The sequence below is a fragment of the Prionailurus bengalensis genome, chromosome D4 (assembly GCF_016509475.1).
Source record: "Prionailurus bengalensis isolate Pbe53 chromosome D4, Fcat_Pben_1.1_paternal_pri, whole genome shotgun sequence".
Taxonomy (NCBI): Eukaryota; Metazoa; Chordata; class Mammalia; order Carnivora; family Felidae; genus Prionailurus; species Prionailurus bengalensis.
Window position 1 is genome coordinate 47924392 of NC_057359.1, and position 72089 is coordinate 47996480.

Sequence of the window (72089 nt, forward strand, 5' to 3'; positions counted from 1 at the left end):
GGTGACAGATGTGCTTCCTTCTAAATCGAGTATCTAAAAACATTTTGAGCTTTTTTTTTTTCAATGGAAGACCATATGAAAGATGGTGGGGCCAGAGTTAATAAACGACATTCAGCATAAATGCTGCACCAAAGTTATTTCATGGCTTTGTGATATTCATGGGTTTTCAATGTCAGGTCACAAGGATTTGTTTCTTTAGGTAGAGGTTCCCAGAAGCCCTCAGGTTTTACTTCTAAGATATAGCTGTACTAGTGAACAGTTTGATTTGGAAGCAAAATTTCAGGCATAGAGGGAATGCCATTTCTATGAAAATTTAAAAATAACCTTATGCTTAGTTTAATTTTTTTTAATCCTTCAGTTACTATTAACAGGAATAGGGGAAGGTAGTCTGCAGAGGAACAAATTCTCAAGTTTAGGCAGATTCTTCCTTTAACACTTTTAGAAATATCCACCCTACTGTAGCACCTTAAACATAGTAGGTCATCAGTAAATATCTGTTTAATAAGTCAAAGAATTAAATAAAAGAACAAATAAAGATATATGGAGTGCTTTAGGCAAACTAACTGGTCTGGTCTTCAGTTGCCTCATGTATAAAATGGAGATAATAATAGTATTTACTATATAAGAATTGTTAATTTACATTATATAATGCAGGCAAAATACATTGTAACTTGCCAAGCACATAGTAAAGCTCAATAAATATTAACTTCCATGATGATGCTTTTCTTTATAGTGAGGGAGAGAGTTTCATAACTTTCATTAGTACTTTCATTTATAGTATAAAAGGGAAATAAAGTTTCACTGAATAAGTCAGGGCTGTGTAACAAAGATTTTCTTCAAAGAGGACCAGAAAATTTGCACTTGTTTAGCCAGATTCCTTCAGCATCTTAGCTATTATTGGTTGCCAAACTGACATCTTGAATATTAAATCATTTAGTCACTAGCTACCACTTTATCTAGACCCATATCATTAATGCCTAAATAAGCCGCATTATTGGGTGGATTTCACTCAAAACTGACTTGAAGCTTGTGTATATGTCACTCATGTCAGTGCATTCTTTTGTTTTTGAATTTTATTTATTTACTTATTTAAGAATTTACATCCGAGTTAGTTAGCATCTGGTGCAATAATGATTTCAGGAGTAGATTCCAGTGATTCATCCCCTATGTATAACACCCAGTGCTCATCCCAGCAAGTGTCTTCCTTAATGCCCCTTACCCATTTAACCCATCTCCCCACCCACAATCCCTCCAGCAACCCTCAGTTTGTTCTCTGTATTTAAGAGTCTTTTATGTTTTGTCTTCCTCCTTGTTTTTATATTATTTTTGCTTCCTTTCCCTTATGTTCATCTGTTTTGTATCTTAAATTCCACATATGAGTGAAGTCATATGATATTTGTCTTTCTCTGACTACTTTCGCTTAGCATAATAACCTCTAGTCCCATCCACGTAGTTGCAAATGGCAAGATTTCATTATTTTTGATGGCCCAGTAATACTCCATTGTGTATATATGTGTATACACATATACACCACATCTTTATCCATTCATCTGTCATTGGACATTTGGTCTCTTTCCATACTTTGGCTATTGTTGATAGTGTTGCTATAAACATTATGGTGCATGTGCCCCTTCAAAACAGCACACCTGTATCCCTGGGATAAATACCTAGTAGTGCAACTCCTGGGTCATAGGGTAGTTATATTTTGAATTTTTTTGAGGAACCTTCACACTGTTTTCCAAAGTGGCTGCACCGGTTTACATTCCCACCAGCAGTGCAAAAGAGATCCTCTTTCTCTGAATCCTTGCCAACATCTGTTGTTGCCTGAGTTACTAATTTTAGCCATTCTGACTGGTATTAGGTGGTATCTCAGTGTGGTTTTGATTTGTGTTTCCCTGATGATGAGTGATGTTGAGCATGTTTTCATGTGTCGGTTGGCTATATGGATGTCTTCTTTGGAGAAATGTCTTTTGCCCATGTCTTCACTGGGTTTTTTGTTTTTTGGGTGTTGAATTTGATAAATTCCTTATAGATTTTGGATACCAGCCCTTTATCTGATATGTCATTTGCAAATTTATTCTCCCATTCCATTGATTGCCTTTTAGTTTTGCTGATTGTTTCCTTCGCTGTGCAGAAGCTTTTTATCTTGATGAGTTCCCTCATGTCAGTGCATTCTTAAATTTCCAATATTTACTTTCATGGGCTTTGACTAGCTTTCATGACTTAAACCTAGCTCACTTCTCTAGAAAACTGGGAATATATAAAAATAAAATTTGAGCATACTAAGCCAGATAACTATGATTATATACTTATTAATAATTAAAAATGGTATATGGCAAATATAAAATAAATCTTTTCATAGAAAGTCCAAATTCTTTATGCTTCCAAAATTCCAATCTGTGGATGGTCTTTGACCCAACCACGTACTTGAAACGACAGGACTATTTCATAGGTCAGCTTGAATTTCAGCTGGCACAATTACCTATCTTTCAAGACCTTGTATCTCATATAGTCTATGATGGTGGTTCCAAAACCAAAATGATAGCCCAAAGATGAGAGTCTGACAGACTTTTCTGGTCGGTCAAGAAATTAGAAACAACAAAACAAAAAATAATATAGTATGTTCTCCATAAATTTAAAATTAGTCAAGTTTTATTTTTAAAAAATTTAAGTTTTTTATTTATTTTGGGGGGGGCATAAAGAGAGGGATATACAGAATCCTGGAAGCAAGATCCAGGCTCTGCACTGTTAGCACAGAGCCCAAAGTGGGGCTCCAATTCATGGAGTGCGAGATCATGACCTGAGCCAAAGTTGGGCACTCAACTGAATGAGCCACCCAGGAACCCCAAATTCTGTCAATTGTTAAAAATAATTTGAGGGGCACCTGGGTGGCGCAGTCGGTTAAGCGTCCGGCTTCAGCCAGGTCACGATCTTGCGGTCCGTGAGTTCGAGCCCCGCGTCGGGCTCTGGGCTGATGGCTCAGAGCCTGGAGCCTGTTTCTGATTCTGTGTCTCCCTCTCTCTCTGCCCCTCCCCCGTTCATGCTCTGTCTCTCTCTGTCCCAAAAATAAATAAACGTTGAAAAAAAATTAAAAAAAAATAATTTGAGATGTCATTGTATTTTTTAAAAAGTTTTTATTTATTTATTTTAAGAGAGAGAGAGAATGAGGAGAGGAGGGGCAGAGAAAGAGAGAGAATCCAAAGAAGGCTCCAGTCCAGAGCCCAGGGCAGGACTTGATCCCACTAACAGTGAGATCATGACCTTGAGCCGAAATCAAGAGTCAGATGCCTAACAGATTGAGCTACTCAGGTGCCCCAGTTATCTCATTTTTTATGTTTAAATACCATTATAAAAGGAAATAATGATCATAGTAGTTAATAATAATCATTGTATATCAGCCAAAACAAACAAAAAAGAAATAGTTGATTACTCCATGTGTGTCCTCCCTAACATATTTTTTTCTTAGCTGGTTAGAGAATAAATTCTAATCTTTCTTAGAGTTGTACTTCCCATTTAGCTTGCTAATGACCATCCCTCTCTATGATATAATATTCTATTAGAATCATGATACATTTATATTTATTACTTGAATCCCATTAAACCCATTCCTTCAGTGAATATATATTGAACTGTCTTTCTCTCTCTGTGTGTATATTTATATGTATGTATATGCATATTAATATATGTATAGAATATAAATATACATACATATATGCTCATATACTTATACACATGCATTAACACACTCTTTCTCTACAAATAGTGTATCACTACTGCCCAGCACTGCATTTAATTTGACACATTTTCTTAATTTGAACTCTTTCCACTGTCACCTTTTTAATTCTATTCTATTTCCTGCTATCTTAAAATAAAACTATTTTACAAATATATAGTTGAAGGGTACTTAGAAAGCTAAGAAGCAAAAATCACCATCAGAATCCCAACAGTATGTTTTGTATTCACTGAAAAATAAAACAAAAGCAAAGAATAAAAAGTACTACAATTAGAAGTATAACTTAACTGAACCTTGCAAAAGTACTATAGAGTTTGAGTTATTTTTCTTAAGAAGAATGAAGCCTACACATCATTGAGCTCCAGATTTGGGGGAGAAGTTCTAGCTCACTGCTTTTCGGCACTTGAATCGGCTTAAAGGGAATTGTCTGTCGTGCTTGATGGTTTGGCAGATTCTGGAAGCTGCTGGATGTTCTGGGCTCAATGGAGTAGAACACCACAGCCTAAAACTGATTCATGATCCACTTAGTGGAGAAGGAAGTTTTTGCCTGGGGGAGTTATCTTTTCCTTTAACATTGTGTCCTGGATTGTGGCTCAGAATAATTTCACAAAACATTCCAAAATGGAAACATTTTTTCCCATGCTTACAGTATAGGGGTTGATGCCTTTGGGTGAAAATCTAGTAACACAGATGAACTGTTGTTGTTGTTTCTTTTTGGATTATCTTCACAGCTTAATTTTGTTGTTGTTGTTGTTCAGCACTCTTATTTAAAATATTCTGGGGGCGCCTGGGTGGCTTAGTTGGTTGTGTCTGACTCTTGATTTTGACTCAGGTCATTATCCCAGGATCGTGGGATTGAACCCCTTCACACTGAGTGTACAGCTTGCTTAAGATTCTCTCTCTCTCCCTCTACTCCTTTTCCCTGCTTGCTCTCTCTCTCTCTCAAATTAAAAAAAATATAACAATAAAATAAAATATTCTGAAAAAAGATTGGTAAGTCTAGAAAAATCTGTCTCCTTTCCAAGTTATAAACTAGAAGTGAATTCCAGTAGTCTCCAAAAATGCCTTTGACTTCTGTAGAATAAACTTTATAAAATGCCTTTGGGTATGCAGTCTTATTTTATAGGCAGTGCTCCTATGAAAGAGACCCAAAAAGTGACTCTTCTACATCGGCTCAGCATTTAAGTGTTCTAGGATGTGCTATCTGACTCTAAGCTTTCTAAGGACTCACTGTTTCTGATATTCTGTATTATTTCTTTCATCTAAAATATTTTTCTGTCCCTGTGTATTTTACTTACCCATTTTGACTTGATGATCCAGTGGAAAAAATTATAAGGAAATCAAACCTCCTTAATTGTTTGCTAAGCAGGTTGAAACTTTCTCATATATTCATTTCCTTGGATATTCATTATCTTTCACCTTTTTAATTCCTTTTCTGTGTTTAGAGAAAAATAATGGTTTATGAAAGTCACTGAGAGATAATTATCTGCCTGTAATTGATAGCAACTACTTGGAATTTTCCAGAGAGTATGAGGGTTATGGCTGGTCATCACATTAGAATCTGTCTCATGGGTTTCCATCATGCTGTTTGGAAACAGTGTGAGAAATAGTAGGAAACTACTAAGAATTTCAAGCTAACATGACCCAAGTGGCTTACTCTGGATCTTGTCTGATATTTTTCATTTTTAATATGAATACTGGGATTTGTGATTTAAATTTTATTTGGCAAAAATCTTCCTGCTAAAAACTTGAGCTTTATTTTGTCTATTCTTTGCTTCTATGTTTTCTTCTTCTTCTTTTTTTTTTATTATTAGAGAATTAGAATAATTAGAACACAAAGGATCACCTCCTCCAGAAAGCCAACAATTCCCATTCTTTTGTCCTTGTTCACTAGCTTGCATGATCATATATTATCATTTATTTTCTAGTTAACGTATTTATACTTTGTGCATCTTTTCCCTCTTCCCCACCCCTAGTTCAGCTCTCCATCTGGGCTGTCTATGTGGCCTCTCCTTTGTTTCCCTAATAGTTATTGTGACAAAATTTTCTGAGTTCTTGGTCTGGTTAAGATTCGGAGCATATGAAATGGAGAAAGTAAAGTTAAAAAATGGATTAGAAGTGCCACAGTGCAGTGCCATATAAGAGGACACAATATCAGAGAGGTAAATGCAGTTCTTAATGCTCCTCAAATTTCTTTAGCATAAAGATGCCATTTCTGTCCAGGCAGAACTTTTAACATTCTCTTTTATTGTGAATATAGTGAGTGTATAGCAAAGTACATAAAATAAATAATATTATTGCAAAAAGCACAGCTGTGTCATGCCACCTTGGTTAAGAAAGAGAACATTGCCAGAATCCTAGAAAATCTCTGCATTACCCATTTCAATGCTGCTGATTTTTATGCTAACCATTTCCTAGCTTTCCTTAAAATTTTGCCTTGATTATGCAGTCTGTATAATCTTGATGCTGTTAGTCCTCTACCCTGCCTCTCACATTTCCTTGGGCAGTTGCTGCATGGCAAAAATTCACAGATGTCCACCTATTTGGAGAATTGCCATTGGCCAAATGGGAATCTCTGCATCCTCAGTACTGACTGGCCCTGTGGCACAAGAGGCCATCCCTGAACTCAGGGTGGATCTAACTGTTTGATGTTCCAGGGCTTCACCTTGCGATCAGACTAAAGCTAGTCTCTAGCTAAGATTTTATTCTTGCAGTAGTCTTTCCCCTGCCTGCTTTGTTTCCTGTCCTGACAGCATAGCTCCAATAAATGAATCTCTTGAACAAGAATCGCCATCTCAGGCTCTGATTTTAGGGAGTCAGAACTAAGACACTTTCTGTATTCGTTTTCTATTGTCATTTAACAAATTAGAACAGACTTTGTGACTTAAAACCACACTCACTTATGATATTACAGTTTCTGGGGGTCAAGAGAGTCCAGGTATGGCTTAGCAGCGTCTTCTGCAAGGTGGTAATCAAGGTGTTGGCTAGGTGGGGGAGTTCAACTAAAACTTGACTCTGGAAGGATCTGCTACCAAGCTAACTCAGATTGTGGGCAGAATTCATTTCCTTTTACTATGAATTGAGGTTTTATTTTCTTGCTAGCTGTCAGTCAGCTAGAAACCTTTGTAGGAACTCAACTGGAATTCCTTGCCAACATGGTCCCCTGGTTAATCAAAACCAGCAAGGAAAAGAGAGATTTCTAGCAGGACAGGTGCTACATCCTTATGCAACATGATCATGTATATCCCATCATTTTTTTTGTATCCTGTTGGTTAAACGACAATCACAAGGCAATTTAGACTAGTTTTGGCTGTTTTTGGATTTTATGTATTTGGGATCACACATTGCATGTTTGCTGTGTCTGTTTTATTTTTACCCTCCCATTTTTGTTTTCTATGCATTTCCAGTTTTCTCAAATCATTTATTATATTTTTAAGATCCATGTTTTGCTTTGCATGTGGTTGCATTCATTTGTATTTTTCTGTAATATTTTATTTAATGCAAACTAATGAGTTATTTTTTCATTCTACTCTTTAGTTGGAATATTGTTGGTTTTGACGGTGTCTACATTTTTTGCTGTTGCAAACTATGCAATTATGAGAATAGTTGTGTATATATCCTGATGCATTTAGTCTCCTTTTTTGTGTGGAATTGTGCTTCTGAAGCTTCAGCACACTTAGGAATCATTTGATGAACTTGTTAGAATGTCCCAAATTCTGGGACCCAACACTAGAGTTTGTTTCAGAAGGTCTTGATGGAAATTTGCATCTTAAGGTCTTAGGTGATGCTGGTGTCCACACTTGAGAAGCCACTGATGTAGAATGCATTCTTAGGTGTGCAATTGCTGGCTCAAGAGTATTGGTATTTATTAATACATATTTCTAGTGAATTTAACATTGTTACATCGTGTAGACCATTTCTCTAATAATTCTCATTGCCCTAAAATTTGCTTTGTTTGATATTGCCATAATTACATTAGCTTTTTGGGGGTGTTGGATTTATCTTTTAAAAAGAGTCTTTGGGCACCTGGGTGGCTTAGTTGGTTAAGTGTCCACCCATGGTTCGTGGGTTCAATCCCCATGTCAGGCTCTGTGCTGACAGCTCGGAACCTGAAGCCTGCTTCAGATTCTGTGTGTGTGTGTCTCTCTCTGCTCCTCCCCTGCTCACGCTCTGTCTCTCTCTCTCTCTCAAAAATAAACATTAAAAAAAGTAAAAAAAATAAAATAAAAATATTTTTACTTCAAAGCGTTTTATACACTCCAATTTCAAATTGTGTATGTAAAAGGGCTTATAGTTAATATTATTTTTAAAAATCAGTATAATGATTTTTTAACTTAAGCATGTATCTAATTTACATTCAATACAATTACTAAAATATTTGGCTTTCAGTTGATTATATTCTTATGTCATTAATAATTTTTTTCTTGGGGTGCGTGGGTGGCTCAGTGAGTTAAGCATCCAAATCTTGATGTCGGTTCAGGTCATGATTGTACCATTCGTGAGATTGAGCCCTGAGTCAGGCCCTGTGCTGACACCAGAGCCTGCTTGGGATTCTCTCTCTCCCTCTTGCTCTACCCCTCCCCCAGTCTCTCTCTCTCTCTCTCTCAAAATAAATAAGTATTTAAAAAAATTGTTTTCTTATTTTATATTCCTTTTTCACTTTTTTGCTATATATACACACATACACATAAATACATACATAGTCACAATATATAAATATACACACATATATTTAAGAGTTTGGAAGTTATAAATTTTTCCCTTCCAAATGTTTTAATACAGGTATTCATGGCCATACCCTGGAGATAATACTGTTCCTATGCTTTATCATAGATTAATAACTATCTTTACCTGAATTATCCTTTCAGAAAATGTAAGCATCTTAGAATACTTTTTACTCAATTACCTCATCTCAATTTATATACTCTTATGTGTTTTGATTCTCTTTCTATACATTAAACCCCATAAGACACTTTACATTTTATTTTCTATTATCAATGTTTATTTAAATTTGCCACATATGTACTGTTTTCTTTACTTATCATGTCTTCCTGAATTTCTGAGCTTAAAATCTGCATGAATGTAGTAAGACTGGTTGTTTTATTGTCTGCACCTAATAATTCCAATATCCAGATTCCCAATGGGTCTCTTTTTGTTTTCTGTTGTTCCTTCTGGTTTGGCTTATTTTGTCTTATGAGTCTGATTGTCTTTCTGTGTTGGACATTGTATTCAAAAATTGCTTTTAGAAATAATCTGAGGCTGACAATGGTGTTTGCTTGTTTATTTGTTTTTCCCGGAGAGGATAGCATAGTCAGGGCCAGGGCAGCAAAGAAATCCAGTTGAAAGGATTCAGAAACTATTTATAGAGTGTTCTGGGGCAGGAAACCAACAAGGGACACTGAGTCACTTGGTCTAGTTTAAAAGGACAAGGGGAGGTAGCAGTGGAGAATCACCTGTGAAGCTTTACTTGGAGATGAGTACAGCCACTGCATGAACTATAGCAGAAATGGAGGTGGGGGAGGCAATGCCCTGATTTCTCTATCCTCCCAGCCTCTGCTGTCCTGACCATGCTTCTCTTTGTCCAAAACCGATTAGAAGCCAGAGGACATGGGAGCCTGAATGAGTCAATTAGGTGTTAGTGATAGTGAAACAAAGAGCAGGGAAGAGAAGGGTAGAAAGTAAATCTGGAGAGCCAATGTGGAATAACAGATACAGTGGGTGTATTTTTGCTTCTCCTGCTCTTTGCTGGGGCCATGACTTGAGTTTTTCTGGGACATGTAAGTAACTTATCGGAATAAAGTCCAATCTTTCACTGTCAGGGTGAGAGAGCCTCTAGGCCTAAACTCAGAAGGATGGTGACTCAACTGGAGTCTCCTATCTTGATGGGCTCTCTATGCCATCCTCTGCTTACTGAGTCCCTAAAAGTAAAGCTCCACCTTTCAGCTGTCTTCAGTCAATCTGTAAAGCCTCCAGGGCATAAGCACGACTTAGCTATAATGTTCTTTGATCTCTACCTGATTACCCACTTTCTGTAATATTTTTACAAGAAATTTTGAAGGAAGATGGGGAGGATCTAACTATTTTCTTTGTCTTCAGTAGAAAGGTTGAGCACGGGTTGGCAGACCATGACCCATGGGACAAATCCAGCCCAATACTTGTTTTTGTAAATTAAGTTCTGTTTGGAAAAAAAAAAACCCATACCTATTAATTAATATATTGTTAATAGCTGTATTCATGATGCAATGGCAGAGTTGGATAGTTTAGCTAGAGACAGTAGGATGCCACAAAGCCTTAATACTTACAATCTAGCCCTTTATGGAAAAAGTTTACCAGATTCTGCTAAACATGCCCATCATTTTCAGAAACCAATCATCCTTCCCACAAGAAAATTTAAACATATATAATTCACAGTGTGAAGCATCTTCATATATACCATCTAATTAAATTTTAGTGGCAAACTTGATCGAGTTGAGTTTCTTTATTATTATAGATCTATCTAACGATGGTGATATTAATGAAATGTTCAGTGCTCAAACCGAAGTTAATTGGTAGGAAAATAAGAAAGAAGTGGTGTAGATTACTGGAAAAGGCCAATAAAACTGCCATTGATGGAGATAAATGGAAAACTTCAAAGTGATTAAAAATATGATTAAGAGATTTAATTAATGTACACACAAACAAATATTAGGCTTATAATCATTTAAATCATATTTTGATACTTTCTAGCACCTACTGTGTGGCTGATAATATGCTACAATTTTTATATGCACTCTCCCAATCAAGTTCCAATCTCTGTTGAGTTAATTACAATTCTTCTCATTTAACAGATGGGTAGACTGAGTTCCAGAAAGTTTAACCAATTTATTTGTGATCTCAAGATTGCAGGCAACAGTTTTGGGATTTGGATCCCCTTTAGAGTGAAAGCAGCAGAAGGACCAGCTGGGGCCACTTCATGTACTTCTTTAGACAACAGGGTTGTGCTGCCCCAACAGGTTTTGTTCATGTTGTAAATACGGTAACAATACCATCTCTGACTTTTTGTTTCAGTTGTATCCTAGAAAAAAAAACATCAAATGGCAGAGGCAGAAATGTTTACTTCTAAGAAACAGTAGGACAGATCTGATTGATTTGGACTGAGGCATACTGACAATTCAACAGTAGCTGGCTGAAATTGCCTTTTCCAACTGAAATAAGCAAGCCTCGTCGAGAGCACTGTAGTCAGCCCGCACCTGCTGCAGGAATCCTTTGCAGTACTTCCGAGGCAACGCGCATCTTGGAGGTATCTTAAGACTCTGTTATGTATTTATTATGTTCATGGATGTCAAAGAGGTGGAGGACAAGTTTGGAAGCTTCAGATAAACTTCAGATAGGCTCTGGGAACTTCTAATTGCATTTTTTTAAGTTGTGTTTTATGTATACTCTTTATAAAAGATTTCTTCCCCATAAATTCCTAAGAGACTGTTCCTTAGCCTGCACTCAACACCTGGAAAGTTTTTTGTCTCTTAAAATCCAATTGATGTTTAGGTGTCTGTGCCTTTGTAATGTCCTCGGTTGCTTTCCCAGCAAGATGTTTGCACTTAGGACTTCGTTTTGCTTTAACTTTGGCAAAGATTTGCCCTGAGTCTGAGGCCAGGAAGGAAGTCATTTAGGCCCCAGAAAGACAAATTCATCTTGACTGGTAAGTAACAGAAAATGGGTTTGTTGTTACAGAAAACTTACAGGCTTAACTTGAGCAGCTGTGAATGCTGCAATCGATTTGAAATGGTTGTTTTAAAAATAATTAACTACAAAAACAAATGCATAATTAAATTCTAAATATTGTTATACTGGTAGGCATGTTTATATATTGTAATTAGTCTGAGGTGAGAAAAAGAGCCCAAGGAGGTTCCTGAACCATTAGAATACTTCCAGTGTCAGAATGCTTCATCCTTCCCTTCCCTATTTTTTTGCTCCACCCTCCTAATTTTGTTACTTCTTAGTCTTGAAGAGAGAGAAATATAGGGGAAGAAACGATAGAAAAAGGCAGAAAGATTGGTACTTTCTAACACTGGAAACACAAATCATATGACATCAGTGGAGAATCAGTTCGCTTGGAAATTCAAATATGTGACCTCCCCATAATGTAACATGAACGATTACTGAGAGTTGATCTCTATGTTTTTTAGAATGTGTCCTTTAACAAACGCACAGTAGATGTGCTGTCTCTGGAAGCATTGACCAGTGTGTAAAGTCTTGTTTCACGCCAACTTGAAACCATTGAAAAATATTTTTGTGAGTTACCTTTACATGTCCTCTGTAGGACAAAGATAAAATAAGAGAAGAATAATTTTTATATGACAATGAAATGGACTCTTAAGGGTGGAGGAAAGGATTGGAACAAAAAAAAATGTCAGTACATTTAAATTAAATTTGCTTGCAATGATTGGTTCAGTTTCAAAACCTCTTCTGGTTAATAACCATTTTGCCACACACCTTAGCCAAAGGTCACTACTATCCTGATGGTTCCACCATTATAGATTAGTTTTGTCTACTTTGGAAAATTATACACATGGAATCATACAGTATGTTCTCTTTTATGTCTTTCTTCTTTCATTAATGAGATTCACCCATGTCATTGCATTTGGTTTTAGTATGTTTGTTCTCATTGTGTGACCGTACTACACATTATTTATTAATTTGAGTGTTGAAAGATATTTGGTTTGTAGGACTGCAAACCAGGTAAGTGGAATCCTGGAAAACCTTTTTTACCCCAAGGTCTCTGCCTATATAAGTGATTTGAGTAAAAATGAATTACAAAATTTATGGGCCTATGTGATACTGATTTATGACTGTTGAAAGATATTTGCTTTGTAGGACTGCAAACCAGGTATGTGGAATCCTGGAAAACCTTTTTTCCCCCAAGGTCTCTGCCTACATAAATGATTTGAGTAAAAATGAATTACAAAATTTATGGGCCTATGTGATACTGATTTATCAATAAACATTTAGAATAATAGGTAGAGAAGAGGTACTTACAAATTTGTTTATTGTCCAATTGGTAGTCATAAAGATTCTTCATAATATCCAAATATCTTCTAAATAAGACCCAGGAATTATGTCTTAATGTTCTTAATTGTCACATGTCTTATTCCTGGCTAATGTTTTTCTTACTATAAGGAAAAGTGAGCAAGACTTTACTATCTGCAATGCCATGGCTCTTCAGCACCTGTTGGTATTGAAACACCATTGATTTTCTTGCCTTTGCATATCCCTAATACCTTTTTGTTAAATGCTGGTTACCCATGATGTTGCATCACCCATGTGACATCTGTGAATATTGGCTTCCAATGCCTCTCCCAAAGACTGTTACTTTACTTCATTGATTGTGACCACACATGCAAGTCTTATCCATAGTGTGCAGTATCAACAAGAATTCATTTCTAGCCATGATAAATTTAACATTCAGAATTTTATAGGATAAACATAGAACAACACATCTTGTTAGCTATGTCTTCTCTTGAAGTCTTTTGACTAGAATCAGTATAATCCTAGAATGTGATATCTTTTGGTGTTGGTTATAACCCCTGCCTTGTATTTCTTCCCACCATTGGGAATGATCAGCTAGGAGTCGATCAGTTTGTACAAGCAGGGTGGTTCCCGTCCATACAAGGTATATCCCTGCCATGTTCGGTATGGCTTAAGAACAATCAAGGGAAGCATCAAGAGGACCCACTAGCATTACAGAGCATCAGTCTGGTTAGCCCATGGAGGAGATAGCTATGAGCAGCCCTGGAGGACTGGCGGATATGAGATACACATTCTATGGAGAAGGTGGGGATTGTACTGGCTGTTCATATGGGATGAGTGCTGCCACCCTCACCACTGCCAGGTGCAATAGACTAGATGTGACACTGAAGTAAGAGCTGATACATGGATGTACATAGGTGGTGAAGTTGTCAGTGGACTGTTAGTAGCCCAGAGCCTGTGTCTATCTTGTGTCACCCCAAATTACTGTATTAGCATCATTCTGGTGACTCAATCCCATGTGATTTTATAGAAAAAAAATGCCAAACAAGGAGTCCTGGACCTCCTTGGGACATCCAGTCAACCCCATGAGTGGGGTAGAGTGTTGGAAAGCACCTAGGAGAGGGGAAACAGGGAGCAGTACCCATATGAGTCCTGGTCTGGGCTCAGACACCCTACATGGATGGCAATACCAGCTCCAGCTGATACTACCCACTTGAAAGAGAGATAATTGCAAGGAAATCACTCAAAGCATGGGGTTCCTTGAGGCATTGGTAGGTAGAATGCTGCATGTTTAAGGACGATACTATTGGGTTGTTTCTAGTTTTAACCATTACAAGAAAGCTATTGTGAATATTTTTGGTGCACATATGAACTGATTTCTGTTGGCCCTATACTCAGAGTGGAATTGACTATAACTAATTATATATAACTGAACATAGCATGCATGTTCACTTTAGCAGGTGCTGACAAGTTTCCAGAGGATTTCTATCAAGTCACACTCTCAGAAACCTGACAATATCAGATCTCCGCACCCTTGTCAGCATTTGGTGAGGTCATTATTGTTATTTAAAACAAAAAAAAATAAGCTCTTCTGGTGGATTCAGTGGGACTTCATAATGGTTTTAATCAGATTTTTCTGATGAATAATGATATAGATACCTTTTCATATGTTTATTGGATATGTTGGTATCCTTGATGATTTTCAATTTTTCTATTGACTCTATTTGATAGAAAAACATCTTTTTTTTCTTATTGCTTGGTAGAAATCTTTTTCTTATTGAATGTAGGAGTTCTTGATATATACCTTTAATACTAGTCTTTTATTGGTATTTGTATTACACATATCTTTATCCTATGTAACATTTAGGTTTTTATTCTCTTAATGGTGCCTTTGAGTGACAGAACATTTTAATTTTAATATAATCCAACTTATCAACATTTTCCTTTATTGTTAGTACATTTTTGTCCTTGAGAAAGGCTTGGTTTCAGCCTTTCATAGGGCAGTTTTCCCTATTTTTTATGGACCACACTCTTTAGGGTTTCATCTGAAATTCTGGGTTCTTTACCAGAAGGAACCTCACCTTGGCAGACCCTGAGCTCTAACCCTGTCTTTCAGTACCAAAAAACTTTGGATATTTTTGCTCATTGTTTTAACCTCTCAGACTTACTTTCCACTTGTATTCTTGGTGACTTGCATATATAGCTTTGGTGTCAGCTAACATCTCGTGGGGAGATTGCATATAGAATTTTCTAACTCACTTTTGTGCCATTCCTTCCTCTGTGATCTTGGCCCTGCAAATCTGGGCATCTCCAAATTCTAATTTCTGTCTCCCCAGCCTGATGGAACTGCCTCCAGCTCCAGATTGCTTTCTGCTTCTCTTTCCTGGGCTGCAAATTGGTAAATTCCTCAGGAAAAAAAAAAAACCCACAGAGGCAAATTTGAGTCTCACCTCAGTTAGCTTATTTTCTGTGATGTTGATCTTTCAAGTCCTGTCCTCTTTGGATCATTTATTATGCTTTCAAATATTCATTCATTCATTCATTCATTCATTTTTGTATGTATTCAAAATAATCTGCTTTTATTGTTGATCTGAGAGAGAGAGAATTACTCTGATGCATGACATATGCTATCATGCCAGAGGTGGAATGAAGTCATAGTTCTTAAAATAATCCTTTAAGCATGCTACACCTGGGGAGTTTCATTGGTCCTAGTTGGTATCTAGTTCCAGCTTTTCTCCATCTTTATGGCCCCTCCTATCCCTTATCTTTCTTTTCTGTAATTTTATTTCTGTTCCTCTTCGGCAATAAAAAATTCCTCTGTTTACCTTATGCAGAGTACTGCTGTTCTCTCTCTCTCTCTCTCTCTCTGTCTCTTTCTCTCTTTTAATCCTTGAACTCTGTAGTCACCTTAACTGGCAGGACCCATTGTCCATTCCAAGCTTTTAACTCTCATGTGAGGATAGTTCCCACTTTAAGAGGAACTCTAATGCAGTTGTTAGAAAATTGTCCCCCTACACATTTCCACAAAGGTATGTATCAGTTTTTATATAAATGATACCTAATTCCAAAGAGAAATTGAAGTGGCTTGACAGAAGGAAGTCAAAGTCCTTATGTCTGAAGTATATTTTTTTGTTTTTATCTTGCTCTTATTTTTTTGAGTAATATTTCCTATATATATATTCTACTATGTTCTAAAATCTTAGAAAATATTTAAAACTTCAAACCTGACTTGAAACTTCTTGAAATTAAAGGAGACTTACTTATTTACTTATTTCTTTAATGTTTACTTATTTTTGAGAGATAAAGTGTGAGTAGGAGAGGTGCGGAGAGAGGCGGGGGGACAGAAGATCTGAAGTGGGCTCTGTGCTGACAGCAGAGAGCCTGATGCTAGGCGTGAACTCACCAACCTTGAGATCATGACCTGAGCCAAAGTCAGATGCTCAACAAACTGAGCCACCCAGGTGTCCCTTCCTTACCTAATTTTTAAAAAATTGACTTCTAAATGAAGCACTGATGCTAGGAATATTGCTCTGTTAAGCCTAAGTTTCCTTTAGGCTCATCCTCTGGATTCACTTAGATAAATTATCATTTGCGCAGACTCTCAATGTATATATGCTGTTCACTCATTCAACACATATTTATTGAGTGCTAACTCAGTGCCATGTTCTGTGCTACGTGCTAGGCATACAATGGTGAGCAAAACACACATGATCTCTGTCCCCATGGAGCCTACTGTTCTGTGGGGAGGAGCAGATATTAATAAAATGACATAAAATGCTACCTCAATCTACAAATGGAAAATTGTTGACAAGAAAATGTGCGGCCTCTGTGATAGCACAGAAAGATCACATATTGGCTGGGAGTTGCTAAACAAAGCCTCGTTATGTGGATATTTCACCTAAGGTTACATGCAATTTCTATCATTACTCTGAATAATCAGCAAGGTGAATGATTTTGTTACAACTGTGTGCTACAACTATGTAGCATAACATTTCTAATCATCATGAGATCATCACACTAATAAAATTCCAGTATATAAGACGTATCCCACAAGCCTACATATTGTATGGCTAGGATGTCCTTTATTTTAAACATTGCTCTATTTAATGGCATAGGTGGATGGCACAGGGATAGAGAAAAAGATGGTTCTTTGTTGTATAGTACTAAGTAAATTTAGATATTCAGTGTATTGTTTTAAATTTTTATTTATGCTTCCAGTTGGCGTTGCTAGGTGGAAAGAAGGATGTGCTGATATTTTTCAGGGCAGATCATATTTACTTCTGGTCTTTGAGCATAAACTTCAACGTATATACAAAAATGATGAAAATTGAATATCTTGGAAGAGAATACCTGCCAAACACTATTGTCACTTGAAATGCTACTAATTCTGTTCTTGCAGCTTTGCCGAAGGAACGCTATGAACAAAGCATGCAGGGATGAATGTGTGTCATATTCTCAGGGAAGGGCGAGCATAACAGTAAGTACAAAGAGAGGTAGAATGGAGTGGAAAAAATAGAGTGGACCCAGATTACAGGTTGAGGGGTGTCCTGCTAAGAATTTGTAGGTAATAGGGGAGCCACTGAAATGGGTATGTTGTGGCAGGGAGGATATCTATTATTTGGTAAGATTGCTTTGAGAAACCTGAGAAAATGGATTGAAACGAGGAGAGTTATGGACTGAGCCACAGTGAACAGATAATATCTGGGAAGGGATGGTATTCGAGAGTCTCAGATATGTCACCTATGATTAAAGATAATCTCTGTTGTTGTTGTTGTTTCTTTCTTTTTCTTTTTTACTTTTAGGAAAAGCTTAACAACTGGAGAATTTTAATGAATCTGATAGGATTGCGAGATTACTAATTAACAACAATCGATCTTCATTTCATAATTTGGGGTCCCTTATCTGATTTTCCTATTACCTTAAGCATTCTATGTTCTGACTTTTTGCTTTTGATTCCCTCAAACTATGCTGCTCACAAATGAAGAATACATTAATGTAAATATGTAAGGAAGTTCTCATCTTTATCATTTGCTCCTGAGCCTTGGACAGTTCTGATGTAAATCATTTTAGAAGCCTCCCTAATTAAAATGGAAACCCATTGTGTCAGTTTGTCTGAAGGAACTAGAGTAATGTATATTTGAATGTTTGTTTGAATATAGCTTTTAGGCTATTGACAGAAATTTGAGAAGGAGGCCAAGTTTAGCACCATGGGCCCAGAGAAAGACCAAAGCTAGGCATGAATATTTACTGACAGGCGGTTAAGCAAAACAGCCACTCTGCTGTTTGTATTTTCACTGTCCTGGATATTTGCTTCTTATTAATCTTTTAGGATGTATTCTTCCTTTGCTGAATCCATTATTAAACAGAGAACAGACATTGTGTTAGTAGCATTGTTTGTTCTTGCTCAGGTTGATGGAGAAAAAAATATGTTGGAGGTAGTTAAAAGAAGTTGTATTACTTTTCTAATTATGTGCATTTACAAACAGAACAAGATTTCTAAAAAGACATCCTGTATTTTTAGTTGTTTTTAGGTGAGAAAAGTGTATATCTTAACACTAGATTGTAGAGAATGATCTCACAAATTCTCTAAAATCTGCCTCTTGCTCCCTGGGAGTTTTAATAGAAGTATAAAAACTATTATGCTGATGAGTTTTTATGATAAAAAAAGAATACACTGGATTTTGTGTTTCATGGGCCAGCTATGGATTGCTTCTCTAGGATGATTTTGCCATTTTTATCTGCAGTATTTTTTTGGCAGTATTATTGTCTTATAACAATTAAAATAATATTGTTCTATTAAAATTAAATATGTAGCTACAGTCTTCATTCTTTTAACAACCTTGTAGTTTAGAGATAAGGTTGCTGAGGCCCAGAGAGTTTGAGTAACTTGCCAAATATCACGTAATGGTAAATAAAGACACTGATATTCAAATTTAAGTCTGCCTCCAAAGATCCTATTTTTTTCTGATATACCCTGCTGTTTTTTCACAGAGATAAATGTCACACCAAATTATTTTTCTTCTTCTACTCAGAGGAGGAGGATGAGGCATGGAGGAGTTGTGTCTTGACGATATGAAGCAATGAGACCTTGTTGTAATAAAAAATGGCAGCCAGTCTTTCAGTGGCTTGCTCATTAGTGTCTCAAAATAAAGAATTCAGTTCTGATGATGGCAAATTCTTGGCAACTAACAAAAGGAAGCAAAATACAAACATTTTGAAGTAGGCTTCTACTGATACTTCTGTCTGAGAGATTTATACTTTTGTCTCTTTGTTTTCCCAAAGTGTCCGTTTCAGGAAAACCAAATCTCCATTTCAGTTTGACCTGAACGGGTTGTGTGAAGCCTTGTCACTTACTGCTTGATGGATGATGTCATGATGAGTGGCATGTACAAGGATGGAGTCAGTGATCTCAAACTTTCCAAAGCTTGATTTGTATTTTAAGAACGTATATGTCTGGCCAAAAGGAAAGATACATTCAGTGGCAAAGAAGCACATTTTGGCATTTTAAAAGCCCATATTGTTAAATTGTGCAATTGAGACTGTATCAGGGATTAATAAACTACAGCCACTCGGACCAATCTCCATCATCTGAACTTGTTTTTGCATGGCTTCCTAAGTTAAGATGGTTTTTTACATTTTTAGAGGGTTGTAAACCAAAAACCAAACAAACAAATTCAAAAATGCGAAGAATATGAAAGAGACCTTATGTGCTCCACAAAGTCCAAAATATTTACTATCTGCCCATTTGGAGGAAGAGTTTGTCTATGCCTGACCTATACAATGATGGTTAAGATATCTAAACATATACCAATTCTATTCCATGCAGCTTGCCTTAGAGAAACAATAAATTTGTGCTTGAATCCTATTTACTGCTTGTGTGAACTTGGGTAGAATACACAATGTTCTTGAGGCATGCTTACCCATTCTTGAAATAGGTATAATGTTATCTGTGTCATAGTGTAGTCAGAAAGATTCTGTATGTGAAGAAAGTTTTAAGTGTCAAAGCAGATTGCAAAGTAGAATGTAGAGCATAATCTCATCTTTGTAAAAACATGTTTATTTTTACGATTTTATTCACATGAAAAATGCCTGGGAACATAGCCACTGAGTTGTGTTAACAGTGGCAAATGCCGGAGAGTGAGAATAAAAAAAAAGTTTACTCTATTTTATATGGTTCTGTATTAAATTTTTAAAGGGTACTTCTTTGTTAATTACAGAATAAAAATAATTTAAAAACTTTTGGCTTATCATAGGGATAGGGTGAGTGTTGATCCTTCCTTTTTCCTTAAAGAAGAATAAAAGATTCTCCTGATGGCAGATTCTAATTTGTGGATTTGAACAGCGTTTTGGAAAAGGCTTAAGTCTTAGCCTAGGATAGCAAAGCTCAGATTATTTAGGAGAACAAACATGTAAGTGTCTTTTAAAATGTACTTTATTGTTTAACAATTTGTAATGTCCTGACTTCTGAAAGGAAAATTAGATTCAATATTTCATTTCAAGTTTTAGCCTTTATATGGTTGGATGGGGCATCCTCAAATAGGATGCCATCCTCCCTGCATCTCACTTGGGGGAAAATTCCACCACTTATGTGTCCGTCTGGACTTTCTTTTATCCCTGAAGTCAAATTCATGGAAAGCTCAGCCTAACCTCAGTGGACCCAACACTTCTGTTATTATAGACTGTTACTATGACTGAAAGTATTTCTGTAATTAATGAGAAATAAAAGACATAATTAGCGACATTCTCCTTCCATTATAGCCCAACTGGGGCTCCATCAGGTCTATAAAGATTTCAGATTCTCTTAGACTGTTAGGCAATGCTGTTTGCCATGGTCTGGCTTCGTCCAGATATATAATGTAAATTGAAAGAGCATTATATTTATATAATGTAAATTGAAATGTAAATTTCATCTGAAGTTGAGGAAACATGCCCATTAGTTTCATTCCTAAGTGCTATGACTTCTAACTAATGATGCTTTGGTGAAATTCCAACACTTTCAGTATACCCAAACATCCTCAAGACCCCACAAAACTGTAAGATCCCAGGTAAGGTCACTTGAGCAGCTTCTCACCAAGACTGATGGTTACTCTCGTCCTCTGGAGCTGCCATGCTCTTTTGTTCTTTGCACAGTGCACAGGCCCTGCGTATCATTCCCTGTAACTCCCACTCTTCCAGGACCAGTTTGCCTGCCTCGGATTTCTCTCACACCTATAATTCTTTTTTTTTTTAATTAAAAAATATTAATGTTTATTTTTGAGAGAGAAAGAGAGAGAGAGAGAGAGAGAGCATGAGCAGGGGAGAGGGCAGTGCGGGGAGATAATAGATAGATAGATAGATAGAGAGATAGATAGAGAGATAGAGAGATAGGGATACTCTTAAGCAGGCTCCACCCTCAGCCTGGAGCCCAGTGTGGGGCTGGATCCCATAACCCCAGGATTACCACTTGAGCTGAAATCAAGAGTTGGACGCTAAACAAATTGAGCCATCCAGGCGTCCCTCTCACATCTGTAATTTTGATTCACCCTCACACTCTATCTTTCTGAGGTGTGGGTCATCCATTTTCACCATTGCTCTCCACTGTCCCTAGGATTACCATTATTCATCTTTTAACCTGTTTAAAAAAGCTTTTCTTCTTGGAGATGTTTCTTTTACAGGATACAATGCAGTTGATTTAATTTTATTACTCAGCTCTCTTGAATAGGATTGTCTCTGTGTTATGTCTCTGTCCTGTTAAAGGGATAAACAGTCTGCAGAGAGGAAAGGAAGATGGGTTGGTTTAAGTTCAAGTACAATTTTACGTGGCTTCCACTCAAGATCCTACAAGGCCTGATGAATCTCATTCCTCATGTCTCAGTGTCTGTCCCTTAGAATGCTGTGTTGTCTTCCTGAATCTGTCCACCACCATGGCTATCCTTTCTCAGCCAAGCCTTCAGTTATAGCTTTGGTCGAAAACTGTGAACAGGGCTTGGACCTTTCCCATAGGAACTTTGTTTCTTAGGAAAACTTTGGGAGGGATCTAGTTGTCTGATAAAGTTCCTCTCTGTATTCTATGACTTAGTTAAAAAAAATGTTTACAGGTTTTTTTTTTAATACTTTGATTTCCTAAAAACTGCAAAAGACAGTATAGACTTCTCATACTCTTTGCCCAGTTTTCCCTGTTGTTAACATCTTACAATAGTACATCTGTCACAACTGAGGAACCACCATTGGTATATTCCTATTAACTAAACTCAGTCTTTATTTGGATTTCACTAGTTCCGTGATTCTTAAGGAGGTATTTTTTTGCCAAAAGCACAGGGGTTATATAGGAGAGTGTTGCCTGTTATATTTTGGATTAAGCTCTGATCCTTTCTAGGTAATTTGGGGTGGTGAGTTGCTTGGTTGACAATTAATTACATTATTTTCTAGGTGTGTCCTGATTAAGTGACTTGAAAGGGGTGCCATTAGGGACAAACGTTTTTTCACACAGCAGTTCTTTGCGTTTTTAGAACTCCAAAGTAAGAGGACAGATTAGGGTAACCTGAGTCTTCTTTTAGTGAAACCTTTTGCTGAGAAAGAACAGGCAAAGGCCTCTGCTCCAATTTTAGTATATGTGCTGCTGGAGGGAGCACCAAAGGCCTCTGCTCATGTGGCTCCCCCTGCCCTGGGGCTTCATGGGAATAATGCTGACTTCAGGCAAAACTACAGTGCCTGGGAGAGCAGTAGGGGCTAAGGAAGGTTTACAAATAGGATAAAAAAAAAATCATTTGGATTTTTGGAGAAAGCAGAATGAAGTGAAACCAGGATGAACTTAAAAACATAGAAAACTATTAAAGTGCCCAAGGGGATTTGGGTTAGTGGTCATAGAAAATCTTGTATGATTACTGTACCTTCTTTAAATGTAAAATCTATCTCGTAAATGTTCTGAAGATACTGTATGTGTGTGTGTGTGTGTGTGTGTGTGTGTGTGTGTATTTGAGCTGGCAGGATGACATTTATTAGGCAAATAAATATTGAACATCTAGCTAGCTGTGGACTAGACACTGTAGTAATTACTGAGGATACTGAATAAAGAAGACTGTTCTTGCCCTCAAGAAGCTTATGACCTGGCTGATGGTGACCTTACATATGTATAACCTAGCAGTTTTTCTTTTCAACTATTTCTCTTCCTCCAATTTATACTGCATTTTATCTGGCATGGCAGGAGATGTCTAGGTATGGCAATATGACCATTGTTGTAAGTTTGTCCTTATGACAAATATAAACACAAATTATCACCTTCATTAACAAATGTTGATTAAGTTTTTGCTCTCTGTAGCACTTTTACCAGCCATTAGGCAAATAAAACCAATGTAAGACATACTCTATCCCTTTTTTACCCAGTGTATTATCCTAAAAAGAAAAACAATGGTACAAGTTAGCCCCAGTTCGTTCTGAAGAATGTTACAGATTTAAATTCTCAGGGAGATTAGGAAAGGATGCAATCGCTTCCAACTGGAACCGGAGGTGAAACCTCATGGAAGAAAGCCTCAGATTATGCACCCGAAGTAAAACCTTATATATTCACAGGGTTCTCGAGGGTTGAACTAGACCAGCCCAATTTATTAAACACCCTCCTGTTTTCTTTGGTATTGCTAATTTTCTCGCCTTTTTGTGCCACGATGACCAATTATGGTGAACATCATTCATTTCTCATTAGCTGAGTTAGAAGAAATGGTTAATATAGATTAAGATTGGCAGCAACAAGCCATGCCACCCTGGGAGTTAACACAGCAAGTGTGGAAATTATCCTGGTCTCTTCACTTCTCTGGGTTCCAATGCAGACCTTGAAATACCCTATACCAGTGATTAACTAACTGGTTATCTGTATATTGTGCCACAGTATAGACTTTTGGCCCAGAGTCCTAGTTCATGGTAGAAGTAAATACTTATTCTATGCTTTTTCTTGATGTCTCCAATTGCTGTTTTACCCATAGGATATAGTTGGAGACTGTCATAATTCTGCCATAATATTCCAAATTTAGTTTTCAAACAGTCTTTGTCACATGCATTGTTATTTTTAAGATACAAGTGGCACAAGATTTATTATGCTATAGTCATATATATATGTATATGTGTGTGTGTATATAATTTCCTACCCCCTAAGAGGTGAATTCTGTAGAGGAAATGAAAATAAAAATTTCATAGGGTGTAGGGCAGAGCAAATGCTCATCACAGACTTATCTGACAAGTCTCTTTCAAGAGCCTGTCCACAGATTGAAGATTCACTCTTTGCTCAATTTGCATCCTTGGCCCAATAAATGTTTTATGACCTCCCTCTATGAGCACTCACAGCCAGAAGGAGGTAATGCAAAATTGATCTGTATATTAAAACTGCTGAGCCAAGCGGGCTTGCTCCTGGAATTACACTGATTATGTGTATATGTGATTCAACAGGCCCTATTGAGACACCATAGTATTTGAAAAGACACCCATCAGCTGCATTTTTTATATACACAGTTTCTTCTTTTCCTCCTCCTCTTAACCCTCTGGACCAACTCCTATATTCACATTTTTAACTCCCTTTGGGCTCATGAATAGCAATAAGTGTTTTCAGAAAAGAAAATGCTTCACCATTATGCTCAGCAGTCTATTATTTCTAGAATACAAGGAAGGACATAGACCTTCAAATCAAACACACAGAGGTCGGAATCCCAGCTTTACCATTTAATTGCTATGTGGATTTGGGCAAATTATTATATCTCTCTGGGCCTCATATTGCTATTTTAAAGTAGAGATAATAACATCTACCTGCCTGAATTGTTGCAAATATAACTGGCATAGCCAGGCTTTCGCTGTCTGTGAATATAAAATGAGGTCCATTTCCTTTCATATCCATGTTATGATGGTGGAGTTAACGCTGACATGATAGATCCCCTTAAAGCATGCTCTAATTATTTCTGGAAATGACACCAGGTTCTCTTTTACATGGGCTAAGAACAGATTTATTCACGTTTTTCATTCTGTCCTTTTTTGACAAGCTCCCAAGATATTCATTTATATAACAACTATTTTTATTGATACCTATTTTGTGCTAGGAGCTTTTCTAGCACATGGGTTATTGCTGAATAGGACAGACAAGGTCCTTGTGTTCGTGAAACTTATAGATTATGTGGAGCATCTGGGTGGCTCAGTTGGTTAAGTGTCTGACTCTTGATTTTGGCTTAGGTCATGATTTCCCCAGGTTTGGGAGTTTGAGACCTGCTTTGGACTCGGCTGTCAGCACAGAGCCAAAGCTGTCTCTTGGGATTCTCTCTCCTCTGTTCCTTCCCCATGCACACATGCTCTCTCTCTTTCTCTCTGTCTCTCTGTCTCTCTCTCTCAAAGTAAATAAACTTAAAAAAAAAAAGAAACTTACAGTTGTCGCAGGTGAGGGGTGAGGGAGTCAGACCAAATAGATAAATAATTATAGATAAGGATACTCTGAAAGAAATAAAGCAGAGAAATCCTGTAGAAATTGACTAGCAAGCTGTTATAAAGGAACAACATTAGAGATGATAGGTAGTTGACATTTGAGCTAAAACCTAGATGGTGAGATGGAGCCTACTAAGTGAAGATCAGAAGTAGAGGAAGGACATTCCAGATTGAAGGAGCTACAAAGACAGTTTTGAGAAAGAGCCACGGAGTTAGAGCAACTGAGGGAAGAGGAGTATGTTTCTGGTCATCAATTCTGACATGTGGGTTTCACCCACCAAGCGCTTCATCAACACCAGGTGGGTGTCTTGCAATTCAACTCAATTCTGACACTATCTACCCAGGAGAGAGCATCAGATTCCACAGGGTAAGGGTTTAGTCCCATAACACTCATACTATCCCACCCTGAACTTGCACTTCAGATGCCAGGTTGCTACCTGTGCTTCTGACTGACTGGCTATAAATCAGAGCTTCCCATGACCCCCTCCTTTGGTTTCATTAATTGCTAGAACAGATTATAGAACTCAGGAAACCAGTTTACTCACTAGATTACTAGTTTATAATGAAGGATATCAAAGGACATGAGTCAACCTACATGTGAAGAGATATATAGGGCAAGGTATAGGGAAAGGGCACGGAGCTTCCACGCCCTGTTCTTGCACACAACTCTTCCCGGATCTCCATGTGTTCACCAGTGAGGAAATTCTCTGAACTCTGTCCTTTTGTTTTTTTTTTTTTTTTTTTATGGAGACTTCGTTATATAGGCAGTGTTGATTAAATCATTGGTCGTTGGTGATTTATTCAGTCTCCAGCCCCTTCCCCCTTTCCAGGGAAGTCAGGTGGGTGGGACTAAAGGGTCCAACCCTCTAATCATGTGGTTGGTTCCTCTAGGGCCAGCCCCAATCCTTAGATGACCTAGGGGCTTTCCAAAGGACACCTCATTAACATAACAAAAGACACTGTTTGTCATTCTCATTGTTTATAAGGGTTCTAGGAGCTTTGTGCCAGAAATGAGGGATGAAGACTAAATATATGTTTCTTATTATAAATCACAGGGAGTATAACTGAAACAGTGAGAAAGGGTAAGGTAGTACAAGGTGAGTCTGATAATTGCGCAGGGGCCTGATTATGTATGTCCCTGCAGGACATCAAAGGGCAATTAGAATGACTGGAAGATACTGATTGATATGTTTTAAGCAGATAAACCACATGATCTAATTTACTTAAAAAAAATTACGTTAAAAAAAAAACCAAAAAACTTCTGGCTGCTGGATGTGTAAGAATATGAGTACAAGTGTGGAAATAGGGAAAATATTTTGGCTATGATTGTAGTTCAGATAGGAGGGGTCGCCTGGGTGGCTCAGTGGGTTAAGCGTCTGACTTTGGCTCAGATGATGATCTCATAGTTTGTGGGCCTGAGCCCCACGTTGGGCTCTGTGCTGACAGTCTGGAGCCTGCTTCAGATTTTCTCTCTCTCTCTCAAAAATAAACATTAAAAATTTTTTTTCTGGCAGTGGCTTGTGGGTATGATACAGAGCATGAGTTCTGTTTTTCATAAGCTGGTACTAGTCTTACTATTGAAGATGTCAAGTAGTTAGATATACAGCCTGAAATCTAGGGTTTAGAGAGGATGGGAGATTTAAATTTGAGAGGTATGAAAATATATATAGTATTTAAAGCAATGGATGTGGATGAATTATTGGGGAATATGAATGGGAGATAAAAGAAGAGGTTATAGGATCAATCCCTAGAGTACGCTAACATTTAGAAGTCAGCTAAAGAAGAGAAGAAAGTAAAGAATATTGAGAAAGAGAATTAATGAAGCTGGGGGAAAATGGAATAATGTATGATGTTCTGGACTCAAGACAAAAAAAGACTTTTAAAAAGGTAAGAGTGTTTGAATGTACGGCTAAGAAGTGCAGCGAGAGGAGACAGAGAAGGGATTACAAAATTTGGCAGCATGGAGATCACTGACAAGATCCTGAGGAGCTAGTTCATTGAGTCATTGATGTAAAGAGTGAAAACCCAGTTGAAGTGAGGTGAAGATAAGATAGGACCTGAAAAAATGGATATAGATATGTATTTCCAGACATTTGGCTATTGAATAAAGTAAAGAAAGGAGACACTCTTTGGCAGAACATGAAAGGTCCAGAAAAAAACTTTTTTGTTTGTTTGTTTATTTTTTCCAAATGGCAGATCCAGAACCTGTATACTTTTCAATATTAATGATCCTTGGAGAAGAATAATTGATGGTCTTGGAGAGAGGGGGAATCTTTGCCACAGTGAAATCTTTGAGAAGCCAAGAGAGGATGTCTATAGAACACAGGTGCTCTGCTGGCATTTGATAGATAAGGATTGGTCTTTCATGGTAGGGGAAGAGAAAGCAGTGACTGCACGTTCATTTTGGGGGAAACTGAAGACAATTCCATCTGATTATTCTATTATCTCAGTGGAGTACAAGGGAAGGTTATTATTTAAGAGTGAGCAGGGAGGAAGAGGGGTTTTGGAGGGTTTGCGGAGAGAAAAGATGTGAAATAGTCTCCGAGGGGAGAGGCAGTGCCAGTCTTTAAGGAAATGTTCTGGTCTTGCTGGGCAGGCTTGAGTACCCTCAGAGAAGGAAACAAATTTGAAGTAAGACCTATTAGCATGGTGGAGTGCCTCTGCTCCTGCACATGCTCTCGAAAGTGCTATTCAACACACAAAACACTGCTGGCGGCTGCTCTGAGAGGTGCTCTGTGAGGGACTAGTCCCTTTGGGACCATGTTCCAAGCATAAAATCAACATCCACAGAGCAAGGTCATGCTACAATTTTTAACAAAGTTTTGGATCTGGTGGAAGGAAGCCATGATAGTATGAATTTAAAAGTATTCTTGAACATAGCTACTCTTGCAGTTCACAGGAGAATTTTCAAGGAAGGTCTGATGAGCATTTTGATGCTTATAAGTTGACTGGCTCCCAGGTAGGTAGTAAGGGTCAGTTTACCCTCTCCAAAGAGAATGTCCTTGAGAGTGGCTGTTCTGTGTCCAAGAACCAGGTACGCCAAGGCCCAGAGAGATGAAAATACTTCATTCTCATCCCAGCCTGAGGTGTTTCCCAATCCAATCTCCATTTTTTGTCCCTAGAATTTTCCTCTTCCCAGGTTGACTGACAATAGTAATATAAAATCACATTTTTAAAGCTTATTTATTTATTTTGAGAAGGAGAGAGAGAGAGAGAGAGAGAGCGCACATGAGCAGGGTAGGGGCAGAGAGAGAGAGAGAGAATGAGAGAGAATTCCAAGGAGGCTCTGCACTGTGCAGAGCATGACATGGGGCTTGATCCCCATGAACCGTGAGATCATGACCTGAGCTGAAATCAAGAGTCAGTTGCTTAACCGACTGAACCACCCAGCCACCCCAATATCCAATCACATTGAAGAAAGTCTGTCTTAACCAAAATGGATGTAGTCTTACTTAATGGCCTGAATAAAATAACAATATTAGTGCATTTGGATTATTCCCTCTAAATGACATCATGTATAGAACATCAGTTCTATCAACATCATCATCATCAACATCAGGTTGACTCTGATCAAATACTTTTTTTAAGTCAATGAATAGTAGCTTGAGGGCAAAGCCATATCTGTATGCTTTTTCCATAGTTCTCTCTATTTCAGCTTCATACTTCCTATTTGAGCTACTTAAGAACATATACAATTCCAATGAGCAATAGTATTTTTTTAATCTACACACCATCCAGGAATACAGCTTGCAGAAACACAGTTTATGCAGGGCAATTTACATTGCCAAATAGAATTCATGGCAGTGCATATTTTATATTTTTCCCTAAAGAAAATATGTGTGTGATGGTTTTACATTTGCAGAATTATGGCTCATTCAAGAGGTTCTCCCCCATGCCATAACTACAACAAAGGGTTTCTGTTTCCTTCCACAAAGAAGAGTTGAGGTCTCTTCTATGTTGATGTATAGATAACCCCAGTGACTTTGTTTGTTTGTTTGTTTGTTTATTTATTGAGAGAGAGAGAGAGAGAGAGAGGGAGAGGGAGAGAGAGAGAATGAATCCCAAGTATGCTCTGAGCTTTCAGTGCAGAGCTCAATGTGGGCTCAAACTCATGAGCCCATGAGATCATGACCTGGGTCAAAATCAAGAGTCAGATGCTTAACTGACTGAGCCACCCACGTGCCCTCCCCTCCACCACAACTAACTTTTAAATAGTAATTTTCTGAGGTTTACAAAACATTTAGCGTTGAGTTGTGGTCTAAGGACCTTGCTAAATGAATTTTAAAGATAACATGTTTAATGTGGCTTGAACATACCTACAAAATAATAGGGGCCCTATCTTATAGATTTTAAGTTCTATATAAGTTAATGCTATAGTATTATGGTACCTACATCATAGGTAGATACCTAGAAAATGTAGATTCTTTTACCTATAATAATCATTGTTTCTTTCAAAATACAAAATTAAATTATTATAATGTACATTACTATTTGTACAAGTGCCTAAATTTGCATTATATACTGAATTTCTGCTACTTGATTGGTTCTTCTTCACGGGCTTATTACTCCAGTTTATTAAAAATTGGCATTTGCTATAAGATGGATTTGTCTTGAAACTTTCCCATGGATCTATTTATCAAAATGGCTTAATTTAACTTCTAGGATAAATTAAAAATAATAAATTATAATAGTAAAATTTTATTATACCACTTTATTAAAAAATAGATTGTTTGCCATACTGGGAATCCATTTTACTTAAGTGTTTACACTGGTGGGGTGATTACAGTAGGGTCAGAGAAAAAATGAGAGGAAAAGAGAGAGAAAGAGATTTACAATAGATTACAGCAAGAAAATAAAACCTTAGAGTATGACCATGTAGGTTAGCAACTATAATCATAGAAAAAGGAAAAAAAAAGGACGATGTCTCAATGACTGGAAACGAGATAATTGCAAATAATGCACCAAACTCCAGGCTACTGCATGAAGAGCTATGAAACAGAAAATCTTGGCCTATTGTGAAAAAATTAATATTTCTGATATTCCTTCATTCACTCACTTAATCATTTATACATCAATCCTTGCATCATGTTTAGATGAGAACAGTGAAGAAAAAAATTGATGTCTAAATTCTGAAAAAAGGTAATGAAATAAACTCCTATTTGGTTATATGTCTTTCTTTGTAGAGACATGTGCATACTTGATTGGTAATCATAATTAATTCTACCACTTTATAAAGGATTAAACCTGCAAAACTATAAAACTCCTAGTAGATAACATAGAAGAAAATCTAGGTAATGTGGGTATGGTGATGCCTTTTTAGATGTAACACTGAAGATGTGATCCATGAAAGAAACAGTTAACAAGCTGGGCTTTACTAACATCACAAACTTCTGCTCTGCAAAAGACAATATTAAGAGACACAGAAGACAAATTATTTGCAAAATAGTTTTTGGGAAAAATATTTGCAAAAGACACATCTGATAAAAGACTGTTACCCAAAATATACAAAGAGCTTTTAAAACTCAGTGGTAAGAAAATAAACAACCTGATTTAAAAATTGGCCCAAGACACCTTAACAGACACCTCATCAAGAAAGAGACACAGATGACAAATAAGTACATGAAAAGGTGCTCAACGTCATATACTTAAGAGAAATGGAAATTAAGACAACAATGAGATACCACTAGATACCTATTAAGATGGCCAAAATTAAGAACACTGACACGAAATGCTGATGAGGATGTACAGCAACAGGAACTCTCATTTATTGCTGGTAGAAATACAAAAGGGAACAGCCTCTTGGGAAGACAGTTGGACCGTTTCTTAGAAAAAGAAGACATATTCTTACTATATGATCCAGCAATTGTTTTTCTTGGTGTTTGCCCAAAGGAGTTGAAAACTTGCGTCTACACAAAAATCTGCGTGCAAGCGTTTATGGCAGCTTTATTCATAATTGACAAATCTTAGAAGCAGCCAAGATGTCCTCCAGTAATTGAATGCGGAAATAAACTGATATATCCAGACAACGGGATAGTATTCAGTGCTGAAAAGAAATGAGTTAGTAAGCCATGAAAAGACGTGGAGGAAACTTAAATACAAATTATTAAGTGAAAGAAGTCAACCTGAAGAGACTACACACAATAATTCCAACTAGGACATTTTAGGAAAGGCAAAGCTATGAAGACAGTAAAAACATTAGTGTTGGCAGGAGTTTGGGGGTGGAGGGAGATGAATTTGCAGAGCACAGAGGATTTTTAGGGTAGTGAAAATACTCTGTATGATATTATAATGGTGGATATGTGTCATTATACTTTTGTTTATACTTGTGGAATGTACAATGCCAAGAATGAACCCTAAGGTTAGCCATGGACTTTGAGTGACTATGATGTATCGATATAGGGCTATCTTTGGTGAAAAATTATACTATTTTGTTGAGTAATGTTGATAATGAGGAGGCTATGCATGTGTGGGGGCAGAGTTAATGAGAAATCGCTGTACCTTCCTCTCAGTTTTGTTGTAAACCTAAAACTGCTTGAAAAAATAGTCTTTAAAAAAAGCAGGCCCTTGACATCAAAAATCCATATGATCTTTTTTGGCCAATAGGACTACTGTGAAATTGAGATGTGCTGACTCTAAGTTTATAACACATACTGGATTTTGAAGTGATAGTAATAATGATAAAAAAAATATAAGATATCTCAATTTTATGTTATATGCTGAAATGGTATTATTTTGGATATATTGGGTTAAATAAAATACATTATTAAAATTGATGTCACTAGTTTCTTTTGCTTTCTTTCAAATGTATCTAATAGATATTTAAAATTATACATGCAGGGGCACCTGGGTAGCTCAGTCAGTGGAGCAACCAACTTTTAGCTCGGGACATGGTCTTGCGGTTCATGGGTTTGAGTCCCTCATTGGGCTCACTGCTGTTGGCACAGAGCACGCTTTGGATCCTGAGTCCCCCTCTCTCAGCCCCTCCCCTATTTGTGCTTTCTCTCCCGAAATAAACATTTAAAAAAAACTTTAAAAAATTATAAATGCAGCTTAAATTATATTTAAGGACAATACTGTTCTAGACCAGTCTGCCCCCAAATAATGAAAATTGTTGGAAATAATGGAGGAATTAAAACACACATACATAAATAGGTATTTAAGAGAGGTTTGCGACTTTTAAGGTGCAATCCACACTTCTTAGATCAGAGGAATTTATATAGGTTTCTTCTGATTTTGACTTAGAATTTATTTCTGAAGATTTGTTTTACGGATTGTGCTGACTTTTTTGTTCATCTCTCCTAGTAAATTAATTGTGCTTGCAGGATTTTTCTTTGTTTTCCGGTACATTTCTCCTTCCTTTCATGTTTGTCATCTATTCTCCGACCTGTTCCAAGGTTTGAAATTGACTCCATATATGACTTTCCACATGGCGTATTTTGAGGATCCTCTGAGAAACGATCTAGGGTGGGATCTATGTTTCTCACTGTAAAGTTGTTTATGGCTTTCCATTCTCAGCCACCCTTTGGGCATCACAATTCTGACTTTCTCACTCCCACCTCCTCTCCCTCCTTCCCTTCACTCTGTGTGGTATGTGCATGTGTACTTTGGGTTTTGTGGGAATTCAGAATGTGTGATGTCTAAGAATGGAAACTAAGGTAGGTTTTTTTTTTTTTTTAAGCTGTGTTAAGAAACAAGTAATCAGACAAATGCTGTAGAGGATTTTGTTGAATATCGGTCAGGAACCCCGTTCTGTTTGAAATGAGGTAGCATCCAGCATATTGACATGAATGAAGCTGACACTTGGATGCAGAAAATTCACTGAATATAAATTTAAATATTAAAGAATAATGAGGTTATAAGTGCCTGAAAAATTGCTTTTGCTCATGCCCAGTAGGAATTTTCATGAGCATGGAATTATGTAACTGTTTCTGCCTCTCTGAAATATTACCAAAGTTTAATTGGCAGTTGTACAATTGGGTGGAAATTTTTTAATGGTTTACTGTTTTCTATAGATTGAAGTCTTCACTTATTATTACAAAACATCTTCATACATTTGACAATAAAACCCAGACAGACAAAATGAAAATGTTGGTACCTTAAGAAATGTAAGATGTTGGTCAATTTATAAATGTGGATAGATCTGTTAAATGTCCAGGAATGTTAAGGTATTTTACCCTCTATTTATTTTAGACAAAAATATAGTCACAATTTATAATTGCTTGTATTTAGATGATATTATATGTGTATCTATATGTGTATAATAGTCCATAAGATAAATGGCAGTATCTTTCATTATTGTCATATCTTTACTTCTGCATCTTTATATTTGTGAAATTAGACATTAATTTGGAGGTTTAATGAATGAAATATTTATATGCAGGAGTTCCTGGGTGGCTCAGTCAGTTAAGTGTAGGATTCTTGATTTCAGCTCAGGTCATGATCTCACAGTCATGAGATCAAGCCCCAAGTCGAGCTCTGTGCTGCACATGGAACCTGCTTGGGATTCTCTCTCTCCCTCTTTCACTGTCTCTCCTCTGCTTGTGTGTGTGCCTGTGCTGTCTCAACATAAAAAAAAGAAAAAGAAAAAAAGAAATATCTATATGCAGATTTACTGCATATGTTTCCTATTTATATATATTCCCATAAATGAGTGAACAAGTCTTTACAAGATGTTTTGTAAAAATCATTGTTCTTAAGATATTCACTCATTATACCTAAGCTTGGGAATGGATATTTTTACATTTTACATATCTTTTGTTCAGGTGAAATTTGTAAATATTAACTGAATGTCTATTATGCGCAGGTGCTTCTTTCTACTTGCCTAATGGGGCCACTGATACTGATGGTTGTATTGTGGTTTTGTGTGAAAATGTCCCTGTTTTAAAGCATTTGACTGTGATGGGACATAGGTCAACAGTTCTCAATAGTTCAGGAAGAAAAGAGTATTTTGTACTTATAATTATGCACCATACTTACAATTTTCCTGTAAGTTTGAAATGTTTCTAAAAAACAGAAGGAAAAAAAAAAGACTATCACTTGGCAACTGTTTGAGCTTGGAAAAATAACTTCAATGTTCTGAGCTCAGTTACCACACATACTAATATCTTTTTTAAAAAGTTTTTATTTACTTATTTTGAGAGTTAGAGAGCACACATGGGCAAGTGGGGTAGGGGCAGACAGAGAGGGCAAGAGAGAGAATCCAAGCGGGCTCCACACTTTAGTGAGGATCCCGATGTGGGGCTAGATCTCATGAACCACAAGATCATAACCTGAGCCAAAGTTGGAACATTAACCAACTGAGCCACCCAGGTGCCCCTGGGAATACTAATATCTTAAAAAGTTGTTTTAAGGATTAGGATTGTAAGTTAATTATAGATTTATGATTTCCTATTTTATTCAGCGGTTTATAATTTGTTAGAGTCATTATTTACTTTGATGTTCAAATTATTCCATATTTGCTAGTGGGAGCCCCTTCTAATTTGAAAGCCTGTTTTAACATCCTTGCAACAATCCTATTTTATGATTAAAAAAAAATCTTTAAATTGCATCAGTATAGCACATCAAAGTACACATGACATAAGGGCATTTGCAGGCATCTCAGAATAGAGATCCGGACAGTGGTTTACAACAACACAAAACAAATACAAAGTCCCTGAAGAACCACTGTGTTACAGAGAAAGCAGCACCTGTAGGAGGTGTCTGTGATGGCAAGCACTGGGACAATAACCTGAAGTGTTGTTTGCTCTATTCATGGTGGTAGGCAGGGTAACCCTCTGATTAAAAAAAAAAAAGACATTTCCTGACTTATTTCAAAAAATATTAATCCCACAGAGAAAGAAAATCATGGCTGGGAAAATGGAATTCTAATATTTTTGCTTATAATCTCTGAAAACTGAAGAGATGAAATTAACAGAGGGAAACATGGGGGGGAGGTTGTAATTTCCCTCTTTTTCTTACCTTTAGGAAAAACCAGACCCAAGCTATTCCAGACACATGATGTGATTTCTTCAAGACCTCCAAAAACAGGAGACTCCACCACCTTCTCAGTCCGTTTCAACATCTACTGATACTTACAGCCTGGAATTCTATGTCTCTAAACCAAGTATCATGTGCTGCTTTAAGATGAAACCTGCTATTCTTGTTCCATAGTCAAAAAAATAAAAAATCTGGTTATCATTCTCTTCAAGATGTCTGTAAGGGAGTAGTTTTCAAATTTGTTGTTGCCGTGTTCATTCTCTACTTCCAAGGAGTAAGGATGGAATATTTTCTGGATTTTTACTCTCTGCCAGAGAGGCATTTTACTAACATTTACTGAGTACTTACTATATGCCAAGGGTGGACCTTACTAATTTGTTGAAAGCCTGAATAGAAAGTTGAGTAAGAAAGAATTCTTTCTCTGCCTGTCTTCAAGCTGTGACGATAGTCTTCTGCTTTCAGACTCAGAATCAGATCAGAGCTTATACTATTGTGTATAAGACCAGTCCAGACCAGACCTTCTCAGCCTCCATAGTTGTGTGAGCCAACTGCTCATAATTATCTATCTATCTATCTATCTATCATCTATCTATCCATCAACTATCTGGCTAGCTCCTGTGGGTTTGGTTTCTCTGGAGAACCTTGACTAATACAATAAGCAAGAAACAGAGCTTGGAGCCCAGGCAGTCTTACTTCAGCATCCTTGCTCTTAACTAACACACTGACTTGTCTCTGATTCAATAAACATTGTGTAATCTTCACAACTCAGCACAATTGGTGGGATTTTTTTCCCCTCTCTTTTACAGATGAGGAACACAAGACTTAGAGAGGTTAAGCAATGTACCTGTGATCAAATAGCTAAGCTAGTAAGTGGCAGAAATAAATTAAAAATTCAGATAAACACGGCTCCAAAGCCAGTGGTATTTATCTTCTAAATTTATCTTCTAAATTTATATATATATATTTTATATATTTATAAATATATATATTGTGTATATATATAATATATATATTTTATATATATTTATAAATATATATATTGTGTATATATATATAATATATATATATTATATATATATATATTTTGTAGGCAGGAGAGGGAAGGAGAATATTATCTACAACAGGGGGCCTGCTCAGAAAGGAACAGAAACCATTACTTTGCCTGGACAAGAACTGTATTTATCAGGTGTATTTCATCAGGTGGGCTCCAAATTAGATCTATAAAAGGCTGCAAAGGTAAAAAGACTTTCAGCTCCCTTCTTAAAGAACAGATAGTAGTTGCCATTTATCAAAGGCCTGTTATGTGGTCAGTACCATTCCTGGGTATAATAATCTTTCACTTAGTTCCCAACAGAAACCATTGAAGTAGTTTATTTTCATAGGCTGGGTTTCCCAGGAGCAGACTCTAATATAAAGATTCAAATGCAAATGATATATTATGGAGAAACCAATAAGGGATTGAGGAAAGCAGGCAGAGCAGGGAAGAAGGAAAGCAAGGATACAAATTAAGGCAAGAATTGACTCACAGAAAGTGACTTCAGCCTGATCCCATAAGGGCCACTGGAAAGGAAGGCATGCCTCAGGGTTTATCCCAGCCTGAGGCATGGAACAGTGCTTTCCTCAGCCGCTCATTTTCTACCCTTGGTGAGTGTTGTTCTGGTATTTGGGAAAGGGGGGCATATAAACTCCCAGGCATTTATGAAGCTCCAGTAGCCTGAGGGCGGCCCAGGGAAGAAAAGTCACATGTGTGGTCAAGTTGGAGATAAAACCACCATCAAATTTGGGGAGAGTGCACAGAAACAGTAAAGGGATCTGAGGGAATACCCCGTTTTGCCTCTTCTTGATTCCCCTACCCGAGCCTGTCTTTCCTTATTCCTGGCTCAATTAACATCTACAGACCCAAGGACTGAATTACCCTGTATCTTGGAAACCAATCACACTGAAGGCAGTTGAGAGAATCAACAAACTCAATTCCATTTCCTAAAGGGTTTAGTAGCCTTCTAGGCTTAGAACTCCAGAACTAGTGGTTTAGGAAATTGATTTCCCATGTTACAATTTATGAAATTTTAAAACATTTTTGTAACTTTATTTAAAAAGCATTTAAAACTTATAAAAATAAAATGAAGCCTCCTGTAAGCTAGCCAGACCTCTGTCCTTCAGGGCAGCAATGTCCTGTCTGTGTACTTTGGGGGACCTCCTTTTCCTGGACCTCACAAGACAGCAGCTCCTACCTGGGTTGTTTGTGTTCCTGGTGGGAGCAGGTCCTGGACAAAAATAAGTCACCTGCTGCCGTAGGGACCAGATACCTTGTGGATTTCTGATGTATGAATGCACAGGACACAACAGATGGGATCTTTGAATTTTGCTTTTCTGAAAGTCTCCTTTCTTTTTCTCTGACAAATCTTATTTATACTTCTCTAAACTTGAATTATTAAGGCTTTGTGGTCTTGTGTATGCTGCAACTTGACGAACAGAGACAATAGCACTAAGTAAAAGTGTGAAGAACAACTTTACATTTTTATGGCGTTTTTCACAACCATTGTATCCCGAGGCACTTCACAGGAAGTAGCAACACCGACTTTTCCTATAGGTCTTATTGGGGTGTGAATTCTGAAACCCAGTTCTGGCCTTCTAAAGCTCATTTGATGGAGTGGGAGACTAAAAAAGGCACTCTTTAGCTTTTTTCTTTCTTTCTTCTCTTTTTAAATTTAACTTTCCTTTGAATTGTTTCCTTTGATGTTTTTATACACCTCTCCTTTAAACAAATATTTATTTAACATTCAGCAATGTACTAAGCAATAGGGCATAACATGGCAAACAAGAGATAATTTTGAATTTCATTTAAAAAATTTTGAAGTTTATTTATTTATTTTGAGAGAGAGGAGAGAGAGAGAGAGAGAGAGAGAGAGTGCAAGTGGGGGAGGGGCAGAGAGAGAAGGAGAGGGAGAATCCCAAGCAGACTCTGCACCACCAGTGCAGAGCCCGACGTGGGGCTCACACTCACAAACTGCAAGATCATGATCTGAGCCGAAGTTGGATGCTTAACTGACAGAGCCACCTAGGTGGCCCGTGAATTTCATTTTTGCCACTTTGAGCCTGGGTTTTGTTACCTATAAAATGAGAGTTATATGTTTCCTATGGGGAATGAAATGAAGTGCTGCATATTAAGGTCTTAGAACAATATCTGGGAGTCAGCTAATAATTAAGTATTGAGAACTGATTGTGTGTGTGTCAGGCACTGTTCTAGGGAGTATGAAAATGACATAATGCTGCTGTCCTCAAAGAACTTGCTTCAGGTAGAAGGAGACAGACACAGCGCAGAAATTATAAAAATTTAATTACCAATAAGTACAATGAACCAAATAAAATGATAATCCATTGGAGATAGGAAAATTTTCACTGGGGTCATCAAGGAAGGCATCTCTGATGAGGTGACCTTTTGAGTTGGGACCTGAATGATGAGGAGGCTGCCAGGTGAAGACCTGGGATTAAGTCATTCCAAGCTTAAAGTGCAAATGCCCTGAGATGAGAATGAGTTTACATATTTAAGATCCAGAAAGAAGGCATGTGGTTGGAGCACAGTAACCATGAGCAAATGGCGGAAGAGGAACTTGGAGAAGTAAGCAGGGGCCAGATCATCTAGGACCCTCCACTCTGTGGGAAGGATTTAGAATTTTATTGTGTTTGCTGTGGGGAGCCACAGGATGCTTTTAAGGAAACTAAGCAGTAGTGATTGGAGTAATATTGAATTGGGTTGACTTAATTTAACTTCAGAGTGGAAAAAAAACCATAATAGGGTCAAGAATGTGGTAAGAGGGAGCCTTTGTGATGGTGGTCCAGGTGAGAGAAGAAGTTGCTAACTGGATTGGAGTTAGGGAGTGATGATCAGATGTGGGATACCTTTTTGAGGGTATTAAAACTGGACTTATGGGGTTGGATGTGGGAAGGGGTGGTGGGTTTTGACTAGCACAAATGGATGAGTGGTGGTGTCATTTTCTCTGAGCAGGAAGACTTGGATTGAGTTGATAGTTATGCTTGGTTCATGCTAAGTTAAAGTGAAGTTAAAATTCCTCTTGCACATGTAAAAAATGAAACAGCCAAATAAGCAGTTGGCTATGTAAGTCTTGAGTTTAGGGAGATTCCAGGGCTAAATGAAATTATCAGCAATTAGGTAACTTTTAAAATCATAGGATCAACTGAAATCCTGTAGAAAATAATAGCTACTATTTATTCAGCACCTACTAAATACCAGATACTGTTGTATGTGATGTATGCATTAACATCTTTATTTAATACTCACAACAATTGGACAAGGTAAGAGATGTTCTTATATCAATTTTACTGATGGGGAACAGAGACAAAGAGAAGTTAAATATTTGCTCAGTTATATACATAGTCAGATGAAAAAGTCAGAATTTGATTGTAAGTAATCTGGCCTCAGTTTCCAGGCACCAGAGTATAGAGAGAAAAGAGGGAATAGGATTCAATTCTAAAGCAATTTAACATTAAAAAAAATTTTGAATGCTAATTTATTTTTTAGAGAGACAGAGACAGAGCACAAGGGGAGGGACAGAAAGAGAGAGGGAGACAGAATCTGAATCTGAAGCAGGCTCCAGCTCTGAGCTGTCAGCACAGAGCCTGACATGGGATTTGAACTTGTGAACTGCGACATCATGACCTGAGCAGAAATCAGATGCTTAACCAGCTGAGCTACCCAGAAACACCCTAAAGCAATTTAACCTTTTGAGATCAACTTAGAGGAGCTGTGGTCTGTGAGACAACTGAGGAGAGGTGGTCAATGAAGAGGGAGGAAGTCTAATTGCTGGTGAGTTGTGGATGCCCAGATAAGTAAGTTAATGAGTAGGTAAGAGGCTGATGCACCAAATGTTACAAGATCACCACTAGATGTGTTAAAATTGGAACAAAGCAAAGAAAATGAGCTCTTATCCTTGAGCAAAGGTGTTATGCAAATCTGTGAAGTGGTTCATGTATTTTTGTGGGCCCACATCTCATGCTCTACAAAAAATATAAAATTTATGTGGGTTAAAGATTTAATTCTGAAATTTAAACTTTAAATCTTTTAGAAGAAAATATAAGAGAATATATTATGAGCTGGGAGTAAGAAAGAATTTCTTTTATGAAAATAGCCAATGCTTATTAAGTACTTAAAATGTTAAATGCAGTTACAATAAGTTAAAGATATTAATACATTGAATCCTCACAACAATCCTGTAAGATTATCCCTACTTTACAGATGGAGCCACTGAAGCATATAAGGCTAAGTACCCAGGGTTGTACAGCTGATGAGACGTGGAGCCAGGACCCGGGCCAGCACGACAACTCTGAAAACCATACACTTTAAACACCATTCCTTATTAAGTCTAAGATAGGATACAAGTACACATTCCATAAAGCAAAATATTAATGGACTTCAGTAAGTTTCATTAAACATTTTTCATCAAAAGTTATCATAGAGAAAAGAAAGAGACAGACAACAGACTGGGAGTGTACATCTGTAACACATGTAACCAACAGATGATGAGTCTCGTGAATATTTAGAGAGCTCTTAAGATGATCAATAAGAAAAAGACAAAGAATTTCACAGGAAAAAAGGGCCAAGGACTTGAACAGGTGTATTTCACAGAGAGAAAATGTAAACCATCTATCACCTAGAAGTTACTCAATCTCCTTGATAATTATGGAAATACCGATTACAATCGTTTGGTTACTTAGGTAACCATTTGATACCCAGAAGATGGGCAAACATAAAAACATCTGGCAATAACAAGGTTTGGTTGGGACATGGAACAATTTATGCTGTTCATGGAATGCAAACTGGTGCAATTTCATAGGAAGACAATTTGGTGTTATCTAGTAGAACTGAAGATGTGTACCATGTACGTCCCAGTTTATATCACTAGTAAATATGTGATCTAGAGAAACTTTTATGCCTGTGTATCAGAAGACATGGCTAAAACTTCTACAGTGGATTTAAAAATAAAAAAAATATTCAAACGAAGAAATAAAATCTGGAAATAGCTAAAATATTCATTGATACGGGATAATGAAATGAATTGCGATATATTTATACAATAGAAGGTTTCTCATTGTCACTGTTGTGGCTATTGTTGCATTGTTATTGTTTTGTTTTGCTTTGTTGTTTAAGATGAGAAGGGTAAGAAAAGACTAGCATGGTGATGCAGATAATTGAAAAGAAAGTGCTGAACTGGTGATATAGAGAGGGAAAATAAGACTAGAAATAAAGCCCATAAGAAGGCAAGAGGAAATGAGATTAAAAGCTCACATGTGCCAGTTGGACTCAGGAACAGACAGATGGGAGGCAGGTAGGTGGATACCTCTGCAAGTTGTGAATGAGGTGGCAAGAGGGTGAGATGGTTCCTCTGCATCTATGCTTTCTATGATGTTTGAAGTCAAGTCATTGTATGGGGACACTTCATGGAGACAGATGGTTGGAGAATTGAGGAAGAAGAGGAGGTGTAAAAAAATTCCCAAAGAATTGGAAAATGGGTAAAACAATTGTCAAGATACTAACACTCTCCTGTAGAAGAGAAACAATACTCAGAAAGATGAAATAAATTCGATGAAGCCCCATAGCTAGGTAGTAAGAAGTCTCGACTTCTTACACAGGTCTTCTGTCTCAGGTCTGGTATGTTTTCTCCCATGCTTCGACTTCCGAGAGGTGAAAATTTGCTTCTTTTTATGGATCTTAATGATCCCTGGAATTTCTGGATGAGTTGGAATTGTTTCAAAGGTCTACCTGCTCCAGGAGTGCCTGGGTGGCTCAGTTAGTTAAGTGTCTGTCTCTTGGTTCCGGCTCAGATCATGGTCTCACGGTTTGTGGGTTTGAGCCCCATGTTGGACTCCACACTGACAGTGTGGGGCCTGCTTGGAATTTTCTCTCTCTCTCCCTCTCTCTCTGACCTTTCCCTGCTCACATTATCTCTCTCAAAATAAATAAACTTAAAACAAAAATGTCTGTCTGCCCCAGGCACTATTAAGGAGATCAGATACCTGTCGTTTTTGAACTTATATAGCATCATTATATTCTTATTTGGCTTATTTTAAGAGTAAAACTACAGGTAATGAGTGCTTGTTTGAGGATTGTAATTTTCATTCATTTATTCATTTGAAGCATTGAGCACCTACCATGTGCTTTAAAATAACGGTGTGTTGTAATATATTTATGAGCACCTCTATAACTTGGGGGGGGGCAGAAAACCCCAGGTAATTATGTCAGATGGTGATAATTTCTACGGAGATAAATTAAGCAGAATAAGGGGGTTGATGGAGAGATTATGATCTTATATTGGACTGCTGAATGAACAAGCTTCAGAGGACAATGGGAGGAGAAAGATTAGACACGGTGGGTATCTGCAAATCTTTAAAGAAATTTTGCTATAAATGAGAGTGAAAGGGATTTGTAGTCAGAAAGAATGTAGAAGTCAAGGGAGAGCTTGTGTTATTTTTTTTCAGGTGGGAGATTGTGATGGTTAATTCATCTATCAACTTGATTGGGCCATGGGGTGCCCAGATATTTGATTAAACATTATTTTGGGTATGTCTGTGAAGATGTTTCTGAGAGGAGATTAACATTTGAATCTGCAGACTGAGTAAAGCAGATTCTTCTCCCCAATGTGGGAGGGCCTCATTCAATCCACTGAAGACCTGACTAGAAAAAGAAAAGGCTGTGTGAGGGAGAATTCATTCTCTTTCCTACCTTGGTATGTTTAAGCCTGGACATCATTCTTCCTCTGCGTTTGAACCCAAAATTAGATGGGAACTTCTATCATTGGCTCTCAAGTACAGGTCTTGGGACTTCCCACTCTCCATAATCATGTGAGCCGATCCCTTACAATAAATCTCTTTATAAAAACAAATTGGAATTTTCCAGTAAAGAGGGGAAAGTGATGATTCTGGAAAGGGACAATTGCTGGTATAATATTCTTGTTTAACAGAGAGGGAGTGGTCTCGAGTGAACAAATGGAGAGATTATATACAGATAGTTCATAAAAAAATGGGATGTAAGGAAGAACAGGTTCAGGAACAGGTATGTATATGTTTGTGGATGTGGTGGTGCATGCTTGTGGAGGTTCTTTTTGATTTCCTCCATTTTCTCAATAGAACAAGAAGCAAGTTCCATAGCTGAGTGTAAGAAGGCGTATAGGTGTTGAAAATTCGATAAGTAAACAATTTTAAAGGAAAGAATATACTAACAAATAATTTCTTACATAAAATGAATTTCTGTACAACTCTAAAGTCTGATTTTTTGTGTCTTCATTTCAACCTCCGCATTGATATTAAAAATCTTATAGTAACTGAGAAAATTGCACTTTATCCTATGTGTAGTATGGATAATAAGCATTAAGTATCGAAAAGGTTAGTGGAGACAAGTGAAAAATAACAAAGACCTTGAGTAATCCACAAAGAGATCCCTCTCTCCTGAGTACTTTCATTTTAGACAGAGATTGACTTTGTACTCTGAAATTGGACTATGAGACTTGATATATGTTCTGTATTTTTTTTTAAGAAGCTCAAGCATTTTGCCTGTGCTTTCAATTTTTCTCTAAAGTGAGGGAATGTTTTAACATTTATCCATGTGCAAACATTACTCTTGTAATCCCAGAGGGTTATGGAGACCTTGGTTTACCCACCACATCACTTTCCTTTGCCCATGGGCGGCTTTACCTTGTGTATCCCAAAATTTCTAAGAGGCCCTGCCCTTTCCAGATGGGTAATAACTTGTATTTTTATTGATCTCCAACTTTGACCCAGGTGCCTGTCTCCCCGACAAAAGTGTAGACCAGCATATAATAAGTGCTAATATTAAAACACAGAACCTTGTGTTTTAACATTTATGACAAACTAAAATTTTAACTTCCATACTGCTAAGGTATGGGGAGAAGCAGGTGCTAAGTTGTAACCAAGTAAAAATAAGTAGGAATGGACAAATCTAGGTGGAGAAATCAAACCTCCATGGGGATTAACTTTTTCCTTCCTTCCACTTCTGCTTTTTTTTTTCCAGCTTTGTCTATAAGATTAAGATTGGAAATGTGAGCACAAAGAGCTCTTTGCTACAGTTTTACTGTGTGTTTTGCTCATTCAGGGAAATCTTCGAATCCAAAATAAACTTTCTGGCTTTTATGAATTTCTTTTTTTAAATTTTTATTTAATTTTTTTTTTAATTTACATCCAAGTTAGTTAGCATATAGTGCAACAATGATTTCAGGAGTAGATTCCTTAATGCCCCTTACCCATTTAGCCCATCCCGCCTCCCACAACCCCATCATTCTTAAAGCCAAGCATGCTGTCTTATTGTCAAAAGACATTAGCTTAATTTGAAAAGTACTTTCCCATAAGTAGATTTTGTTCCAATGATGTATTCATTGATTTTTTTTCAACTTGTGTTGTTTTTTTTTTTCAGGTGTGTGTGTGTGTGTGTGTGTGTGTGTGTTTGATTAGCAATTGTAATGTGTTATTTTTGCTTGGTGGAGCCTTCTCTGGAATATGAGCTCTTTTTTACACAACATTGTGTCTGTTTTCATGATTCATTTATATAAAAAAGAGATATATAATTACCACTCAGGAAGTCTGGGACAGTAGCACCTCAGAGTTACTTGTTATTGTTGTTGTTGTTGTTATTGTTGTTGATACTTAATTTTATTTTGCATATATATTATTTATGAAAACTTTATAAATCCTGCCAAAACACATTGCTGCTGAATTGGAAATGGCATCACAAGAAAAATTGCCTGGTGTGGATCCACAGGCTTTGTGGCCTGTTTTATAAATGTGCCTTTTTGTTGTTTACTTTATAAATCATGTATGTAGAAGGAAGAAAAAGAGTGATTTATTAAATGTTTATGAGAAACTCTAGTACACCCTGTTTTTAAAGTGCAAGGAACAGACAATTAGCTCAGGGATTTGTCATTCAGGTTATTGATCACAACGGGGGTCTAAATGGAGGGAAAATGTGAATTTCTCCTCAAGCCAACAGTCACGGTACAGATGAAGTAACCCTAATTTTGAATTCCCTTTCCTTCTCAAAAGTTTATTATCACTCAGTTTGCAGCGCTGAGATCTTTAGCCTTTGACCGAGAGAGAAAGAAGAATTTCTGAAGGGGGCTCCCTTTATCCCCTTTTATCAGTTTCCTTAAGGAAGGAAGACATGTTTTTGTCTCTTTTCTTGCTTAAGAAAAAGGCTGGCATAACGTTATAGATCTTGTTGGCTGCAAAAGAAGAATAACTATATCAGTTTGATTGAAGGTGTCAGAAATGTTTTGGGAAACAGCAGAAGCAGAGTTCTAAGGTGGGAAAGGTTTGACATATAGCAACGGCAGCGTCTGCTTTGTTTGTGTTTTGATTTAATACACCCACTGGGTTTTTAAGCATATTATGCTAGAAGAGTGAATTGCTTATTTGCCAGGATGGCTAGAGTGTGTTTTGTGGACATTTGTCCTTATTTTACCTCCACGTTTAAACAAACAAACAAACAAACAAACGTAATTTTGAGATTTTTGTGAAGGGTCTGGTCGACTTTTTACCCCTGGTTGAGAATGGTAGGCGTCTCTCAGTCGGATGAAAATGAAGAGGAAGCAGTGTTTTAGGTAACAGATTGTTTTAATAAAAAGTGTCCCTCACCCACAGAGATTCTCTGTTGTATGCATGGCTGCTGCTGGAAATATTTGCCTTTTAATGGAAATAAATAGCTCAAAATCAGAGCTCACACTAAAGAAAGTGAGTCACACCCATAATTATCCTTATATTCTTAATTTTTCCACTTGTTTACATGTGTGCATTTTGATGAGGCACTTCACTTCCTGGTGCCTTAGTTTTCATATTCACATAGTGGGGTCCATAATATGCGTTTATAACCCTGCTGAGAGGATCAATGAGGTCCGTGTACATGAAGGGGCTTAATAAAGAGTATGTGATTCGAGCTTTCTGGATGAAAGGTGCTACGTGAGGACAAAGTAGAGCAGCCTCCCACAGGTAATGCCTTTGCCTGGGTAACTCTGATTATAGGCTTTCTTTATCTCTTCAAAGCAGAGATTTTTCTCCTTGATTCCTTCCTATATCTTCGTTGTGGAAGCTAAGATTCCTATTTACTCAGTACCATTTCCTTTTGAGCATGCATCCACCAATCAAGGAACACACTTGGCAAAAAGATTTGTTTACTTAGTGCACACATGGTCAATCACGTAAACGCAGATAGGAAAAAGGAACAGCATGAAAGCGATGTCCACATCACATCCAGCCCCCAGATGGCTCTCAGAACCTTTGCCATCTCAGGTGGAACAAAATTTTAGAATATGTATTTTCAAGTAAAGCCACTGTGTCCCCAAAACATTGAATAAAATATTTTTTGGAGTTAATTTAAATTCGACTTCATTCTATTTCCATGTCCTGTGCGGCTCTAGATAAAAGTGATAACAAGAAATAATTTTATACAACACTTTAAAGTGTTTACAAAACATTTTCACGGGCATTCTTTAATTTGCTCCTCACAACAGCCCTGTGAGGTGGGAAGAACCTGTGTGCTTGGGAAGGTTATGTAACTTGTCAAAAACTACCCCGCTGTTAAGTGGCAGTGTGTAATTTAGAACAAACGTCTTTGGTGCTTTTCCACATTTTCTGGGATGGCAAGTGAGTTTCAGCAGACATTCCATCTCTGATTAATAAGTATTGGCTGTCTACAGTGCTGTGCTCAGTGGCGAGTATCTGAGGGAAAGAGGGCAGTAATTGACTAGTGATGTCTGTTCTGTATGTGGGCAGAGCACTGGGTCACGAGTGATGCGTATCTGCCAACCCAGAATGTACTATAACGTGGGTGCTATGGACTGAAAGTTTGTGTGTGCCTCCCTCCCCTGTTTGTCTGTTGAAATCAAATTCTTCATGCCATGGTATTTGAAGGTGGAGCCTTGGGGAGGAAATTAGGTCATGAGACTGGAACCCTCATGAGTGGGATTAGTGCTTTTAGAAGAGGAGGCCAGAGCACCAGCTTGCTCTTTCCACCTTGTGAGGAAAACACAAGAAGACGGCTCTTTATAAAGGGGACGTGGTCACGCACCAGGACCTGACCATACTAGCACCCTGCTCTTGGACACTCAGCCCCAGAACTGTGTGAAATAAACTGATGTTGTTTATAAGTCACCTATCTATGGTAATTTGTTATAGCAGCCTGAATTGACCATGACAGTACGTTGTTTTTAAGTGTCTTTTGTCCCTCTAGTTCTCATTTACAATTGGTATTGCTAAACAATTTGTACCAGGGGTGTGGACTGGGTGTGTTATCAGCCACCGTATACAAACAGCTGCTTGATCAGCACGAATTTAATTTAATTTACCTAGATTTCTGATTTTGAAATGTGGCAGATGATTATGATACAGGTATACATTTCCTTGAACTTTCAGTCTGTGTTTATTTATTATCACCAATCCCCCTATTTATCCTTTAGAAACTCTTGCAGAGTTTGGGTTAGGTGAAATCTATTTAGAAAAACTGATGCATGAAAATGAGAAGGTAAAGGCACTGGGTAACAAACTTCTTCTAAATATTGGTTGGTAAAATGAAGGAGAAATAAGGGGAGATGATCTGAAATAGAAGTAATATGGCAGGGAATCTTAGTTTCCTGACATTATATCAGGTAGGTGACAGTCTGTCCTCAGTATTGTAAGGAGAGCATTGATTGCTGAAGTAAGTTATTTTAGGAGAGCATTAATATTATGGTAAATAATTTAGGCCTATCAACCACAGGAAGTATCCTATCTTAAAAGACACATCAGAAGACATGTCTTTTGGCTTTTAAGAAAATGATATAAGACTCATGCAGTTAAAATTATTTTTGAAGCTGACTATCCCTAGGTGCATAACTGTACTGATATTTTCCCATCAGTTTGCAGACAATTGGCCCACTTTGGTGATGAGTCATTCAGTTCCACTTTGAATCTTGGCATTGGAACAGACATAGATAACTCTAGTGTGAAAAAAGAAATTTCCATATTCTTACCTTAAAATTAGATTTGGAACTCTATGACCTGCTATTTTGTTTCTTTTACCAGAGGTTTTTGCAATGAAATTTTTATAAAATTGCTCTAATACATTTTTATAGTTGGGAGGGACCATTTTAAAATATGAATTGGAATTCATCACTGTGTGATTGGCTTCCAAGTCTGTATCTTCCGCCAGGCACCTCCTTAGAGTTCTGGAGCATATTTATTGACACAAAAGGAGATTTGGAGTGGAATAAGGAAGAATGGTGGGTGTCATTATTGATATTTGCTAATTTTTGACTCTGCTATAACAACCTATCCCAGTAGAGATAATTTACTCCCTAAATCATCTCTAAAATCTGACCATATCACTCTGAGTCCATTGTTAGAAATGTTAGGCTTAACCTTAAACCAAGCTAGCAATCTCTCCCTGGACTTTTAATGATGTCATAACTGATTTTCCTACTCTTTCCCCTCTCCTATTCATTATCCAGATGAGCTTTTTAAATGAAGCTGCTAAACATCCTTCTCCACAACACTAGAGGGTAAAGGCATTTTTATTTCTAGAAACAAATTGAATCTGCTCACAGACCTTGGGTCCTGGAAAATTGAGTCTCAGATAGTACAGTAGATTTAGATGAGGGAGGCCAGATTCAGACTCTTCTAGCTCAAGTGCTGAATTTGTAAGCCACGTGATATTGAGCAGATCACGTATCTCTTAAAGCCTCTTGCTCTTTCCTCATGTGTAAAATAGGGACAGCAGTAGTCTTTAACTCACAGGTGGTTGTCAGTATCCAGTGAGACAATCCCAGTAAAGATATGTTGGATGTGAGGTCGTGCAGATCATCCTCAAGGCTGCCGTGGGCAGTTCTCGCTGCCTGTCCCCAAACTCCATAGCATCAGTGCTTGGCCAAATCCACAGGAACTCTTGCTGTGGTCTTCCTGGTCATGATTTATATTGTCCACCTTTGGTAGGCATCCTATATTGCAAAATTGAGACCCGGGATTCTGCTCTAATGCAACCCCCCACACCTCTACCTCTAACTTCATCCCTTCTGTCAGTCAATACCACATAATGGACCTGATGATGGAGTCAGGGAGTGGGGAAAGGGCAGGGAGGTAGAGATAAAATGGCTCCTCAGCCCTTTGGATAAATAATCCTGGCCTCTCTTTCCTTATGTCAGATGGGACAGGAGAAGCACAGTTTTATTTTCATTTTTTTGCCCTTATTAACTTCTCATTATCCTAAAGTCAACTCTTATTACATCACCTACCTTGATTTCATATCCTTTACGGCCAAGATCCACCCAGGCACAGAGCCTATGCCTATGGTATTCCAACGCACTTCCTGTCTTTCTTTGCCTGGTGAATTTCTACTGGTTCTTCGTATCTCAGATTAAACTTTCTCAGAGAAGCTTTCTCTGATGCACCAAGTGAGGACAATTCCCCCTGTTGACAACATATTTTATATTTCTGTGTGTTCCTCCACTCATGATCTGTCATAGTTTATAATGATCTTTCTAATGTGCATGTGGTAACTCCCTCACATCAGACTGAAGGCTCCAGGTGGATAGAAACTATATCTGTAAGGTGTTGACTGACTGAATAAGTAATTTTTTTCATAAACACTGAGAATTTATATGGTCTGTAGTACCCTACTATCTTTTAAAATTTAGTTTTTACTTTTAAGTTTTTTAAATCTGATCTGCAAAGGACAGCAAACATGCAATAATCTATTCTTAATTACATTATAGCTGAAGAACAATTTTCATGTTTGGATTTTCCTGTTGCCTTCATTGACCAAGCATAGGAATTAGTCATTACTGCTTTCTGTTGTCTGCACCGTTTATTGCAAACTACTGATATTTAGAATTAATCTTTTTATAAAACATTTTAAGGTTATATATCAATTCACAAGGGCACATATACACAGAGGTAAATACTTCCTTTTTGTTTTTTTAGAATGGTATTAACTATGGGCTTTCCAAATCTTCTTTCTCCTCTTTTCCTTCTCTATCCTGCTTCCTTCCTCTCCCTCTCTCCTCCTCCCTTTCTCCCGCTCCCCCCTCCATATATACACTTCCTGATCTGAACTCACAACTGTAGGAAACCATGGAAGCATCTATCCATTGGTGGCCTGGTTAGCTCAAAGTTAAGACACATGCAATATTGAAATATTCTCTTTAAACTTCCAGCTCTCCATTGTGATTTAAAAATTTGCATTATCATTTTAAAGGATTAATTTTCTTTGGCAGTTCTTCCAGGATTCTGCTCTTAAAATCACTTTGGGAATTAACAAGTGCATTTGTTTTCCAAATCTGCTCAGCTCTGCACCTTCAGCTCCAAAGCGCTCAGAGCTTGCTTCCCTCATTCTCTCCTTGCTACCCCAGTTAACTCAGAGGATGAATAAGTCCTCAGTAGACTAGTAAAGAGGCTGCTCAGAGATCTCTCCTTTTCTCTTTTGGGGGGGGAGAATTTCCTTTGACAAATTTGGCATGAGTGCTATCAGTCAGTTAATACTTCATGAAACGCGGACTGGAATAAAATTAATCTTCAGAGTACTGGCAAATCAGTTACACTTCTGCTAATTAGGATTCAGTGTGCATGAGAATGTTATTGGAGACGGAATACATCTTTCCATCGTGTAGTTAATCTGATTGTTTCCAGCTCTACTCTCTGGAATCAGTATAACCTACAGAGCTAAGTCTGGGTAATATGTTGGTCTTACACCCCCATCAATGCTAAGAAGGAATATGCAGTAACTGGATGAGGTGATGTTGGAGGTAATTACGACCCTCCTTAGCCTCTCAAATATTCAAAAGATTCCTTAACCCTGTAATAGGTTGCCAAACTTTAATGTAAGGGCCATGATGTGCAGGTGCTACTTTTTAAATATCATTTTTGTTGACTTAAGTGTAGCAGTACCAGGGAGACCTTATGGAATGGGAGAAAAATAAGAAAAAGAAAATTACTATTGTACGGCTGCTCTAACACATCTGGTATCATTTTGATGTGGACTCTTCTAAATTATTTGTACATGTATTTTTAAGTAGCTGTATTCACAATTTTGTATACTGATTTTTCTTTGATACCATTTCAGAAATATTCCTACATTATAAGGTAGAGGTCTTAAAGTATCAATATGATATTATGTAGCTAATAGATATGGCATAATTTGCCTAAACATGTCCTATTATTAGACATTTGGGCTTCCTGTAACTCCTCAATATTTTAAATAACATTGTAATGAATAGTTTTGTGCATAGATATTTTGATTTATTTTCTTAAAAGAAATTCACAAAGTGGTATTATCATTGCTTGACTTTTGAAGGGTTGATATTAATAACATTCTTCTTCTTGAATTGCCATGGAGTCTCAGAAGGAGAAACTGTGAGCTCACATGATAATTCTATAAGAGCTTTATCCATTGAATAGTTTCAAATACCTTTCAGTTGTGTTTCTTATTTTCCCTTTTTTGGAACTAGGTAAGTCAATTTCATCTGTAAAAACATCACTACCAGTAGCCACAACTCTGTACTTAGTATCTATGTTAATATGCCAAGCCCTTCATTTATATTATGTTAGTTGATTCTTATAATAATCCCACAAAGTAGACATTACCATTGCACCTACTTTGCAGATGAAGAAAGGAAGGTTCAAGATGGTTGGATAACTTGCCTAAGGTCACACTAGGAAAATGGTAGAACTGGATGTTAAGCCCTACTCTTATGATGCACTTTACAGCTTAATTGTATGGACTCTCTGAAATTATGGACAGTTTTTCACTGTGTTCCTCAGAAGAACCAAAACTTCATGCTGTGCACATTTTAAATACCACTCTCATTGTTTATTGAAGTGAATACATGCTATTTCATCAGGTGAATAAGAACTCGGCAGAAACAGTAATCACTTAAGGAGAAATACTGGATACAATTAAGTAATGGATCATATATTTCTGGGTTTCTGCAAGGCTAGATTGAAAACTTCATGACCAAAAATTCATGCCTTTGTGTTCACAGCTACATTTCTAACCTTATGCGATAGTATTCACAGAGGACATTCACTGCGTGTTGGATGCCCATCTCCAAATGCTAACCAATTCTTTCATAGCAATTTGCTACCTACAGCATCAGAACTATTCACTGAGTCTTGACTAAGCTTACTTGTAAGTTACTCAGAGTCCTTTTTTATCTATTAAATCCCTCTCCTATAATAAGAATCCTATAACATTAAAATACCTCATTGGAGAATGACATAATTCTGCCACTTGGAAAAAAAAATAAAGCAAACAAAACATCATTAGGCCTAGAGCCTACATAAGTAATTGCAATTAGAGAAAAGGAGAACAGCTGAAAATAATTTAAAACCTATAGAATCGAAATTGATAAATGTTTAATAAATAGATCTAGAAAATGTAACAATGATATGTAGTCAAATGAAATTCCACTGAACTCTTAAAATGTTATAAATTTTATTTATGGTGATATGTGGCTATACTTTATTATGTTTAAAATTATGTGGGGGGAGTCTTCAATGTTGAAAGTTCCTAGGGTTGCTGAAGTCATAACACTGCAGGCCATTGCTATTTGGTTCAAATAAAAGACAGCTCATTAGTCCCATACTGATTCCTCTGGCTGTTGAAGGCCAGATTCCAGAACGGCAGGTGTAATCAATAGACACTTGTTAGTCTTTCTTACTGTTGGGTATTGGGGGTCAACAATTGGTGAGCCTTAAAAAAGTATGAACTTTTCTTCCTCTAGTTAAGTCCTGTTCTAGACTAGTATTTTTTTTTTCTTTTCTCTCTCTCTTTTTTTCCTTAACTCTTATTTGGTCAAATATGTGGACACATATAAATTTCCTGAAATTATTTTCTGCTTAGGGATTATCTTTTAGATACTGTTCAGATGCTTCATGTATTCTCATGGAGACTCTTAGTGCTGTTGCATGTTAGCCTTAGCTTTAGTTCTGGGAAATATTTGCCCTAGGGGTGGAAACTTTAGACTTTCTGGAACCAGAGCTCATGAAATCAGCCTTGAGTCAGTTTTGCTTCTGGGTTTGGACCGGGATGTTTGAGCTGGGTTTTGCTACTGATCTTTGGTTGTTGTGGTTGTATTTCCACTAGGAGTGCCTGGATCCCCAGATGTTATCTATCTGATTGATTGAACCTCTGCTTGTTGCCGGTCAACAGTCACAGGATGAGAAATTCTGTTCACCTGTAGGGCTATCCACCTGTTTCTACTTTTAGACCTATTTAATGCTTAACACCTGCCTGCCTGCCTGAACTTCCTTCAGTATCAGTCCAGTCTTCCTTTAGTTCGCTTCGAGGCTTTTCTTAACAACCTCTCCATCTGTCCATTCTGGCTCCAGTGGGACGGTCTAACGTCTGTGCCCGGTCTCCTCCAGATTGGCCGTTTGTGGTACTGACAAAATCCCTGGTCCTGAAGCAAAAGAGAACACCATGCAGTTGAAATACGTGAGAAGCAGAATGCAGTGAGTATATAATATTTAAGTAAAACATAATGTTTTATTTTATGTTACTTTAACCCACATTGAAACCTAGTGGTTTTTTTTTTGTTGTTGTTTCAGACAATTGTCACCTCAGCTTTTTACTTTATGTTCTGTATAGAAATCTTTGGTTTCAGGCAAATGGAGTCAGAATGAAAATGAATTCTTTTACTTTCTTTTTTTTCTTTTTTCTTTGTGGAGGGGAAGGTGTGGTATTTAACTACCAAAATATGGTTATTGGAGGAAAAGTTTTCAGATTTAAATATGGAACCTTATTTTCAAAACTATTTTCTATATTAGCTTGAATTCTAAGAATCCTCCTTCAGTAACTTTTTCTCTCTGTATTGCTACTCGTGATTGCAACACCTCAGCCTTGCTTTCTCTCCCTTCTAAGAGAAGTTGCCGCTTTTCATCCTCAACACCCGGTTAGCCATTGACTGATGTTGATTATGGCAGTTTGCTTTCTTTTCTGGAATTGGAGACTCCCATCTTGACCCTGGCCAGTCACTTTGTGCTTAGTGTATTACAGTGGGAACCAGGTTAGAAAGCGGGACTGGATTTGTATGGAATTCACCTGTGAATAGTGCTTCTTATGGAAGCTCCGTCATATCACCTCTCTGAAAGGACATTTTAATTATTCCTAATGAATCCATTTTCCTGGTTCATTTCTCCTTTATTTTTGGTTGTTTGTCATCCACAGGTGGCAGATTTATCAACTGGATGACCTGTTTGTGGGGGAGTGGCTTTCTTCTATTCTTACTTGGTGTTTGGCTTTATCTGGTGATAATGATTTTCCTCTTGGATTTGTATGTGCATCTTCCTCGTTTCCAGTGCTCATATGGAGAAAGAAAGCACAACATGGCAGTGTTCAATATAGGGCGAACTATTTGGCTATTCTGACGTCTGATAGCCATCAGTGTACTGTTGAGTTCCTTTTGTTGTTGAGTATATCCATTTTGTGGCTCCAACAGGCTATCCCCCCCCCCCTTTTTTTTATTTGAACATTGGAATGGGAATGAGGCCAAATAAGCTGAAGCAGAAAAATTATGTTTTTTAATCAGAATTGCCTAAAACTATGGTTGCCCTTACCTTCTGGTGTTCCAGTGGTTAGCTGGTGTTCTATTCTACAAACGTCAATTACTCAGCCCAAAATGATTTAGATTTAAAGCGAAAGTCGTACCCTTCTGTAATTATGGCTATTTGATCAATGGTCTTGACATTTTTACATTTTCAATATTGTGAAGAGAAAATCCAGTTTTAAGGCTTGCCCTTTAAGAAATTAGAAAATTAAAAATTAATCTGATTGAATATTGCACGTCTACAAAAAAGAAAATTCCAGATGTCATTAAAAGACAGGTGTTCCCTTTCCAAAACCTGACATACATAGTGAATACCAGCTTTAATATTTTGATGACCTCTTGGGATAGAAAGTTAAAAACGTGCCAAATATTTCTAAATATTATATAGCTAATGGGGTTGAAAAACAAGGCCACCTCTGATGAGTGGGTATTTCCCATAAAAGAGTTCCCCAAAATGTTCTGTGCTTCATGAAACTATCATTGGCGAGATCTATAACGCAGTGAATCCCAATTTTCTAATACAGTATGTGAATTATAATTTTTACATAGGGAATGGTATGTAATTTATAAAGACTATTTGATAAATAAGGGTCAGACCCAGATTTAGAACGAAACACACTATCTTCTAATTGAATGTTAATTCGGGACTAATTTGAGGACTCAGGTGATTTCATTTTCCTATGAGGTAAAACATGGAATGTTAGAAATCAAGAGACTGGGATTAAAAGGATATGAGGTTGAGTTTTATATTTGATTCTTACTAGAAATGTGGTTGTCGACTACATAACCTTCTTGTACAGTTAAATTTTACTCACAATATTGCTTTAATTTAATGAGCAGACAGTATATGATCATTTAAGGCAAGTTATAAACATTATCTAGCTTAATTTTCATAATACCATGGTGAGATAGATGTTGTCATATATGTATTAAATAAAAATAAATTGAGTCTTGGAGAGGCTAAGTAATTCCAATTTCATAGAGTGCCAAGAGTCATTATCCAAAGTGAGACCTCTTTCTTTCCTTTGTGAGAAATGGTATTAAATTCTCTTGCAAGGTGTTGTAAGAATTTAATGAGATAATGCAGTATATTTCCAGCCACTATATAAATGCTCTATTTTGGCATCCTATTTGGCCATCCTGTTCTTCACTCTTTACTTCTAGTCATTCTTTAATTCCTGCCTTTTATATTTCTTTTAGCCTTCTTTACTTCTTAGTTTTCTCAGTGTTAGTGCCCTGATTTAGGACATTATTTTTCTTTGAATCATTTTCCCTGGCTCTGCCTCTTAGCATTTCATGTCCGTTCCCTTACCTGCATGTCCTACATATCGTATAATATAGCTTTGGTCATATGACCACCTCCATACTCTTTCTCGTAAGTTTTTCCAGGAACTGAAACTAACCTTCCATGACTTACAAAGCAGTTTTAGTTCTTAGCATAACTTTTAGGACTCTCCCCAAAGTGGCCATGTACTACCTCTCCAAGCTTAGATACACTTCAGGGCAGCAAACTTAACTAGTCTCACTCCCTGAGCAAGGTTTGTGTGTATCTATGTTTTGTATCTCTAGTATTGCTCACATTATGCTTTCCATCTGCCAGGTCTTCCTTTCGTACTCCCGCTGTTGTCCATCATTTTCATGCACAAGTCTTAAATGGCCAGTGGAAAACTATCTCTTGCATGAAGTCTTTCCTGCCTTTAGCTAGAATCTTCTTTCATTACTAAACCCTCAAAAACTAATATGACTGGTAATGTTTTCCTGGCACTCTATTAGTTGTGTCCACATTTTCTTCCATTGTTAACTCTGTCCCCCTTAAAGACAGACATGATGTCTTGCTCATCTTTTTATGTTCTAAGTAGCACCACATAGACCTATAATATCTTATATCTAGTAGAATCTTGGCAAAATGATTTTTAGTTACATAGATGGTCCAAAGAGAGACACTCTGGAGGAGAGCAAAGAGCGAAAACTTTAGGAAAAGGTATAATCAAGTTAAATAAGATACCTGCCAATTAAGAGATGAATTAGACCTCATATCTGTAAAGTGGGCTGATAGTGTCTATCTCAGATGACTGTGGGGAAGATATATACAAGCAGCATATACTGATAGCTGGTACTCTGGTATATGATATGTGTTGGCTCTTGTTCTCAGTGCTACATACATATTTTGCACTTCATTCTTAGAACTGCCCTGTGGGATAAGTATTATTATAACATTTTTAGAATGGACAAACTGAGGCACAGGAGGTATTCAGTCTGTATTATTCTTGCCTAAGTTCACATGGCTGGTAAGTGGAGGAACTGGGACCTGAATCCAGGCAGATGTGTTTAAGCACTGCCTTCTTCATTTATTTTCCCCCTGTGTAAGTGGAGGATTTTTTTTTTCTAAACTGAAAGGGGGATGATTACATTCATGGGTTCAGCAAATGCTTGTAGGTGATGTCAGTGCGCCAGGCAAGATGTGGTCTCTGCCCTGAGGGAGTCTCAGTCTCGTGGGGGAGGTAGGCAGCAGGCGAGCGGCATGACAAGCCTTGGCGTTCCAGCAGTCACAGTTGCTGTGGGAGAACAAACTTATTTCCTGTACACGCAGGTTTTCTTTTAAGAGTGTTCTTTGCAAGGGGGAATTTCTTCTGTTTTTTGATGCCATAGAAATTAAATAATTGAAAAGAAGTCCTGTTGCAGGTTCAGGAACTAGGCCCTAAATAGCCTATGATTTCCGAAGTCTCATATTTATATCTTTTTTTCTGTTACTTGGTTCTTTGAATTGTTCAAATCAGAGGGGCTGCTTCATGGACTATGATCTGTAGATCAAATGAAACCTTAGGGAGGAGAGCTTTGATACTCTCCCATTCAGACCCAGGTGAGGAAGGTCCGGTATGTCCGAGACAAAATGCAGGTGGGCAAATCTGACTCATTGTATTCTGAGTTGAATATCTTTAGACAAAGTGAGAGAAATAGCCATATAGCTATGAGACTCTGTATGACAGAAGTTAATGTTTTCATGGTTCATATTAAGATGTTTTTCAGCACTCTTTCCCTACTAACTGCCCTAAAATAATAAGTGAATATCCACAAAAAGAAGAAATCTGTTCTAATGGCACTTATCCAGTCTAATTGAAGGTAAAATCTTACATAGTATGTGTGTACGTATTATTTTCTGGCAACCAGCCAGCTACCACATACCTGTTTGGCAAGATAGTTGATTTCCTTTCAGAATGTGATATGTACACAAATAAACGTTGAAGGAGGTAAGAGATGGGAGAGCCTAAAGAAAAAAGGTCTTGTTTAGTATAGCTACATCCCTCGATGATTGTCATACCTGCTTTCCTTTTTCATACCACACGTTTGCATATGTATCATGGCTCTAGGCATATGGATTTGAAATTTTCATGCTCAGTGTTTTCCATTTTTTTCTGTCTATAGGTGTTCTTGTCTGAGCGAGGGGAATTCTACTTGTTTAATGGGTTTCTGTGAATTGGCAACAGTCTGATCACTTGATGATATTCCAGGAGAAGTTTAGACAAGTCAGAATCACTCCAACACTACCCCAGAAGGGATGGAAACCTTTTCCAAGCAGATAGTAGCTATATTTAAATATGTCTTCTTCTCTAAGACTCCAAAATTACATGAAAAAATGTCTTTTTCCCCCCTGAATATAATGTTTTTTTGCTCATTTCCCTAAGTCCAGACTCATGGGTTAGGTATGACTTGATGTTAGATGGACGGCACCATCGTGTGTCTCAACAGAACAGTGGTATTTTAGATGCTTCCAAGAAGTATTTTAGGTGCTTCCAGGAGAGAGAGGGGGAGGGAGAGAGCTCTAGGGCCCCACACCAAGTACATGAATGCTGTTGGTCAGGCTGGAACAAGTAATGTTGAAGAGCTTACCTGATGATTTTTAGTGATCAGCTGCATTTGAAAACCATTATAAGCATGAGTTTGGTATTTTTAAACTTTCACGATTCTACTGTTCAGCCTGGAATGAGAACTACTTGATAGCAGTTGGGAAGTTAGATGGGGGCAAAGTATAGACTAGTAGGGATCATTGGACTAAACTAAATAGAGACAACCTGAAGACCGGATGAGAAAGGCAATAGATTTGAAATCTGTGATCTTTAAAACTCCAAGTCTCTAAGTAGCACTGACATCAATAGCTCTGCACCATTTCATTGACGACCTGTCTCCATCAAACTAGGATGTACATTTGAATTCTGGCATAACTATATTAGTGTGGTTGTCAGAGATGGGGAATGTGCCAAGCACTGTGTAAATGGAAGAGAAGACCATGGGATCCCCGTATTTGTTCACAATTAGGTGAGAGAGGTGGTGGGAAAGATGGGATGATCCTTTTTACTTAGAGTCGCTACTGTGTGACAATTATTTTACTATACTATTAATAGCGATGCCTGGGGGGCTCAGTTCGTTAAACATCCGACTTTGGCTCAGGTCATGATTTCACAGCTCATGAGTTCGAGCCCCACATTGGGCTCTGTGCTGACAGCTCGAAGCCTGGAGCCTGCTTTGGATTCTGTGTCTCCCTCTCTTTCTATCCCTTCCCCACTCATTATCTCTCTCTCTCTCTCTCTCTCTCTCTCTCACTCTCTCAAAAATAAAACATTAAAAAATCATAGTAATAGCTAACACTTTTATGGTGTTTTCTAATATGTCAGGCACTGTTTCTAAGTATCCTATATGTATTAACTATTTTAGTCCTTGTAAAAACCTTGCAAGGTCGAGACTATGAAGTTCCACATTTAGAGCTGAACCAACTGAGACCCAGACAGGTTATGTGACTTGGTCTAGCATCACAGAACTAAATAATGGCTGAGTTTAGATACCTCTTAGAATGCACTCTCCTTGCGTCCCTGCTTTCAACTACTTTCTTAAATAATCGACTTGGGTGTCCATTTAGAGTGTCCTTCAGAATCTGTGTATAGTTGGATGAAAGACTGAACTGCTTTCTGAGGAATACAAGGATCGCTGGACATTGATCACATGACTCCTTAATGTGCCTCTCAAGGATGCTCCTTTCTTAAAGCAAAGGCATGGGCAAATGCAACAGTTGTTATAGAATTGCAAAAACAATACTTGTGATGTCAGTGCCTTAAGTTTATTAGTGGCCTGATAAATTCTCCTGTAGCCCTCATTCTTAGTCTCTGCTTACATCTCCTTTTAGACATCTGGCTTTCTTGTTCAATTTCTTCTTTCCATGTGCTATTTTTCTACTTTGCACCTCAGGCAAAAATACAAAAAGTTCAAACAAAAACCAAAAAGCACCCTGTGTGACATCTAGCCAAAACAATGTGACAGAAGGTATCCATCTTTATGCCTTCCTTTCTAGCACATAATATGTTCATATTTAATATCTCCAATTTGGTCATCTGTCTTATGTTGTTGTGAGCTTGCTATGATCACCAGACTAAGAGACCCGTTTTATATTCTTTACCCCAGCTTCAGCTGCTAGTTATCCTATGCCCTTTAATGTTATAAACAAACAAACAAGGAAACCAAATCAACAAAATCCTGCCACGGCCATCAGCAAGTGGCGACATGCCCATTTGACGGAAATCCCATCCTTTGCTTCTACCCCCTGAGAATTCCTGGACAGTGTAAATTTCTTTTTACACATCCTTGCCCTGATTTCTTATTTCCCTCTAAATTTTTATATCTTTCTTATGCATCTCATTTTCTGTAACTTTTCTTATCTGTTTCAAGTCTATCCAGGCGCTTTTGCCGAGGTAACATTAGCAAAGGCATTTTTGCACGTCAAGATTCTGAGAGTTTGAGGGTATCAGAAGTTTGTTATGCCGTTTCTCAGCACTGCAAATGAAGTATGTTTACATTTTAGACATTACTATTATTCAAGTCCCCAGGCATTACCACCACAGGTGTTTCTCAATGATCATCATCTTTCTCAGGGGCTTCAGCCTTCTTCCTGAACAAGCAGCTTCTGTTCTTTTTATATTGTGTCACAGCTACCCAAATTCTCATTTCTCCTATTTTTTAATCGTCTATTTGTGGATTCTTGGAAAAGAAGGCTGTTAGGATTTATGGCTTGACAAGTCTTCCTTCATCTACAGACAGATTTGATCTGCTATCATTAATGCTCCTAGAACAGAGATGGTTCTACTTTAAAAAAAAAAAAAAGAGTTTACATAAATTGCAACTGAGGAGAGAGTGAACAAATCTTAACAGCATATTACTAGAACAGCTGTCCAAGTAGTATCTGATTATTTTTTAATATTCCTCTGAGTAGAAAATTTAAAAGACTTTATTGAAAAAAAAAACATTTTGACTGGTATTTGTACCTTAGAGTTTTAAATCTCTTACTCAATCCCTTGAAAAGGAGCCAACTAACTTTAGAGGGCATTGTCAAGGAGAAGTCTTCCCTGATAATTGGCTGAGAATTCCTACGACTCTCCCCAAGCCTCAAGTTCCAAGTCTAGCTCATTTCTGTATCTAAAGTCATTCAGATTTCTTTCATTTCTTCCTTACCATCCAGTCCTTTCCATGAGCTGATCTTTTCACCTCCGAATTACCCATCGATGTGTTTTGTGCATCAAAAATAAGTTGTCACCTTTTGTTTCATTGTGTAGTTATTTTCTATAAATAATAGTTTTGCCCCTCCGTGCTGCAGGATCGTGCAACACTGCACTGCAAACTTATATTGAACATTGCCGTCTTCTGTAGCCCACTTACTGTTACATTGGTTATAAGCCTCCTCCTCTCTTGTCTTCCTGATTCTGATTTTGATGATTATTTTAGTACTTTCCTACTCTGTTCAAGTAGTCTCATCTCATTAGGGTATTCTGAAGACCATTTGCTAAACCAAACCAAAAGGAATGTGAGCATAGGGAATGTAGCTTCAACATTTGGGTTTCCAAGATGGAGTTGAGCAAGACAGGCAGGGTTGCCTGCTTCATGCTCCGTGTTTCTTGACCAATATTCTTCATTTTATGAAATTCACGGAGTGAATTGGTCTCAGGACGTTGTTGAGACAGCATGAACAATGATGGGCTTTAACTAATGAATACTGTAAATTTTGAGGTGCATGAGGTTTCAAAAAATTTTAATAACAGTAGATGAACTCATACTCTTGATGTAACCACTCCTGTAAATATTTATCTTAGAATTTGATCAATAGGAAGTATTCCTTCAAATGCAAGAAGTTTCGCTTTTTCTTTATTTTACCATTAAAATGACAAACAGAATGCTATGAAGCATTCATTACCACCTTTTATCCTCCTGGCTCTTTGATGTCCTAAAAAGTATTAATGTTGTTTATACTTACCAGAATCATAACTGTAATACACTTTTCTCCCCATTGCTGTGTTGACTGCATACAGTACATGCTAAAAACCCAGAGTCAAAGCCATCCAACCTTCTGCTGGATGGTTGGCATTGGTCTGGTATATCTGCCCTCCCACCTGTCCCCAACTTAAGGGTTAATATTTTTTTTTTCACTCCCTTTTTTTTCACCAGCTGGCGAGTTCCAAGCAGAAAAAAATAATGCTAAGTGGAAGTGTGTTAAGTAGAAAATAATGGGGGAAGATCCCATAAGGCCAATATACCAATCTAAATCCTAAATCCAACTATCCTGAAGAAATGCTACATATTTTATGGGATCCCCCAAATAAAATGACAGTAGAGGAAGAGGTAGCTTTAAAATAACAGGATTTTTTAAAAGACCCATAAACCCGCAGAAAGGAAAATAAATTATGGTAAATGAGAAGACATAATATCTCTATTAAGTAGGATTAAATAACTTTTGTAAGTACTCATTGCATGTATATGATATACAATGTAAAATTAGTTCACTCATCCTGCCACTTCTCTAAAGTACTCTGGAAAATGGGGACTTTCTAAAGTATCATGTAATGAATTGCAGTTTCCATCCTTTAAATATTTATTTAATAGTCTAAGCAAAATAATGATTGCAATGTTCCTGTTAATGAGAATTTGTGCTGGAACTCACTGTTGAAATCTTCTATTCATATTGTTGCCAGTTTGAGGTCAAGATTTTTTTTAAAATTTTTTTTTTTAACGTTTATTTATTTTTGAGACAGAGAGAGACAGAGCATGAACAGGGGAGGGGCAGAGAGAGAGGGAGACACAGAATCTGAAACGGGCTCCAGGCTCTGAGCTGTCAGCACAGAGCCCGACGCGGGGCTCGAACTCACGGATCGTGAGATCGTGACCTGAGCCGAAGTCCACCGCTTAACCGACTGAGCCACCCAGGCGCCCCTGAGGTCAAGATTTAACAATAAAAACAAAAAGTTTAAAGGGCTAACAAATATCTTTTCAAAGGATTCTCTTGTCTTGTTGAAAATAAAACCAAGTTTAAAATTCTTTGTGTTCAAAAGTCAGTTATTGCCAATTTCGTGGACTTTTCAAACATGGGACTTTGATTTAGCAGAGAGAACTTTACCTGCCAAAAGCCCATTAAATGGCCCCTTTCCATCTGGTAAATGTCCCGCAATGAAATTAGAACCATTGGAAAATAATGGAAACCTATGGACATATGTATACTGTGGCTGAAATGGGGAAATGTGTCAATGGTGTCTGGTGTGAATTACTGACTTAAAGACCAGTGTTAACTCCTCTAGACCAATAAAACTTGAGTTGCTATATTATAGCTGATGTAATTTCCTACGTCCAGGTAGAAGTAATTCTAATGTTTCAAAAGAAATAAGAGCTCCCACGTTGGCAAAAGTGGTTCTTCAGTATTTTTGGTGAGTATCATGACCCTTTGGAACATCAAATGAAAAATATACACATTCATCCCAGGAAAGAGATGCTATGTAAAAAAATTAGAAGCAACTTGGGTGGTTTAAAAAAATATATATTCCAAATGGTTTTTTGAAAGAGGGGTTCTACAGAGTCTCTTAATGCATTTAGCATTTCTGAGGAGGAAGATCTTTCTTGAGTCCAACATATAAATTTAAATAATTTCCCCTAGGTTTATCTACCAACTCTATTTATATTATTGGCTTTTTTCCCCTTTGAAGATTTAAATGAATTTCTCATAATTTTCTACTACTCTATGAATGGGCCACAAAGGAGACAGCCTAACTAGTGAAAAATGGTTTGCTTTTTCCAATGTACGAAGAAAGGAAAAAGTAATTCTATGTATGTGCCCATGTGCATACTTATGTGTAATGCAGAGAAGATGAACTGGCACATGCATACGTAGACAAGGTAGGAACCAGACAGAACATGTGCATTATTAATTTATGAAATGTAATCCATGTGGGTATGCTAGCTCCCTTCCCCTATCTCGTTCTGGGGAAAAAAAAGCGTCTTTTTAAAAATTTTTTTATTTTCTTATTTTATTTTTATTTTATTTTAAGTTTATATATTTATCTTAATATGGAATTTGTTGTCAAATTGGTTTCCATACGACACCCAGTGCTCCTCCCAACAGGGGCCCTCCTCAATGCCCATCACCCACCCTCCCCTCCCCTCCACTCCCCATCAACCCTCAGTTTATTTTTAGTTTTTATGTTTACTTATTTTTGAAGAGCGCCAGAGTGTGAGTGGGGGAGGGGCAGAGAGAGAGGGAGACACAGGATTCGAAGCAGGCTCCAGGCTCTGAGCTGTCAGCACAGAGCCTGACACGGGGCTCAAACCCACAAACCATGAGATCATGACCTGAGCCAAAGTTGGAGCTTGACTGACTGAGTCACTCAGTACCCCCGCCTCAAAAAAAAAAAAAAAGCCTCTTAACCTCTGATTCATGAAATTTTTTATTTTAGCAAACATTCTTAATTGAAGTAAAATGATATCCAAGGGCAGAAAGAACTTTTTAATCCTCACAGGGGAGGAAACATTGTGAAACAGTGGAAAAAGGGGACAGTGGTAGGATACGGGGCAAAATTAAGTTGTACAGAAATTACTCTTCCTAAGACAGGAAATAGGTTTTCAGTAGATGCTTCTAGAAACTAATCTTGTTTACATTTGGTTGCTCACTTTGTCCCTCAGTTCTGTGAATCTTTTCTTAAACGATGCTGTAGTACTTTGTTTTCTAACCATATTGAGGACTCTATCAACTGAATGGGTTTCAAGGCATTGGTTTCACATGGTGAGGATAAGCGAAGCCCTTTCAGACTTAGGGGAACCAAAGGATCATCTGCATAGACAGCTGCCAAGGAAATCCTACTTCGTAGTAGAGCGCCACATCATTTCTCCTGATTCATAGCACGGGGAATTCCAGCTTACTTTGAAGCCTGTTAAGAATACTCTTGTCCATCTTATTTTCAGACCTGCCCTTGGTTAGCTTTGACTGACAGAAAGGCTTTAGAAGCCATTGCAATCTTATTTTAGAAAGGATTGAAATCTTATCTCTTTGAGTTCTTCAATCTCTGTTTGGAGACCAAAGGCTCTATGTCAAAAGACTTGTAGATACCTGTACTTGCAACGGGGAGTTCTATGGCAGATTTACAACCCTTGAGTTATTTGAGGTTTCCAAGTTAAGACCTTATGGAAAGAGGGACATGGAGAGGCAGCTGAAATACGGACAATGCACCTATAAATTTTTCCTGGAAATAAGTATATTCTCTAGTCTGTCACAGTTAATACAAAAACAGAGTAATACAAATGAAGACTTAAATTGATGAGGCACATGTGTAAATTGATAAAGGAAGTTTGATGCATCATAACATTGGAATTTATCTAAATTCAATATTGTTAAACATTCTTAAAGATCAAATGAATTATACATGAAGTATATGGATTATTTGTCCCTGGCAAACAATGGTGACATTTCTGTCTGTCACTTAGTATGACAAGGTTAGCATGTTTTATTCAAAACTTTTAAACAGTAAAATGATTTGTATGCATTACTCTTTCTTTGGACTGTCAGGGAAGGCAGAAAGCAACACAGTTATTCTATGACATTGAGTCAGCATGTGCATAAAAAAATGACAGAACAGGATTGCCTCCGACATCTATAAAGCTCATACTTGGGTTTTCTAATCATCTGGTAGGAAAACAATAAAGCCGTAAAGATAAAACTATTTCTCTTCCACCCTAAAAATAAATATTCCCGTTTGCTGAAATATAAATATAATATTTGTGATATAATGAATATAGAATATTCATGAGTGGGAAAAGGTTTCTGGAAATAGTATGCTTTGGGTTTTAAGGAAATTTAATGAAAGAGTATTATTTTCAGTAAATAGGTTAAGAGTCAGATTTTGTTTCCTTTGTTAAAATACTCTACCGTGCTGGGATTGTCAGTAATCTATGAGATTTTTGGATCTTGTGCTCTCTGTATGTGGGATGGGCATATAGAAGGAAAGAGAGTAGAAGGCGCTGTTCAATGCGTGAACATAGGTGACACTGGAATGTAGCAGAATTGATTTCTGATAGTGAGTCTTGGAGAAGGAACAACTCCCAGGGCAGCCCTAAGATTGATCGTGCATCCACCCTTTTCTTCTCCACCCAGGACACCAGAAGAACCCACTCTTTACTGTGGTTATGACCTTCCTCTCATGAGAATCTAAAGCAGAAAGGAGTTTTGGGGACATTATGGTAGGTTGGAATAGGGTAGAACTTAGGGACCTTGATTCTATATTCACACCCAGGGACAGAGAATATCTGAGACTTTTTATTCACTACTTTCCATTGACAGGTGGCATTAGGGACCTCAGTAGTATAGCAGCCATTGCACAAACAACATTCCACTGACATTTTTTGAGAATAAACTGTGGACCAGTGACTGGGAATAAAATGATGACTAAGGCAAAGTCTTGCCTTTGTGGTATTTACAGTAGAGAAAGAAAGAGACATTAGCAAGTAAGCACAATGATGATACAGGTGCTATTGTGGCTAATTGCGCAGGGCGAGTGGGGTAGGGAAGAAGAGGGGTACCAACAGTGGGGAGGGGCCAGCAAACCACAAGTTACTGTTTCCCGTTTCTCTGTTCCATACCTTGGAATGGTAAGCACAGAGAAGAATATTTCATTTCAGTCAGCAGTATATTTACTAGAGCTTCAAAAACGATAAAATTTCATATATCATGCATGCATTTTGTATCTCTTCCATACTTGCCTGTGACCTGGAGTAAAGGAAGTCCTTTAGATCATGTATTAAGCTTTCCTGATCATTATAACAGCTAATGGCTATAATTGATTGAGACCTATCTAAGGCAAAAGACTGAAGTATGCATTTTTTTTTCTGGAATTATTTCAGAGATCCTTTTATGAAAGGAAGAAGAAATTTTACTATAGACTCCATTTTTGGAAAGACACATTTATTTTTATATTGATGCTGAAACCAGTGATAGTAATATATACGATACCAGCTACAAGGTAGATAATTACTGGTTGCACTGATAATTATTGCTATTTCATTTTAGTTATGTACAAAAAACTGTCCAACCTATTTCAATCTTTTATTTCCATTTCCCCCCAAGCCTCCAGCATATCTAGCATCAGGTCCAAATGGAAAGAAAAAATCAAAGAACTTCATACTTTTCAGAGATATTTATCCTGACTCAATAAGCAAATTTACAGACATCTTTGGAAGCAAATTATAATAACCTATTGCTGAAAGGGGACTTAAGGTGCTGCCAAATCTTCGGGATGCTATGCAGTCTTCCTGGGCTGTCATTTTAAGAAATGTTGTCTCCCTAGAGGAAAATGTTTCCAGAAATACTCCGACCTTTCCATTTTTTAGCATGAAAGTGAGGTGATCTAAGAAGAGCCATCTTCCAAGTAAACGTGGTGAGCCTTAGTTTGCAATATTCATCGTGTTTCTGTTGTGAGGAGGCCAACCCAGTGCTAAGATTCAGCTTGCCGGTCTATTCAGCTTATTCATTTCATGCAAATCCCAATGTGCATGAAATGAACAAAAGACTTCCTTTCTATTTGTATGCATTGTTAGTTTTCCATTCCATTTTTATTCCCAAACTTGTTTTTCTCTTTCGGTATTAGTACTGCATTCTTTCAACAAATATTTGTAGCATCCCTAGGCATGGCAAGGCACCAAAATGAACACCATTCCAGCATGGTGGTAAGCATGACCCACAGGATTCATGTTTTTCTGGCTTTATAGATGCACCATTAAAGGAGGCTTGGAGATTTCTTGAGCCACATCTGTGATAAGGGGAAAGAACGATCTGCTCAATTATGTGTATCTGCTATGAGCATAGCTTGGGGGGCTCGTTGCCTTACTGACTCAGGGAATGGGAAGAGTGTACACCTGGGAGTCAAACAGCTATGGATTCTGATTCTTGCTCTGATATTTGCAAGCTCTAACCTGGAGGAAATCACTCGTCCTCAGAGCTTACTTATATGGAAAATATTTGTCTTAGAGTGTTGTTAAATGAATTAGAAGAGATTCAACACTTAGGACTCCCCAAATAAGTGCTCATGCTCAATGCCTTAGTTCCTAGGCTCTACAATCTATTATATATGCAAATGAGTAAAAATTTTAATAATGAAAAGCTAAAATAAGTACTATTAAGGCAGGTACAGGGTTCTGGGATTTCTTGGAGGATGTGTAAATTGTAGACCTTCTGATTTTCCTTTTTTCAGTTTTTATCTTAGATGTAATAGTTTCCATCGTGGAAGTTTTAAACTTAGGTAAATTGAAGTACAAGTACACAATGGGAAGAGAGAGAGAATGAATATGAGTTTAAGGAGTTTAGATAGCATGGCTGATTACAGATGCCTTTCCACTCAAGGAGTACTACTACCCTGATTCTTCTTGGGACCATCTCCCCACACTGAATTTGCTTCTATTATTTTAAAGACCTATGTTTTTTATACTATATTGCCCCACGTTCAAGCTAACTCAAGTAAGCTTTGATTTGTCCCAATGCTGGAGGAAAAAAACAAAACAAAACTGACGTTGTTAGACTTACTGAGACCTGGCAAGTTTCTCTCTAAAATGTACCTTTCTAAGGCATTATGAAAGGCAGTTTTTATTATACACGATTATTAACTTATTTGCAGTATAAAATTTAACCTCACTGTACTTCTTTACTTTTCTTTTATTCTTTATCATTCCTTTCATCTTTTACTTACCTTGATTACCTTGTTTTTGTTTTTTCTTTTTTCTACATAATCTTTGCAGGTAACTTTATCTGTTCTTTGCCCAGGCTATTTAAGGGGTATTTTATTATTTTTTTCAAGAAATGTCGTAGGGCAGTGTCTAAAATTCAAAATCACTGTATGTTATGTCTCCAGTGGGTCTTGATACTTAGGGCATTATCTGCTTAGGGATACCTGGTAAAGTTTTGTGTTCCTGGAGTTGTATGCGACAGTTTTGCAGGTTAGAATGAGCACAGCAGTGTTTTTAATGTTACAATAACCACCCTTTGCTGCCAGACACTTCCCTGTTTTTATACTGCCAACACAGAGGATCTTGAGACTGTGAGTACAAGAACCCAAGGCTCTGATCCACAATAAAATGCAAAGAGCACAGAGAAGTAAGATCCCTTTATTGGTTATTTACATCTCTGTGTGAATCAAGTGTGATAAGGGCTAGAGAAAAAGGCCAAAGGGCTCTAAGCAGGTAAGGAAGAAGCAGGTGTGTCTCAAAAGTGCTTGGATGGGGTATAAGGCCAGCTTTCCTACTTCACACCTTTGCCAAGTGCTATCGACCACCATTAAACATTCTCACTCCACTCCTGTCCCCTTTTTGCGCGTTGGTTCTTGTACTCTGTCACGTGGGCTTGGGGTTTTCCATTACCTTTCTTTTAGGGAACTTGTTTTCAGCTCTTTCTGCCCATACACATTAATATTGAATATTCGTTGTTAAAGATAATGACACCAATGGTGGTCTAAAATGCATTAAGTATAAGGAAGAAACTCCTAAGCATCTCTAATTTTCACAATAATTCTCTAAGGAAAAGTTTCATGTTAAAAATGAAAAAAAAAATCGAAACACAGAAAGTAACTTAGCACATAATGTAGCAAATGGTGGAGCCAGATGAGTATCCATATGTCTGTATTGCCTATGCCCTCTCCACTCTCATATGCTGCCTTTGTTTGTACACTAAGTATGTTTATAAGTGTGTGCACGCGTGCATGCGTGTGTGAAAGGGAAAGAGCGAGATCATGCTTATCAATCTTTATGTGTATACATGTATTTTTTTTTTAATTTTTTTTTCAACGTTTTTTATTTATTTTTGGGACAGAGAGAGACAGAGCATGAACGGGGGAGGGGCAGAGAGAGAGGGAGACACAGAATCGGAAACAGGCTCCAGGCTCCGAGCCATCAGCCCAGAGCCTGACGCGGGGCTCGAACTCCCGGACCGCGAGATCGTGACCTGGCTGAAGTCGGACGCTCAACCGACTGCGCCACCCAGGCGCCCCTTATTTTATTTTTTGAAACCATGGCTGACTTCCACATATTTTTGCTGTGCTTGCATAGCAATGTTGCCAGATCTTTCACTCCAAACATGTACCCCCACCCTCCAGTGACTTGAAATTTTACAAGTTGCAATTTATACAACTGATGTTTTCTTCTCTGATACGGTTTTTGCAAATGAAACAAAACTCATATCATCTTACTAAAAAAAAAAAAAATTCCAGGGCTAGCAATTGCTTTAATTCTCACTGGCTGGTCTTTGATGACACCAACACTATTTTCCTTAACATTATTTGCACTTTGCTGTAAGGAGGAACACCCCTTTTGTATTGTGTCCATTGAAGCAGTTTCTCATTTCTGAAATTTTAATGCCTTAAAAGATGGAAAAAAGAGGGAAGGAAAGACCCTGTGGTGATTTAAGGTGGTAATTCTGGATTGAAGCATCTTGCTACTTAGAGGAACACCATATTTCATAGCGTATTTGTAGAAATGCTTCATGGCACAGACTCCTATTTCCTGTCCTTGAAGGCCGATGGAGTAACATAGTTTCTGTTTCAGTGACTATCTGATCAATAATTCTATGACTTTTTGGACTTGCCGTATATCTTGTGATACATTTTTACTGTGTTGATGTGCAACGACTAATACCTACGTGTATATATTTTTTGTCTCCTGCAGCTGTAAATTATTTTTAAAATATTTCTATAGGTGCTTAGATTTATTTATATAAAGCATATCTTCCTTCACTTCATTGGAGATATCCATAAGTCAGTTTCACTAGAAAAATATATTTGGAATTTAATATAACTTCTCATGGGCTTGGCCTTTAACTCAACATAATAATAGGACACCAACTGTAAGATGGGAAAAATGATAAATGTTATCTCAAGATTTATGTGATAACTGCATTAATGCATTTAAAGTCATTTAAAGTGGTGCCAGGCATCCATCTCAAAAAATTCTGAGTATCACTGACATTGCTGTTATTATCACATGAGCTGTTACTATCACATTGCTATTGTTATCACGTTTGCTGTTATTATCACATGAGCCACAAACAACTATTATAATACTCTACAATAAGTATAAAGTATTTAAGAGAAGAGTACCAAACTCCTTCATGAGCTATCAAGGAAGCTTTACTAGGAGAGATAAGACTTGAAAATCTTGAAGTTAAAATATTTCACTACATGTATAAGGAAGGTCCTAACACTCTAACACTTAAAGCTAGAAGTAGCTTTAAGAAGGTAGGAAGTCTTGAGAAAGTATGTCCCCACTCAGCAAACTGTGGATAGGGCCATGTATATAATGGGAGTAAGTGTGAGGTGTACAGAGTGGGGTCACAAAGAGCCCTGCATGATATATTAAGAATTTAAGACTTAATCATATTCGCATTGGAAGCCATGAAAGGAAGGGAGCTAACGTGGTCAGATTTATATTTTAGAGATATTACCTTAGCATCCTTATAGAGGATAGATTAGAATGCCAGCTAGCTGGAGGAAGCTGAGACATGGGGCTAAAAAGCTTTTCAAATTGGTCATAGGAGAGCCGGTCAGGTCCTTAAGGCTGTGGCTATGGAAATGGAAAAAGCAAACACATTTGAGATACATTTAAGACACTTTACTGACAACGCTACAGGATCATTTAGCTGGAAAGGGAAGAGAGGGATCCAGAATGATGTAGTTCAAGTTGATGTTTTGGGCAATTGAGTGGATGACATTGCTATCAGTAGAGATCAGGAAAAGATTTGAAGGGCAGAACAAGGGCAGTATGGTGGGTAAAGATGAAACTCTGGGCGATTATCACCTACTCATGGACTGGTAGAGAAAGACCAACCAGAAAAGAAGACCTATAAGAAATGTACAAGAAATACGAGAAGAACCAAGTATTAGATAATCTAAGGGAGAAATAAATGTCAAGAAAAATATTTGTTAACAAAATTAGTCGGAAGTTATTGGTGATCTTAGTATATTCTAAAGGTATGAAGGATGAAATGAAGGTAAGGAAGTGAAGACAATTAAGTCATTGTC

At 37.4% G+C, this 72089-nt stretch overlaps 1 long non-coding RNA gene across 1 annotated transcript; it reads left to right on the plus strand.

Annotated features, from left to right (window-relative positions):
- Positions 1-10784: 10784 nt before the first annotated feature.
- LOC122474782 lies at positions 10785-35357 on the plus strand. The gene is made up of 4 exons (XR_006295010.1): positions 10785-11012; positions 14197-14286; positions 17139-17216; positions 35135-35357. It is a non-coding gene; the product is annotated as an uncharacterized LOC122474782 (long non-coding RNA).
- Positions 35358-72089: the final 36732 nt, after the last annotated feature.